Raw genomic sequence first — 72,089 nt, 5'->3', positions numbered from 1 at the left:
CATGAAATCGGCTAGCCCTTCTTTTACACTCACTAGTGCCGATTTTTGGTGAATAATATGATGCTTATATAGTGTGTTACAATTAGGGTTACACCATGTAAACCCTAATTGTCATGACCTTTCATTTCCATGACCCATGGGTTATGTAACCTCCATGGAGCATCCTATGGGTTTAACCCAACTTGATTATCCATGGAGCTTTGGCCCACTATATAAGTTATGGATGATTTGCACAATCAACCCATATATTTAATTAGTCTTCTTTTGATCACTTAATTAATCCTAGATTAATTCTTGATCAATACTAATTAAATACTATTATTATTATTATTAATATACTAGAACTTATAATATATTAATAAACATAAGTGTATTATTTCTCTCATTTAGTCTATCCAAGTGAATGATGCCATGCAACCCAAATGGACCATGTCGGGTCGGGTCAAGTCTTACCAATTATAGTTATGGACTTAGACATTTATCCAACACAACACTGTTGGAAACATTCAGTAATAACGATTGTTCCATTTTTGATGTTTTTTTTTTTTTTTGTTTTTAGAAATGAGCTTCAGTGGTATAGAGGGCTCTTCGAAAAATCAGATTTCCGATTTTCAATAAGCAACCACTATGGCTCTAATACCAATTGTTGAGAGAAAAACTTTGAGACACACTTGAACAAAAGGTTAGAAAAAGTGTACAACGGAATAGTTAATCTCGAAGGATCTGTTAGCTCAACAATAATATTAATAGTTAGAAGTTAGCGAGTTAGATGCGGAAAGTAAAGTAATGTAAATGACTACAATTGTTATATCAAGTATACACATAAGTTGATTCATTACGTTGAATGCATTCAGACCAATGTTAGTAAGTGAGATCAAACTTAGTGATTATGTCACAAAGACTTGCTCCGAAGAGTGATTGCAATCTGCTATGTAACAGTAAGTAGTATGGTTGAGTAAGAAAGAGATAGAAAGGATAAATCCAGAGAAAATGTATTAGAAAGTGAAGATGCATATCTGATACAAAGAGCATGGTCTCTATTTAAAGAGACGCAAGAGTTACAACACAAAAGTTTTCTATGAGTAGCCATGCAAGGTCTACTAGACAATAGAGATAAAAGAGATAAGACAATATAGACTGAGTACAAAATCAAGACTGCTGATCCTTGGACTTCGGTTGCGGATGACTGAAGTGTAAAATCTTGGCTGCGGCTGCAGTGCTGACTGCGGTAGGGAGAAGTTCAAGAGGGTCACTTTTAATGATTCATCAAAGCCGTCTCCATTGCATGCTTCACTCAAAACATAAGCATCATAAATCGCCGCCTTAACAAAACACCATACGAAGCAATGAATGGTCTGAAGCCTACGATTTCATTTCTACACGTCTTCGAATGTAGATGCATCATCAAGAACAACCGTGATCAGCTTACCAAGTTTCAACCCAAAGTTGATGAAGCAATTTTCCTTGGGTACTCCTCTAAATCAAAGGCCTATCGAGTCCTCAATCGTTGAAATCGAGTTATTGAAGAAAGTTTTGATGTTACCTTTGATGACAATTTCGTTTGGAATTTTGGTCCTACTCACGTTACAACTCACATCATGGAGTCCGATGCTCCTTCCCCGGAATGTTGAAATGTTCAAGTAACTCATGAAGTTGACTTTGATACTCTCTTTGGACCATCCGAAACAACCCTTGATTCCGAATCTCGAACAAGGAAAAACTCCATTCCGACTCTTGAAGCTCCCGTCTCTCAAAATGTCTCCGGTCCAATTCCAAGTGTCACACCATTTGTTTCCGAACCATTTCAACCTTCTCAGGTTGAGGGGGAGAATGCTCATTCCTCTCTTGAATCAAATGTAAACGGATTCGAAGATGCAACTGCTAAATTTGATGACTCCAATCCGAACAATATCGATGACAATGAAAATTGCTTTGAGTTTCGTTCTGAAGATGATGTCATTCTCTCTGGTTCAGAAGTTCAGGGGGAGCATCATCCTCATATTCAAACCATTCAAGGGGAGCAACTCAATCCTATTGTTGATATCGGATTGTTAGTTGCTCAAGAACTTCCCAGATTACACGTTTGGACCAAAGATCATCCTCCGAACCAAGTGATTGGAAACATCAATGATGGTGTACAAACTCGTTCTGCTACAAGCATCCAAAATGAATGTGATTTCTCCGCATTCATATCCATAGTCGAACCCAAATCCATTAAGGAAGCATTAGAGCATACCGACTGGATTATAGCCATGCAAGAAGAACTAGCTGAATTTGATCGAAATGAAGTTTGGACTCTCGTACCTCCTCCTCCAAAACCATCCCATTGTTGGTACAAGATGGGTATTTCGCAACAAACTAGATGATGCAGGAGTTATCATTCAAAACAAAGCAAGACTGGTGGCCAAAGGTTTTACTCAGATTGAAGGGCTCGACTACGACGAGACCTTTGCTCCTGTTGCACGACTTGAAGCTATCAGAATCTTCCTTGCATATGCTGCTTACAAAGGCTTCAAAGTCTACCAAATGGATGTTAAAAGTTCTTTTCTCAATGGTGAACTCGACACCGAAGTATATCTTCAACAGCCTCCCGGATTCATTAATCTTGCATTTTCGAATCACTGCTACAAACTTCGAGAGGCAGTCTATGGCATCAAACAAGCTCCTCGCGCTTGGTACGAAATCCTCACTAACTTTCTCAAACGCTTCGGTTTCCAATGAGGTGTTTTGGATCCTACTCTGTTCCGAAGATGAAATGGAAAACATCTCATGCTGGTACAAATTTATGTGGACGACATCATTTTTGGATCTATGGATTCATCTATGGTTGCTGACTTTGCTAAGCTTATGATCAATCGATTTCAAATGAGTATGAACAGGGCGTTAAGCTTCTTTCTTGGCCTCCAGGTCAAATAGAATAATAGAGGTATCTTCATTCATCAAGAAAAGTACATTTCAGAACTTCTCAAAAAATACTCTATGGACACCTGTGCCTCTGCCAAGGTACCCATCGGCTTTGGACACAAGATCTTTATTGATCTCTCTGCTGTTGTAGTCGATGAAAAGAAATATAGAGGAATGATTGGATCTCTACTCTATCTTACAGCAAGTCATCCAGATATAATGTTTTCTACTTGCGTATGTGCCAGATTTCAAGTCAATCCAAAGATGTCTTATCTTTTGGCTGTCAAGCAAATTTTCCGATACCTTAAAGGTACTAAGAACCTCGGAATCTGGTACCCAACAAATGAGAGCTTCATACTGCAAGCCTACTCAGATTCAAACTACGGTGAACTACAACTGGATAGAGAAAGCACATCAGGTGGATGTCAATTCCTGGGTGGTGGGTTGGTTAGTTGGTCATCCAAGAAACATAACTGCATTGCTCTCTCAACAGCCGAAGCTGAATACATTGTTGCTGCCAGCTGTACCTCTCAATTTCTATGGATGAAGTCTCAACTCCTGGATTATGGTTATCGCTTTCAACGTATTCCGATTTACTATGACTCTCAAAGTGCTATTGCAATTTCTCACAACCCAATTCAACACTCCATGACGAAGCTCATAGACATAAGGTACCATTTTATTAAAGATCATGTTCTAAATGGTAACATTGAACTCATCTTTCTTCCATCTGACGATGAGATTGTTGATGTCTTTACTACGGCATTATACGAAACCAAATTCAATGGTTTTCTCAACAAAATGGGTATGATGATACTGAATCCTCAGTTCTTTCAAGAGACTTGTTCTCTTTCATAGACATATTTGAAAGAAATCTAGTTCCGATCTCAAAAATCTTTTCATATCAGAACTACTTTCTCTCGAAATACTTAGGATCATGTTATTTGTCTTTGTTTCTAACCTTCACTTAAGTTTTTTAAGCTGTACAGTTCATCCTGAAGTGTTTGCTAGCTTAAGATCACATTGTCATAGAGCTTGAAAAATGCACTTCGGAATTTTCAAATGCACTCCGATATTTTCAAAATTTTGTTCCGGAAGGTTCCTTAAATCTCACTCCGGAATGTTATAAAAGTTTTTGCTACTGAACCTCAAAATATTTTCTTTCGGAACTTTAAAAGGTTTTTGCTCCGGAATTTCAAAAACACTTTTGCTCCAGAACATCAGCTTATCTGCTCCGGAATCTCAAAAAGATTTATGCTCCGGAATTTTCAATGGATTCTACTCCGGATTACTCTTCACTCCAGAATTTCCTCAAATGAAGATATTCAAAACTTACCAATGTACCTACCGGATCATAGCCACTCCTGAATCAGTCATCCAAAACTACAAAGGATAATAAGATGAAACGTTTTCAGTCTCATCGGTTACTTTTTCTGATGATCCTATCCTACTCACTTCGGGTTTTGTGACACGTTTTACACCTCCCCTGTAAAGTAGCCATCAAATCGCCAGTTTCGTTTTCTATTCCTATCCATACAAACCCTAACCCCTCACCTCCCAAGTCCAATCAACCACTCCTTCATTAAATGCGACCCATTTTAGAATCGGATCCTCATCATTACGCCTTCCAACCCGACCCACTTCCTTACCTATAGATACCTTTCAAACCCTCCTTTCACTCCTTTACGCGCTCAAAATCTCCAAACCCTTATTTATCTCTGTGTTCTTGGTGTTCTTCAAGCATTCATCTTCATCCAACAATGGCGTCTTCATAGAAACCCACCCAAACTGCATCCACTCCTAAGAAATCCATCGCAAGGAAGAAATCATCCAAAGGATCGAAGGGTTCATCCTCTTCTGCTGATCAAGAACCATTTCTCAGAGATACCACCCAATTGTTCTCCCTAATTCCACAAGACTACGATGAATCTATCAGGGTAATGATTGAGTTCATAGCGAATCACCCTATCTCCATTCCCCTCACTAAAATCCATGATCATCCACTGCCACTTGATCATCTTCATCGAGCATTTACCAGTATCAAACTTGAAGATGGAGTTTTAGAGACTACCATCATTGGAGATAGAATAATTCCCATTTGCAAGTCGACATTCCTCAAGGTGATTGGAGTGAAAGCAAATCCCAAAGGTTTTAAAGTCATTGAACCAACTGTTAGGTTTGATCCATAAGAACATTTCTATGTGCACATACAAACCCTAATGCTTTGATCTTGGTTTCTCTAATGAACATGCTTTTCATCCAAGACTTGCAAACCCTAGATCTATGATATATAATTCGAAATTAACATTGCAAAGTAGATCTAGATGATTACCTCTTTCTTTAAAGCTTCAATCTTGTTATCCTTGGAGCTTAGAGTCACAATTGTCACTCTCTAATGGCTTACAAACACCAAGAAGCAAAAGGATGATATGGAGAGAGGTTAAGGACACAAAATCGGCTGTAGGAACTCTTTAGAGTTTCTGGTAGTCGATTTCTGTAGCCCCTGGGTCCTTTAAGTACTTGAGCTGCTAGGGTTACAACCTGAAACCCTAATTGGATTACTTAGGCCTTAAGAAGTCCAAGGATCCATCTAGATTAGGGCTTGGACGAATTCAAGGAGCCCATACACATTAATTTCGTCCACCCCATAATCCATAACGATCCACAGCCCAAAACCAACTATCACACAATTGACAGTTCTAGTCCCCTTTAATTAATTAATCATTTTTAGCCACAAAATTAATTCTTAATTAATTTTTGTCTAATATTAATTAAACTATATGATTTCTCCTTTAATATATTAATCATATAATATATTAATAAATCATAACAACCTCTTTATTTATAAATGATCCTATCATGTTGCTTTGGTGAAGGCTGATGGGTTTTGAGCATTCTAACACTTCCTAAGTGTACATGCAACCCTAATAACCTTGGATCTATGTTTGTCTAATTATCATGCAAAGTTGAATTCCAAGGTTATATTCCTATCTAGCATACATGGGGAACAATTTTAACTTGAATCATAGATAGAATAACTTACCTTGTTGTTGCTTGTGTTCCTTGAAACCTTGTGAGCCTAGCACCCCAAGTGTGATGCCTCAAATGCTTCACACAACACCAAATGCTCTTGGAAAGACTCTTGAGATAACACACACTTGTCAAAATCGGCCAAGCCCTCTAGTTTCTTAGTGTTCAACTAGTGTTTCCAATTTTGTGGAGAATGGGACTCTTATATAGTGTTGGCACATCTAGGGTTACACCATGTAAACCCTAATGTGTCATGACTCTTCATTTCCATGACCCATGGGTTTGTAACTCCCATGGAGCATCCTATGGGTAGAACCCAACTTGATAATCCATGGAGCCTCTTAGCCCACTATACAAGATATGGATGATTTACATAATCAACCCATATATTTAATTAGTTATCCTTTGATCACTTAATTAATTCCAAATTAATTCTTGATCAAACTAATCAAATAATATTATTAATATATTAGAACTTATAATATATTAATAATCTCCAAGTGTTATTTCTCTCATTTAGTCTAACCAATTGCATGGTGCCATGCAACCCAAATGGACCATGCCGGGTCGGGTCAAGTACAAGCCCGAAATAGTTATGGACTTAGACACCTTATCCAACAGTCTCCCACTTGGATAAGTCTAATAACTATATCTCTAGTACTTCAGGAACCGACCGGCAATCGTAGCTCTTTCAAGGTCTCTCGGAACTGAGAAGATGATGATACGCCATTTAAGATAAGTGATCATATAATCCTCTGTTCTAGATATCAGCCGGACAAATACATGGAACATTGTCTTGCTTATTGTCCAGCATTTGTTTCCCAATTTCCGATTTGTTTGACATAGAACTTAATTGAACACATCAACTTAGTTCTGACCGGGCCCGGTACATGGGTCAAAACAAAATCATCGAGGGGCCCAGATATCAGCTTCTAATCCAAGAAGGAACAGATAAACTTCGACTCATATGTTTGTTCTACCACTTATTGAATTACACACAAAAGTACGTTTTATAACATCGAGTTACCAATGCGGTTTCGTACAGTCAATGCATAACCAACTTGTAAGTAACAAATCATATCTCTAGGTTTGAAGACTTATATGATATTACCGTCTCACGATCACTCGAGATAAAATTCCATGAAGTGATTCCAGTGAGCGTGGGTTGTGTCCAATGCTCAGAACTTATGAGCACTCATGATTGTTGTAGCCTTGTCCAAGACCTCTACAACCAAACATGACAGTCTTGATTCATATCTACTTCCAACATATGACCGACTGTGGAGATTTGAATAATATGTTATACCAAACAAAATTATTCTGGAAGTCAAAACATGCAAAAGAAATATAGTAAACGATTGACAAGAGATAGCAACACTTTACTCATAAATAAAACACCTTTTATTCCTCATCAAATGTCAATTACACTTTACAAATTTCCGGGTTATCTAACTACTAAAACTTATATCATCCTTCAGCCCTATGCTCCGAGCATGCTGGAGATGCTTAACCCTACTCAGTCCCTTCGTGAGGGGATCTGCTGGGTTCTCATCCGATGATACCCTCTTTGCCACGAGGAGTCCTTCTTTGATCCGATGTCTGATGAAATGGTATTTTCTGTCGATGTGTCTGGATCTCCCGTGATCCCTTGGTTCCTTGGCTAAGGCAACAGCACTTTCACTATCACAGAAAATTTCCATTGGCTCTTTAATAGCTGGTACAACTCCAAGGTCTCCAATGAAGTTCTTCAGCCATATCGCCTCCTTTGCTGCTTCACTAGCTGCAATATACTCTGATTCACAAGTAGAATCTGCCACTGTCTCTTGCTTGGAACTCTTCCAAGAAATTGCTCCTCCGTTTAGGGTAAAGACCTAGCTCGACTGAGAGCGGAAATTATCCCTATCAGTCTGGAAGCTAGCATCACTATACCCAACAACTCTCAAGTCATCACTCCCACCGAGGGTAAGAACCCAGTCCTTAGTCCTCCGCAGGTACTTGAGGATATTCTTTACCGCAGTCCAGTGTGCCTTGCCAGGGTTTGCCTGATACCTGCTAACCATGCTCAAGGCAAAAGCTACATCGGGTCGAGTACACGTCATAGCATACATGATCGATCCTACAGCCGAAGCGTAAGGTGTTCGACTCATTTCTGCTATCTCAGCCTCAGTGCTAGGGCTTTGTGTCTTACTCAATCTGGTGTTACTCTGGATGGGTAACTCTCCTTTCTTGGAATCCTGCATGCTGAATCTCTTCAGCACCTTATCCAAGTAGGTACTCTGACTAAGTCCAATTAGTCTTTTACTCCGATCTCTCAAGATTCTTATCCCTAGAATATAGGCAGCTTCACCAAGGTCCTTCATAGCGAAACACTTCCCAAGCCAGGACTTTACTTCCTGCAGGGTTGGAATGTCGTTTCCTATGAGTAGTATGTCATCCACATACAATACCAAAAAAGCTGACTATACTCCCACTAGCCTTGACATACACACAAGATTCATCTTCACTCCTAGAAAAGCCAAATTCCTTGACTTTTTCATCAAAGCAAAGATTCCATCTGCGAGGTGCTTGCTTCAATCCATAAATGGATTTCTCAAGCTTACACACTCTATTAGGGTACTCGTTGCTGACAAAACCCTGTGGCTGACTCATGTAAACATCTTCAGCCAACTTTCCATTAAGGAAAGCAGTTTTGACATCCATCTGCCATATTTCATAGTCATGAAATGCAACTATGGCTAACAGAACCCGAATAGACTTAATCTTGGCTACCGGAGAAAAGGTCTCATCATAATCCACTCCAGGAATTTGAGAGAAGCCCTTTGCAACCAGTCTAGCCTTATAAGTGTGTACTTTACCATCCATGTCGGTCTTCTTCTTGAAGACCCATTTGCACCCTACTGTCTTACGACCTGGTACATTTTCAACCAAGTTCCAAACTTGATTGTCATACATGGATTGTATCTCGCTATCCATAGCCTCTTTCCATTTAGCAGACTCGGGGCCTGCCATGGCTTCCTCGTAGCTGTTAGGGTCATCTTGACTTACTAGTGTTTCATCACTAATAAGTGTCTCACCTTCTGCAGTAATATGGAATCCATAGTAATGCTCAGGTGCACTCCTAACTCTCGTGGAACGTCTCAGAGGTACAGATTTGTCAATTGGCTCAACAGGATTTTCCTCCTCAAGTTGAGGGCTAGAGTTTGAAGTTCCTTCACCGCTTGATTCTTGAATTTCTTCAAGATCAATTTGCCTCCCACTGTCTCATTGGCTTATAAATTCTCTCTCACGAAAGACTCCTCTTCTTGCTACAAAGACCACATTGTCACTAGGTCTGTAGAAGAGGTAACCAAAGGATCGCTGTGGGTAACCGATGAAAATACACCTCTCGCTTCGAGGTTCGAGCTTATCATGAGTCTCACGTCTCACGAAAGCCTCGCAACCCCAAATCTTGATGTGGTCTAGTTTAGGTACTTTACCAGTCCACATATCGTGAGGAGTTTTGGCAACTTTCTTTGTAGGGACTAGATTAAGAATATGGGCGGCAGTCTCTAAGGCATACCCCCAGAATGAGATTGGTAGCGTAGCTCGACTCATCATGGAACGAACCATATCTAACAAGGTTCGATTACGCCTCTCACCCACACCATTCAACTGTGGTGTCTTGGGAGGTGTCAATTGTGAGACTATCCCACATTCCCTTAGATAGTCGAGGAACTCTGAACTAAGATACTCACCACCACGATCGGATCGAAGCATCTTAATGTTCCTGCCCAATTGATTCTCGACTTCCTGTTTAAATTCCTTAAACCTCTCGAAAGTCTCTGACTTATGCTTGATCAAGTAGACATATCCATATCTACTATAATCATCAGTAAAAGTCAAATAATAACGATTAGCATCCCTTGTGGCATGTTTGAATGGTCCACACACATCCGTGTGTATAAGGTCCAACAAACCTTCACCCCTCTCACACGAACCTGTGAAGGGTGACTTTGTCATTTTTCCAAGTAAGCATGATTCGCAACTATCATCTGACTTTAGGTCAAACGACTCCAAGACTCCATCTTTTTGGAGTTGGCCTATGCGCTTCTTGCTTATATGTCCAAGACGACAATGCCATAATGATGCTTTATCCAAGTTATTATTAGTAGAATCAATACACAAAACATTATTTCCTAAGTTATCAACAACAGATACAGCTTCATACACACCATCACAAGGTAATGCTTTAAAATAAAGAATATTATTAAAGAAAGCATCAATAGAACCAACTTCATTATTAAATGAAAAGGTAAACCCTTGTTTGTACAAAGCATGGAAGGAAATAATATTTCTTGCCATTCCTGGTGAATAACAACACTTATTCAGATCTAAACTAAACCCACTACTTAGCGATAAAGTATAAACTCCAATCTTGGTAACAGGTATAGCTTTCCTATTCCCCATGATCAAGTTTATCCTTCCTTGCTCCACATCCTCACTTCTTCTTAGTCCCTGCAAGTCAAACAAATGTGAATACCACACCCGGTATCAAGGACCCAAGAATTAGAATGGGGTGAGTTATTAGAAATGATAGTGTAAATACCTGCATGGTTGGGTTTAACTTTCCAATCCTTCACATCTTGCTGGTATTTTGGGCAGTTCCGCTTCCAATGAGCTTTTTCATGGCAATAGAAGCATTCAGCCTCTTTTGGGTCAGAAGAAGGAGTAATGAAACCTTTCTTGGTTCCACTTGAAGAAGAGCCATCAAGGGTCCGAGCCTTGGTACCCTTCGAAGATCTCTTTCTCTTCCTCCATCGATTCTTCCCAATTGCCAAAACCGGAGTAGAGTTTTGAGTAGGAGTGATAGCAACCGACTTCTCCTTAAGACCTGATTCTGCGGTCTTGAGAAGTCCCTGAAGTTTGCTGAGGGTGACTTCTTCCTTGTTCATGTCATATGTCATGCGGAATTGATCATAGCACGATGGTAAGGAATGCAAAATAATATCTATTGCAAGATCCTCCGGGAAGTTCACATTAAGCTTCAGCAAACGATCCACATACCTTTGCATTTTTTGCATGTGGCTCGTGACGGATTCCCCGTCCTTCATCATGGTTGTTATCATGGAGCAGATGATCTCATACCTCTCTTGTCTTGCACTTTGATGGTATCTTTCCATCAAATCTTGGTGCATGTCATAAGGGTAGAAATCTTCATAAGACTTTTGGAGTTCCGCTGTCATCGTGGCCGTCATGATGCAAGCCACTTTCGTAGCATCCCTTTCATGTGCCCGAAATTCAGCGATCTCCTGAGGAGTTGCAGTGGACTCATTAATCTCCTTAAGCTCCTTGTCAAGGACATATTCTTTGTCCTCGTAGCGGGTAATCATCCTGATGTTTCTGATCCACTCATTGAAGTTGGATCCATCAAAGGTGACTTTCCCACACAAGTTCATAAGGGTAAAGGAGCCATTAGGATTAGAGCCAGAAGCATTGTTGAAAGACATCTGAAGGAAAGAGGACAAGATTAGTTTAGATATAAAAGAGTCCTTAATAAAATACCCAAATGTAGTATTAAGGCTAGGATCCAATCACAATATAATATAACTTAGAAGAGGTATGCCGTAATCTAAGCTATATCATATTTGAAAGGTAGGTGAATGACGATTCACCAATTTCCACCACGAAAACCGCAATATTTTAGTATTAGGTTTTTGAATGGTTCTTAGAAATTCCTAGATTCTTTGAGATTCAATGAACTTTTCAAAGGCATGTTTCAATCTCGAGTGTGCCCTCCAAGTTTTGTGACTGGGATACCGAGGATCACAAAACGAGGTGTGAAGTAACCATGCAAATCACTTGGTACCCTTAAGGTTTATCACTCAATCGATGTGCCGGTTAACCACACACGCTCCATCGATACTATAATAAACTCTAAGTCACCCTTTACCTACCTTGTTAAGTCCAAGTTAGTGTGCCGGTTAACCACACACGCTCCACCAACGACTTAATCAAAGTGTAAAGTGTAATTTCATGGAATAGCACCTTATTCACATTTTTCCTAAAGTAACTAAGATTGGGAATTTAATAAAACATTTAGTTACTTTATAATATTCATCATACTTTGAATGAGAATTAATAAGTCCTTGTCTTACCCGTTCGGCTAACGACCCTCCACCGATCAAGCAAGCGGTGGGTGAGAGTGGACACCCATTAAGTCACCATTTTATAGGCAACAACCTTATACCCACCTTATAGACCGGCTTCGTGAATGAGGCGTACTAGCGGTAAGACGACTTTGTTCTTATACATATATATATATATATATATATATATAATTATTAAATGATAATAATATAAGTATAAGGGTTGAATTTTAACTTTTAAAATTCTAGGGGTTGGAATTAAAGTTTTAACTTAACTTTACTTGTTCCAAAACTTGAGGGCAAGTTTTGTAAACTTTCAAAACTTTTCATTTCTTGTAACTTATGAGTTTAATAGAGTAATAAAATGAGGACTTTTCATTTTTCCTAACTCTTGTGTTCTTTTAATGGTTTTTAATCCAAGAGACTTTTGGTTTTCCATAACTTGAGGACAAGTTATGGACTCCATTAAAACACATTATGATCATGAATTAATCTACCACATAGGTTACAAATAATTCCTATGATCATCTAAACATCATAAGAACAAGAATATGAATATGAACACTTTCAAGAATCAAAATCACATTTAATCTTTGTAATTTTGATAACTAGTTGTTGTAAATGAGTTAGAAAAGACATTACACCTTCTAAAATAAGTTTTCAAGTACCAAAGCATTTTAGGGTAATGATTCTAATCCATTTCCAGCAACTCAAGTCAAAATTCTGCACTCTGTCGACCCTACTCGCCGAGTGCATAAACCTACTCGCCGAGTAGGTTGAAGATACACATGAACTCGACGAGTCCTCCCCATGGACTCGCCGAGTCCTCCCCATGGACTCGCCGAGTCCATCAGTCAGACAGCAAGATTTTCGACTTTCTTCAACTTTTAAGCACAAATAACAAACAAACAAGCCTAGGCTCTGATACCACTGATGGGTTTTGAGCATTCTAACACTTCCTAAGTGTACATGCAACCCTAATAACCTTGGATCTATGTTTGTCTAATTATCATGCAAAGTTGAATTCCAAGGTTATATTCCTATCTAGCATACATGGGGAACAATTTTAACTTGAATCATAGATAGAATAACTTACCTTGTTGTTGCTTGTGTTCCTTGAAACCTTGTGAGCCTAGCACCTCAAGTGTGATGCCTCAAATGCTTCACACAACACCAAATGCTCTTGGAAAGACTCTTGAGATAACACACACTTGTCAAAATCGGCCAAGCCCTCTAGTTTCTTAGTGTTCAACTAGTGTTTCCAATTTTGTGGAGAATGGGACTCTTATATAGTGTTGGCACATCTAGGGTTACACCATGTAAACCCTAATGTGTCATGACTCTTCATTTCCATGACCCATGGGTTTGTAACTCCCATGGAGCATCCATGGAGCATCCTATGGGTAGAACCCAACTTGATAATCCATGGAGCCTCTTAGCCCACTATACAAGATATGGATGATTTACATAATCAACCCATATATTTAATTAGTTATCCTTTGATCACTTAATTAATTCCAAATTAATTCTTGATCAAACTAATCAAATAATATTATTAATATATTAGAACTTATAATATATTAATAATCTCCAAGTGTTATTTCTCTCATTTAGTCTAACCAATTGCATGGTGCCATGCAACCCAAATGGACCATGCCGGGTCGGGTCAAGTACAAGCCCGAAATAGTTATGGACTTAGACACCTTATCCAACAAAGGCAACCCCAAAGGACCATGCACAACCAGGTCAAGTACTTACCAAATATAGTTACGGGCTTAGACACTAATCCAACAGTCTCCCACATGGATAAGTCTAGTAACTATAATGTAAGCCTATTCCGATTAGCAATCGTATCTCTCAAAGACGCTGTCGAACTCTGATCTTGTCATACTTATTGTCCAGCAGTTTGTTTCTCGATCTCTGATTCATTTGACTTAGAACTTAATTGAACACATCAATTTAGTGCTGACCGGGCCCGACATATAAGTCAAATCAAATCATCAAGGGGCCCTGACATCGCTTTTACCCTCTTAGGATAAAAGGAACAGATAAACTTCGACTTATATGCATTTACTATTCACTAATCAAATCATACACAACAATGCGTTTTATGACATCAAGTTATTGATGTGTTTTCGCATTATCAACGCATAACCAATCAGAAAACAATAAACCATATATCTAGGCTGTAAGACCATATGATTTATCGTCTTGCGATCAGTCGTGATAAATTCCATGAAGTGATTCCAGCAAGCGTGGGTTTATTCCAATGCTCAAAACTTGTTCATAAGCACTCATGAACGTTGTATCAAACCTTTGCTATGTCTAATACCTTTTAGACAATCTACACACCTATTCATGACAGTCTTCATTCATACCTACTTCTAACATATGAACGACCGTGGACCGTTCGAATAATTCGATTATTCTTAAATAAATTAATTACTCAGGAAGTCAAAACATGCAAAGTGAAACAATAGTTAAACAATTAACATAAGATAGTAACTTTACTTATAAATAATACTCTTTTATTTAATCATCAAATGTCAATTACATTTATCTATAACACGTTTCTAAACTGATGAAATAAAATCTCTTGATCGTTTAGATCTTTCACAAGGAAATCAATGAAGAACAAACTATTAAATCAAACAAGACAATGAACACAATATAGAATCAATATAAAGCTTATGATTCAAACGTAGTCACGCCTTAGCAGAGCTCAATTAAGAACTTCCACTGTAGAGGCGAGCTAGGGTTTACAATACTATATTGAGAATAATCAAAAGCCTTAAAACAAAGGATGCATGCATGCACCTTAAATACTAAAAACCTAGAATAAAATAATACACGGTTGGACAGGCCCAAACCGGTTACAAAACCGGGCTGATAAGAAACAAGCCCAAGACGCAACACACCAATCCCAACAATCTCCCCCTTTGCGTCAATTGGGGAGAGACCTTCACTTCGGTTGATTCACTGTAGCTCGCTTCACCACCTTGAATAAGCATGGAATCACAACAAGAAGAACATGGCGAAAGTGGATATACCATCTTAACATATCTGTGAAGTACTTTTTATCGTTTTCACTATTCTTCTTGCATTTGTGTATAATCCCTAGAACATACTCCAAGCACGAAGTAGTAAAGAGATGTTTATCAGTTAAAGAGAACATGCATTTCTTACCATCCTGTTTGGTGAACATCACAGAGTTTAACACCGGATCAATCTTTCCCATCTTCATCTTGTTAACATCACTTGCAAAACCAACAGGCAAAATGGTAGGCTTCTTCCTGAGAAGCGAAGCGATCCCTTGATCCATCTTAGCTACCTCCAGAATGTAGCAGACTAGCAATATTTTCAGATGATCAATTATTGGCTCATACTCAATTGGGTTGGAGAGTAGAATGTTGTGCAGAACAATCCAATCATGAGGATTGGGATTGGGTAGATCAACAAGGGAGAAGGTATGCTCAGACAAGGCCGAACCTCTGGTAACTTTGAACTTGATGTTGATGTATTTCCCTGCTGCTTGAGGCTTAAGGACCCGAATTGTGATGATTTTCTGAGCGCTCCAAGTGAGATATTGTGGTTGAGCGAACTCCAAGTAGTAGTCAATGAGCTCACGATCAACCTTCGGGTCTGGATGTGGGACTTCTGCAATAGGAAGAAAGTAGTGAAAAACAAATGACTTTCAGGTGATAGTGTGACATCCCCAAAATCTCGGCCAGAAAAGACCGATTTTCATTTATGCTTTTAAATATTTTCAGAGTAAATCCTTTTGATTTGAAAGAGTTGCGGAATTTGTTCCCAAAACAAAACATGATAAAATAATATTTATCAAAGCATTTCATCAAGAGATGCATTTCATTATATAATCAAAACTCGGGATGTCATGTTCCGATACAGACCATAAAGCATAAACGATAAACATTACAAGTCATTCAACAAATATATACATATACAGACTTGTAAACAAAACAACAAGATGATCCATCCATCTTACGCCCTTGTGCCACTTCCTGTAATACAAATAAAACTGAGTGGGTCAGGCTTGGGAGCCTGGTGAGCATATAGGGTTTTCAACCCACAATAAATAAGTTATATTTAATTTCACCAACCAATCACTATCCCGATTACCCATTCCCGTTATCCTCACTTTACATCCCTAAAACAACTATCTCAAGGGACCTAATCTAGGATTTTCATCGGGACGGACATCACTGCGAAGGGGTTTCCTCAACAATAGATATCCTAAAGGCAACCATGAGGGGGATAGAGTACACCGGTGAACACATCGTTCACAACACCTACAGGTTATGAACCTGCTAGCGTTCCACTGGACTGTCTAGAAAGAGTCCATGGTCGTTATCCATACTCCGCTGAATAACTAGATCAACAACAACAACATCGAGGCCTCTCATCTGTTTATTACACACCAACTATCTACCCATGTTCTACCCAACATATTAGTAGATAAAATATATATTTTCATACGTAGTTTAAAGAAAACCTGTATAGCATGCTTTAATCAACACATATATCGCATAACAGATGAGGCACACACACACATAACACATATCTCATAACGAAATAAGCAGATCTATAAGATAGAAGAGAGTGAATACTCATTCACACATAACACAACCAAATATATACACATAGCACGTATTTTTATATAAAATACTTCGTATTATTGTATTAGAAGAAATAACTACACACTCACTTGATCAGAAGATGATCGGACAGCACTACGGCTTATAGAAGTAGTAATCCACAGCAGATCTGGAAGATCTCCTCGAAAATTGAACTTCTCGCGGGCAGAGCTTCGACTCGGGAACCGCGCTTCTCGGGATCTTCGGGATCTCGGGACTTGCCTCGGGGCTAGAGTATGATACCGGGGCTTCGGGGTAGCTTCGGGGGTAAAAATGCAGAGCTTCGACACGAAAATGAGAGGGAATTGGCAAAAATACCCGGAACCCTCGCATCCTATTTATAGGAGGCTGGAGCCTCGGAGTACGCGGGGCGTACTGCGTTACGCGGGGCGTACTGCCCAAAACGTCATTGCTTACGTATCCGAAGTGCTCGAGTGCGAGTGTCGACATCCCTCGGAGTACGCGGGGCGTACCTCGGATCAGATCGGTGACTCCTTCGGATAATGCTTCCGAATTTCCAATTAAATTTAAATACAAAATATTAAATAAACTTCGGAAATTCATATCTTCTTCATACGAACTCCGTTTTCGACGTTCTTTATATCCATGCGAAGGTGAGACTACGCTCTACAACTTTCGTTTAGACTCCGTCGGCTAATTTTGAATTTATTTTTTATTACTTATTTTTAATAGGCCGCGACAGAAACTTTCGTTATAAATTCATAACTTCTTCGTTTGACGTCCGTTCTCGCCTAACTTTTTATCGCTTTGATACCAACAATGAGATCTTTGATTCTCATTTAGATTGCTTCGGCTAAAAACCGCTCGATCTCAAATCGAGTATTTCGGGCTGCACACCGCTAAGCCGGAACTTCGATAAATCATAACTTCCTCATACGAAGTCAGATTTGGGCGTTCTATATATATTCGGAAACCTCGTTTCAACTACTACAACATAGATCAAAGATATTAAGTTTATTTTACACTTAAATTTTGACGCTTATTTTTATTCTTAATTAATCAGACCACATAATTAAGCAATTAATCACAAAACACATAATACTCAAATAATACAATCTTATTATTTCAAAACGGGTTACAAAGGTTAACCTAGACTATTATATTGCTAATAACGGCAAGCCCGGAAACACAGGCGTTACAATTCTCTCCACCTTAGAATGATTCCGTCCCCGGAATCACACATCAACAAACAAATGCGGATAGCGACCCATCATGTCACTCTCCGTCTCCCAGGTGAGATTCGGCCCATTCGTGTGTTTCCATCGGACAAGCACTAACCCAACCATCTTGCGTCGCAATTTCTTAGTCTTTCGGTCAACAATTGCCTCTGGTTCTTCAATCAACCTTTTGTTCTCATCAATTCTCAATTCAGAAATTGGAATTATGTCGGGAACTTCTCCCGTGAACTTCCTCAAATAACACACATGAAAAGTGTTATGAATTCCATTCAGTTCTTCTGGTAGTTCGAGCTTGTAAGCTTGGTTCCCAATCCTCTGAAGAACTTTAAACGGTCCAATAAACCTTGGACTTAACTTTCCCCTTTTACCAAATCTTATAAGTCCCTTCCACGGCGAGACTTTAAGCAAAACCAAATCTCCAACTTCAAAAGTCATCGGTCTTCGCTTTTTGTCAGCATAGCTCTTTTGACGATCCTGAGCCGCTAACATTCTTTCCCTAATTATTTTCAACTTTTCAGCAGTTTGATGAACCAACTCCGGTCCCATAAACTGCTTTTCCCCAGCCTCAAGCCAACAAGACGGCGTACGACACTTCTGTCCATACAATGCTTGATAAGGTGCCATCTTAATGCTCGAGTGGAAACTATTATTATAGGAAAATTCTACCAACGGTAAATGTTCATCCCAATTACCTAGGAATTCCAGAGTACATGCTCTCAGCATATCTTCAAGTGTTTGTATCGTTCGTTCGCTCTGACCATCAGTCTGCGGATGGTAAGCTGTACTTAAACACAACTTGGTACCCAATTCCTCTTGTAGACTTTTCCAAAACCTCGATGTGAAACGGCTATCACGATCCGACACAATCGTTAACGGAACACCGTGAAGCCTCACAATTTCCTTCACGTAAGAATTCGCAAGCTTATCCATAGACCATTTCTCCCTGGCCGCTATGAAATGCGCACTCTTAGTGAATCGATCAACGACCACCCAAATCATGTCGTGACCATTCTTTGTTCTGGGCAGTTTAGTGACAAAATCCATAGCAATGTCTTCCCACTTACCCATAGGCACAGGCAAAGGTTCTAAACTCCCGTACGGTTTCTGATGTTGTGTCTTGACTCTCGCACAAGTCACACACTCGGCCACATACTTTGCAACATCAAGCTTCATCGTCGGCCACCAGTAGTAGGGTTTCAGGTCCCTATACATTTTAGTGCTACCCGGATGAATCGAGTACATGGTCTTGTGAGCTTCTTCCATCAGAAGATCTCTGACTCCTCCTGTCTTAGGTATCCAAATCCGATCTTGGAACACCTTCAGTCCATGACTGTTTACACCGAACACCAACGTTTTGCCCAAACGTTCCTCCTTTCTGTCATTCTTCTCAGAAGCTTCCCTCTGAGCTTTCTTCATACTTTCCAAAATAGTTGAGACAACTTCAATTCTCAACGCTCTTGGCCTTTTCCTTTCGGGATTGACTTTCCGACTGAGAGCATCAGCAACAACATTAGCTTTACCGGGGTGGTAAAGTATCTCGCAGTCATAGTCTTTAAGTAATTCTAGCCAGCGTCGTTGCCTCATATTCAATTCTTTCTGATTAAAGAGGTATTGGAGACTCTTATGATCAGTGAAAAGTTTGCACTTCGTGCCATAGAGGTAATGCCTCCATATTTTCAGAGCGAAAACTACCGCTGCCAACTCCAAATCATGAGTCGGGTAGTTCTTTTCATGCTCTTTCAGCTGTCGAGACGCATATGCTATCACCTTTTCTCTTTGGGTCAAAACACAACCCAAACCAACACCAGACGCATCACTATAAACAGCGAAGTCTTCAACTCCATCGGGTAGAGAAAGTATCGGTGCCTCGCATAGCTTCTTCTTTAGCTTCTCAAATGCTTCCTGATGCTTCTCACCCCAAGCATAAGTAGCTCCTTTGTGGGTCAAAGCTGACAATGGACTAGCGATCGAAGAAAAGCCTTGGATAAACCTTCGGTAATATCCGGCTAATCCTAAAAAGCTTCGAATCTCCGTGGGACTTTTCGGTTGTTCCCACTTCGTCACAGCTTCGCTCTTCACTGGATCAACCATTATCCCTTCTTGGTTGACCACGTGACCCAAGAATTGGACTTCACGAATCCAAAAATCACATTTGGGGAACTTAGCATACAGCTTCTCCTTCTTCAAGACTTCTAACACTTCTCGCAAGTGTCTGCCATGCTTCTCCTGGCTTTTCGAGTAAATCAGAATGTCGTCTATAAACACTATCACGGATTTATCAAGGAACGGGTTACAAACCCTATTCATCAAATCCATGAACGCTGCTGGAGCATTGGTTAGTCCAAACGACATAACCAAGAACTCGTAGTGTCCATATCTAGTTCTGAATGCAGTCTTCTCGATATCTTGCTCTCTTACTTTTAGCTGATGATATCCTGACCTAAGATCGATCTTCGAGAAATAGCTCGAACCTTGCAATTGGTCAAACAGGTCATCAATCCTCGGCAACGGATATCTATTCTTTATTGTTGCCTTGTTCAGCTCTCTGTAATCGATGCACATTCTCATACTTCCATCTTTCTTCTTTACAAATAACACCGGAGCTCCCCAGGGCGATGAACTAGGTCTAATGAAACCGTTGTCCAATAACTCCTGAAGTTGCATCATTAGTTCCTTCATCTCCGTCGGTGCTAATCGATAAGGTGCTTTCGCAATTGGCGTTGTTCCTGGCAACAAGTCAATACGGAATTCCACTTGTCTATCAGGCGGTAATCCAGGAAGATCTTCGGGAAATACTTCCGGATAATCACACACAACTGGAATATTCTGCATCACCTTCTTTTCCTTCTTAGCATCAATCACGAATGCTAAATACGATGTACACCCCTTGGTCAAACATTTTCTGGCTTTCATCAATGAAATGATTCCAGAATTCACTCTGCGTTTATCTCCATACACCATAAACGAATCTTTCCCAGGCGGGTTTACTTTGACTATTTTCTTCTTGCATAAAATTTCGGCGTCGTTGGCGCTAAGCCAATCCATTCCCAATACGATGTCGAAACCATTAAGTTCGATAGGCAATAATTCCTCGTGGAACTTATTCCCATTCAGATCAATTAAGATGTTTTTCATGCGATAGCTAACAGGTACAAACTTGCCACTAGCAACTTCGACTAATAAGGCATTATCTAGTCTATCAACAGGCAAAGCTAGCTTTCTACCAAATTCATGCGATATAAAGGAGTAGTTGGCTCCAGAATCAAATAAAATTTGGGCAGGCAATTCGTTAACGAGAAAGGTACCTGAAGCGACATCAGCTTCATCTTTAGCAGCTTCCAGTGTCATCTGGAATGCTCTCGCCTTTGGCTTTGGCGGAATGTTGGGTCTAGCTGCCTCCTTCTTCTTCGGGCAGTCCCTTGACATATGACCCTCCTCACCACAACCATAGCAAACTTTCTTTGTGAGGGTACACTCATTGGCATAGTGCCCTGGCTTTCCACACTTGTAGCATGTGTTCGCCACCTCACATCTTCCATGATGCTTCTTCTTACATTTGTCGCACCATTTCGCTTCACCTCCACCTCCCCTCGAACCAGACTTCGAGAACTTGTTTTTCTTGTTGGACCCTGAAGTTCCATCGAACTTCCTCTTTTCTCCAACATCTATTCTTTCCAGACCCTTTTCCTTCTGCTGGGCCTCCATATTCTTAGCTGCACGAACAGCCGTTTTCAGAGTGGTTGCCATTTTGACTGTCGGACCAAAGTCAGCAGGCAGTCCGTTAGCAAACCTCTCAATCTTGGAGAGTTCCGTCGGCACTAGGTACGGAAACAACTTCATCTTCTCAGTAAATGCAGTAGCATAGTCATCTATGCTCATCTTCCCTTTCTTTAAGTTTTGAAACTCATTGTTCAGATCAATCAGATCTATCTCTGAACAATACTGCACCCTCAGCTGTTCCAAGAAATCCTCCCATGACATTTTCAGGGCTTCTCCTCGTGGCATAGTATCTGCCAACAACTTCCACCAACTCAAGACTCCAGTCTTCAGTTGTCTAACCGCAAATACGGTCTTCTGTTTGTTGCTACAGTCGCAACTTTCAAATACCATCTCCATTTCGGAGATCCAATCCATTATCTCAACAGGCTTTGGGCTTCCAGAAAGACTTGGCGGTTTGGCGCCCAAGAAATTCTCGTACATACGCCCATCCTTGTTGTTTCTCCTTTCCGGATCGTTCCTTCGTTCCTCTTGAGTCCCAACTTGACTCACCATGCGACTATTGTTCCCTTCCTCCGATTGCTCGGGAATCAATTCAGGTTCCTCAATAGGTATGATAGGTTCATCCCTATTATTATGCAACATTTGTCGCATCTCCTCCCTTTGTTCGGCTAGCATAGCCCGAATCATGGCTTGCACCGCAGCCATTGTTATTGGTTCTGGTGCTGCTGCTACAACAGGTATTTGCTCAATCACTGGCGATTGATTCCTGCTTTCATCTGCGTTTCCAACGCCACTCCTTGTTCTCACCATTTTTGATCTACACCGAATAATTTCACCTTATTACTCCAAACGATTACATGCTAGTTCTAATAACGTAGGCATACGCTTAGAATCCTACACACATAAGGTTTCCAGATCCGGTCGGCAACAGACCGTAGATCCAAACAAATAATATCATATATTGCAACATATAACATTTAGCACATAAAGCATTTTAGGCAACTTTCCTAAAATAAACTAGTGCTCGTGTCTAAAATCCAACAGACACACATCTCAAAATTCCACTTAGCATTCTAAGTTTAAGTCTAGAAATCCTACAAATTCCTAGTTCGCTTAAACTAATGCTCTGATACCAACTGTGACATCCCCAAAATCTCGGCCAGAAAAGACCGATTTTCATTTATGCTTTTAAATATTTTCAGAGTAAATCCTTTTGATTTGAGAGAGTTGCGGAATTTGTTCCCAAAACAAAACATGATAAAATAATATTTATCAAAGCATTTCATCAAGAGATGCATTTCATTATATAATCAAAACTCGGGATGTCATGTTCCGATACAGACCATAAAGCATAAACGATAAACATTACAAGTCATTCAACAAATATATACATATACAGACTTGTAAACAAAACAACAAGATGATCCATCCATCTTACGCCCTTGTGCCACTTCCTGTAATACAAATAAAACTGAGTGGGTCAGGCTTGGGAGCCTGGTGAGCATATAGGGTTTTCAACCCACAATAAATAAGTTATATTTAATTTCACCAACCAATCACTATCCCGATTACCCATTCCCGTTATCCTCACTTTACGTCCCTAAAACAACTATCTCAAGGGACCTAATCTAGGATTTTCATCGGGACGGACATCACTGCGAAGGGGTTTCCTCAACAATAGATATCCTAAAGGCAACCATGAGGGGGATAGAGTACACCGGTGAACACATCGTTCACAACACCTACAGGTTATGAACCTGCTAGCGTTCCACTGGACTGTCTAGAAAGAGTCCATGGTCGTTATCCATACTCCGCTGAATAACTAGATCAACAACAACAACATCGAGGCCTCTCATCTGTTTATTACACACCAACTATCTACCCATGTTCTACCCAACATATTAGTAGATAAAATATATATTTTCATACGTAGTTTAAAGAAAACCTGTATAGCATGCTTTAATCAACACATATATCGCATAACAGATGAGGCACACACACACATAACACATATCTCATAACGAAATAAGCAGATCTATAAGATAGAAGAGAGTGAATACTCATTCACACATAACACAACCAAATATATACACATAGCACGTATTTTTATATAAAATACTTCGTATTATTGTATTAGAAGAAATAACTACACACTCACTTGATCAGAAGATGATCGGACAGCACTACGGCTTATAGAAGTAGTAATCCACAGCAGATCTGGAAGATCTCCTCGAAAATTGAACTTCTCGCGGGCAGAGCTTCGACTCGGGAACCGCGCTTCTCGGGATCTTCGGGATCTCGGGACTTGCCTCGGGGCTAGAGTATGATACCGGGGCTTCGGGGTAGCTTCGGGGGTAAAAATGCAGAGCTTCGACACGAAAATGAGAGGGAATTGGCAAAAATACCCGGAACCCTCGCATCCTATTTATAGGAGGCTGGAGCCTCGGAGTACGCGGGGCGTACTGCGTTACGCGGGGCGTACTGCCCAAAACGTCATTGCTTACGTATCCGAAGTGCTCGAGTGCGAGTGTCGACATCCCTCGGAGTACGCTGGGCGTACTCGAGTACGCGGGGCGTACCTCGGATCAGATCGGTGACTCCTTCGGATAATGCTTCCGAATTTCCAATTAAATTTAAATACAAAATATTAAATAAACTTCGGAAATTCATATCTTCTTCATACGAACTCCGTTTTCGACGTTCTTTATATCCATGCGAAGGTGAGACTACGCTCTACAACTTTCGTTTAGACTCCGTCGGATAATTTTGAATTTATTTTTTATTACTTATTTTTAATAGGTCGCGACAGAAACTTTCGTTATAAATTCATAACTTCTTCGTTTGACGTCCGTTCTCGCCTAACTTTTTATCGCTTTGATACCAACAATGAGATCTTTGATTCTCATTTAGATTGCTTCGGCTAAAAACCGCTCGATCTCAAATCGAGTATTTCGGGCTGCACACCGCTAAGCCGGAACTTCGATAAATCATAACTTCCTCATACGAAGTCAGATTTGGGCGTTCTATATATATTCGGAAACCTCGTTTCAACTACTACAACATAGATCAAAGATATTAAGTTTATTTTACACTTAAATTTTGACGCTTATTTTTATTCTTAATTAATCAGACCACATAATTAAGCAATTAATCACAAAACACATAATACTCAAATAATACAATCTTATTATTTCAAAACGGGTTACAAAGGTTAACCTAGACTATTATATTGCTAATAACGGCAAGCCCGGAAACACAGGCGTTACAGATAGGTATATCAAACTGAGAGTCCTTTGTGTTTTCACAATCCAAAGACACTATTGGATCAAGCCAATGAGTGCTAGGGGATTCAATGGCTTCTTTGATTAGCTTCTCCAGAGTCCAAAAGGGAAAGAGGGTTTTCTTGCTTTCTAGGAGATCATGAGCCTCCTTTAATCTTCTTTCTTTCTCTTCAACTTCCTTTACAATCTTGGCGTTGAGATCAATTTCCCTTTCCCTTGCTTTTCACTTCAAAGCTTTAGCGATTGTCTCCTCTTCCTCATCACTATCATCCACAGTACCCTTGCCTTTAGCCTTAAAGCCCGAACCCGAAGCATGCTCAGTCTTCTTTTGTTCTGGCTGGGGAGTAGGAGGAGGTTGAGACATATGAGGAGGTTGAGACGAAGATGTTAGTCCTTCTCCCCCTTGTTTCGGAGGTACCGTAGTATCTGAAACACCTTCAATGCGATTCAACATCCCAAGTGCAGGACGAAATTTGTCAACAAGATGGCGTCGAACTGAGATTGTCAGGATAGGGTTTTGAGTCTCCAGGACGTTCAATAAAATAGTGTGTATGTCTGAGACACAACTTTTGACGACAACCCTTTCAGAGCGAAGTTGATTGACCTAGTTGTTCGACTGAGAAAGTTGGAGATTCTTGGTTTTCAGCTGAGTAGTCTTAAGAGCAAGCTCATCCATGATTGAGTTCTCCATGGATAGATCAGTTTGAAGCTTAGTGAAACGTTCGTTGAGAGAGGATAAGAGGGCAACATTATCCTTTTGAATATCTTGGCGAAAAGTGGCAAAGTTTTGCTTCTCCGTAGTAAATGCTTCTTCAAGTTTTGTAATTGAAGAAGCGTTCAACTCAACCGCTCCCTGTAAGGACTCAAGAAAAATATTAGCATCTTGAATTAGTTTATCGACTTTTTCAGTCGCTTCTGTACACACTTTGGTTGAGGCGGTAATAGCTGTTGTGGCGTTAGAAATGGAAGCATCATGAGCCTTGACAAAGGAGTCAAGCATGGTCTGAATGGAAGCTTCAGAATAGGGATGGTGAGATGAAGAAGAGGCCATGAGAATGTCGAGTTTGGCATTCAGCTCCTTGATGTGCTTTTTGGTAATAGGAGCATCATCATCTTCATGACTCCGAACAAGGTAGGGGCTGTAGTAGAAAGAATTAAATTCCATGTCTTCACCACCAGGGACAGTGTTGGTTTCGGTTGAAGGTGTGGGAGATAGTGGTTTGGTTGTCTCAGGGACTGAAGACAAACCCCCGTATCAGATATGTTGGTTGGAACTCTAGTGGTGGCTGTTGTTGTTGCTTCAGAAAATAGAGGAGTGGGAATGGGAATGGTGGAGGTGGGTTGTGATGTGATAATTGGGAAGGTTGTTGGTAAGGAAATAGGAATAAAAGCAGGTGGAGAAGAAGGTACTAGGGAGCGAATGGGTAGCTTGAGTGTGGGTGACCTAGGTGGAGTATCACCAGGAACCGAAACCTCCTCATCAGAGCTTTCACTCTCAGATGTAGTAGGAGAAGGTTGTTTATTGTCAGTAGGAAGATACGTAGAGTCTGAGTCGCTGGAAGATTGAAGGATGAGCTTCCAGGCTGGATTTTTGGTTTTCTTTTGCTTAAGCTGGGAAGGAGCTGCCTTTTCTGACTTTCGCTTCCTTGGAGTTTTCCCCTTAGCTGATTTGATAACCCTCACTTCCTTTTGTTTTTCTTGTTTCTTTCCCCTCTTTACCAGCTTGTCTGCTTCCTTTATGGAGCGAATCATAGCAGGTGTGAGTTCCCTTGGACCCGAAGAAGGAAGCTTCTTGTACTCTTGAATAACCAGGCTTGCCTTAGACACACAAGCATACATGGATGCCGGAATGGATCCAACGAACGAAAATTTTGACGGATCAGTGATAATAATATTCTTGGTATGACAAGTTGCGATTGAGGAGAGAAGCAAGTCCACCATGATTGGAACATGAAAACGATCCATCGCCCATGTCGTGACTACTGACCAGAACCTGCCAGATGACACTTCGGAATGGCGAGAGGAGGAAGTTAAGCTCTGAACGATCTGTTGCCATAGGATCAAACCATAATCAAGATGTACCCCATTGTACAACCCTTAAAGGATGGTCATGAACAATTTACTCGCCCCATCTGATCCAGCATCGTGTTCTGAAAGACCTTTGAACAAGATTTCTTCAACTTCGTTACAGCGGTTAGGGTTTCAGTGTACCCCATGTTGTAGAACATTGAGAACAATTGACCAGTAGTGATGGAATCAGGGTTTACCATAGTGGGTTCATGAGCAAGACCTAGCAATGAGCATAATCGATTTTTGGAAATCGAAGTCTTCTCGTTGTGAATGTCGAAGTGGATTCGTTCTGCAACATTATCATAGTGGGCAGTGTAGTAGATATGAGAGAGATAGGACATGGGAACTACTTCCACCTTTGTGAGAGCATTGACAAAAGGAGAATATTTGAGGCATTCCACTACCTGCAACATGAAGGGTTCATAGGTGAATGGTGTAAGGTCAACCAAGAGGTTTTGTTGAGGCTTGATGGTCAGAAGAGTGTAACGAATAGAAGTATCTTAAACAGAAGAGGATTCCGCCATGGATGAAGCTTGAGAAGAAGATGATGAACAGTGAGAGAAATCGTCGTTTGCTTTTAGAAGATTTGAGAGTGATAAAAGAGTAAAGGTGATTGGGAAAAACCCTTTTATACGTGAGAGAGAAATCTGCCTGAAATCTTGTCTTTTGTGAAACGGTTCCTGATGCAGTGGGGATTAGATAGTTGGCAACCCCGATGATGACGCATGAGAGACAAAAACGTTTCACTTTTACGCGTCTTTCCATAGATATCACCTTTTTCAAATCGAAAAAAACTGTTGGATAACTGCTGACTCATCTGTTGTGCTTTATCTGAAACATCACCAACATAAATCACATGAACCTTTATCAACCGAATTGTTTCATTTGAGAACTGCCATAACACCTTTAGAGCACAATCTAAACGAAAAATAACTTATACAAACGAGAACCAAAATTTTGGAAAATCAAAGATTTTCGTGCATAGAGTGTGAATGATAAAGAAATAAATCAAAAGTTTGTGTGATATTGTGATGTCAATCAAGACATTAAACAGTGGATCCCGTGCACAAATCTCGTCCTTTCAAGTCAAGAGAGACTTCAAAGTCTCTATGAGGTTTCCCGTTAGAATACGATCAAGTGCCTTTTAAGAAGCAATGAAAGGCATCTTTTATATATACGGCTTATAAGGGTGGCTTTCACTTCAATTCAAGTTCCGGTTCTTGATATAAGACCGAAAGAGAATGAAGTACTTATGAGACCAATGTGGCCTATTGGACAAGTAGGTTTGACATGTATCAATGACTTGCTAAAAACAAGAAATCTCAAAAAAAAACTGGATCCTTGGGGAAGAAAAGTCTTGGTGATAGACAATTTCAAAAGGATCACTCAAAATAAAAAGATATTTCATTGGTGAAAGCTAGGACATAGTATTTGTTCACCGTCAATGCATTATAGGTAGTGAATTGTGGGTTTCACTTAGTACGTAGTGACACGAGACTAAGATCATAAACATAAAGTGTTGTGTAAGCATAAACGTCAGTGGTAGGTGCTGAGAGTCTCAAGGGTTACACGAATGATATGAAGTGAGATGGAGAAAAACTGATGTAGGTGGTTTAAGAATCGAATGTACCTCTGCTATAAAAGTAGGACCAAGCAGAAAACTCTAAACTCAATATGAGAAGAGTAAGGTAGCTCACGATTACAGTGAATGTAACAGCCTAATTGGGAGAACATGATTTGTATATAGCACATTATTAAGGTTGTTGGGTTTTGAGCATTCTAACACTCCTATGGTATACATGCAACCCTATAAACCTTGGATCTATGTTTTCTCTATTATACATGCAAATAAGAACTTTCCAAGGCTTTAATCCTAACTAGCATATTATGAAGTTCTTATACTACAAAGTACTAGTTAGATGACATACCTTTTGATGTAGCTTGATGTCTTCAAGCTTTAAGAGCCTAGCCCCAATAGTGTGGAAGCCTCAAGTGGAATCACAAATCACCAAAACACCTTGGAAGACTTTAGAGAATATGGATACTTGGTTCTCTCTAGTGAAATCAGCTAGCCCTTCATAGTGTACCCACACTAGTACCCATTTCACCAACCAAGGACATCTTTATATAGTATGGAAACTAGGGTTAAACCCATGACCTTTCATTTCATGTGATCCATGGGTTAAACACTCCATGGACTATCCATGAAAGCTTAGCCCAACCTAAATGAACTTGGCCCATTCCATATATATAAGAGTCCATATTTAATTAGTTCATTTTGATCACTTAATTAATTATAAATTAATTCTTGATCAATACTAATTAAATAATATGATTATATGTTAATATATTAGAACTTATAATATATTAATATAAATCATAAATATACTATTCTCAAAAGACTATCCATATAAATTGTGTCGGTGAAGTGCAACCCAAATGGACCACGCCGGGTCGGGGTCAAGTACATACCAAATATAGTTATGGACTAAGAAATTAATCCAACAGTCTCCCACTTGGATAAGTGTAAAACTATTATTGAGTATGACTTCAAAACCTAACTGGCAATCGTAGCTCTTAAAGCCGCTGTTGAACTCTGATCTTGTTAACGGACTTGTCCATTAGATAAGGGATCATTTATTCCTCCATTCTAGATATCATACGGACTGAGACATGGATTATAATCATTCTCTCTGTCCATTTGTTGTTTCCTGATTTCCGATTCATGACGACTGACTGATTGAACAAATCAAATCAGTCCTGGCTTGGCTAAGCACTCACATGTGTCATCATTAAATCATCGAGGGGCCCACAGATATCGCTTTTATCCCAAAGGTAAAAGGACTGGATAAACTTCGACTCATATGGCTTGTTCTACTACTTGTTGAATCATACACAAAGGCACGTTTTATAACACCGAGTTACCGAATGCGTTTTCGTGCAATCAATATACAACCAACTCATAGTAACAACTCATATCTCTAGGTTTGAAGAATATAAGATATTATCGTCTCATGATCACTCGTGATAAAATCCATGAAGTGATTCCAATGAGCGCGGGTTGTATCCAATACTCATAACTTATGAGCACTCATGAGTGTTGTAGCCCTTTGTCCAACATCTTAGACCTCTACAAGCCAACCCATGACAGTCTTGATTCATATCTACTTCCAACATATGACCGACTGTGGATGGTTTGAATAACTTAGTCATTCCTGAAGAATAACCTAGTTTATTCTGGAAGTCAAAACATGCAAAGTGAAACACAAGAATAAATGAATCAAATATGGTATCAAACCCTATGAATATAAACAAACACTTTTATTTATCACCATACCGATTACTCATTATTCATTGTTTTGGTTTTATCAACTTTATACTTGAATTTAAATCAATAGTTGTCCCATGCTCCAAGCATGTACACTATGTTTTCTTAACACTAGTCATGCCATACATAAAGTATGCATACTATGTTTGTCTATGATCTTTACTTTGTGAAATAGATCAATTGAGCATAACTCCAATGATCATCTTTTCACAGTCCCAAACCCTTACTGCAAATGCAAGAATTCCAAATTCATGCCATTTACTGCAATCTGTTAGATTCTAAACTTATATGCATTGATCCTCTTGTAATGATTATGCACAAATTCAACCAGACTTGGCAACAATCATTACAGAGTATTCCAAAAGAGATCAACTCCTTGGAAGCTTCCTTCTTGCATTAAGTTTCCTAATCATACAGATTGAATACTCTCTAACTTTGAAGCATTTCCATATTCCATTTTGACTATCACTTCCGAACAAGAGTTGCCTCTTTTCAGACTATGTCAATATGGTCCTTCCAAAGTCAACACTATACTTCCAACTATCCTTGAGCAACCAATCGTTGGTAAACCTTAGATTGTCCTCAACAATTGCTTAATCATTTTAGTCATATCCAATTCTAGACCTTTTCCCTTCTTAATGCCCCAGTCATTTGGAAAATTTTAGAAAGGATAAATATAGCACATGTAATCGATCCTATATCCGAAGCATATGGGACACGATCCATGATGTCTCACATAAAGACTAAACCAGTCTTTTGCTATAATATTTCCATTTCTATTTGCCAAGTTCTCATAATTCAGATTATGAAAAGGGATGGCGTAATCATAATCGAATTTTAGAACGAAAATAAAGAACCCATATATAGAATTTCCTTATGTTGAGCCATTCCAACATGAAATTCATATATATTCTCAACTAAATACGATTAAGACCTCAATCTAAGCTTTTAGATTTGAGATGAAGTATAATATCCTCTCCCTTAATTATAGTAAAACCAGTTTTTTTCCAATTGAGACCTTTTTGTTTTCTATAATTAACATTTCTAACTTGCAACCATTATCATAATTATCATGCTCCTTTAACATGACACTTATGCTCCCACTAGCTTTGACATGTACCCAAAAATCAACTGGACTTCTAGAAATCAATATTTTATTGACTTTCTTACCAAAGTTCAGATTTCTGATACTAGATTGCCTTGATAAGACTTTATCAAAATCATACACCTCTCTTAGATAGCTCACAAGTGTGTCTAAACAATTTTAGAACTATGAAAAGGGATGCCGTAATCATAGTCTAAATTGTTTAGACCTTTTTCCATTTCTCATAGGTCAATGTTAGTGTGCCGGTTAACCACGCACGCTCCACTAACGATTTTGAGAACTGCAAAAGTCACAATTGCTATCTACTTAAAATATACTTAGTGACAGAGTTTCCTTACCATCATTTTCATGAATCGAAGAGAAACCTTATGACACTTAGATTTTATGGTATATGTGTTCTTATCCACGTGAATTTGTCAAAACCATAATCACAATACTAGGTTAGTGACAAATCCTAACACATATGGATTGAACTTGTGCAATCTTAACTTCTTGCCACCTGGCAGCTCAAGGGCCTGCCATTGCTTCCAAGTAGTTATGCAAACAATTAATAACATGTAGAACTCAAATGTATAGCCAACTTAACTGGAATGTGCACATAAATGTGAACACGATAGGTTATAAACCTCTAGTTGTGTGCTAGTGATGAAATACAGGTTTTTGTTCTTGATTACTTCTTGAAACCCTTTCAGGATCTTTTAGACTCCCACTGTCTCCTTGACCTATAAGACTTTCTTGCCAAATATTCAAGAGATAGTATGGATTCTAACCAAGACAGACACTCAACACAATTAGCCTTAGTTGGTCTTTGTTTTATCCAAAACATCACAACTTACCAATTTCAAATGTACAAGAGTAGAAAACTTTTACTCTTACATTTGACAAGTGTTTTAAACCTTCTTTAATACATGTCACTCAAGTTACAATCTTAGAGTATAACTCTATGAATTGTTTTGGAATGAAGTATGAATCATCTTCTTTATTTAACCACTTCAACAATTCATAACTCCTCTTCTTAACTATCAGAATGTACTTAGAGGATGAATTGTGATAAGGTCTCAAAATCATTAAGATGATCTTAAAACACGATTCTAAAGTACTCTCCCATCTTTTCAGATTTGAGAAACTTTTATCTTTCTGCCTAAATTGATTTTTCTTATTTGCTCTGTCATACATTGGAATATTTTCCAATGTCTCAGATTTACACTTAAGCTTGTAAGTGTAACCATATTTACTGAGCTTTTGTAAACTATGAAGAATAGTTTTATCGATCTTTTGTGGTGGACTTGACCAGTGCACAAGAATTGGTACTCGATCCCTTAGTCCTTCACTTGACTCACACATCCATGTGAACAAGTAATTAGTCTTAATTTTCCAATACTTGAAAGTTCTCATTCATCATGCTATACAACTTGCATGATTCCAAGTCCCGGTCCAATTGAAACTTGGGTGATGAGAATCTTTCCTTATTTGGTAAATTTAGACATTACCACAAATGAAAGAATCAATTTCATATTTCCACTCTTTCTATTAATGGAATCATATTCTTTCTTTAAGTTTCTTCACTTTTCTTTGATTCTTAAAACATCACCATGTGACCCAGTCACATCATGTATCAAGAATCTCAGAATAGAAACTTAGCAGAGTTAGATAGTGGACTTTACCTGGAGTAGAGTCAAACTTATTGACTTTAACATCCTTAGGTAAATCTGGCAGCTTCGCAACTAATGACCCTTCCTTTGGCAATATAAACATATGGACCCTTTGATAATGGTACACGGGACTATCTCAGACTTAGCCTTTCTCTTTACCATTTGGTCAACCAAGTTGACTATGGCCAATCCCTTTCCATTGGGAAGAGAATACATTTCTGGATTTCCTGTGTCACTATTGTCCCTGTCCATAAAGTTTTGGGAAGTTGATCTCCTAATCAAATTTGCTTTACTAGTACACTAAATCATTTCTGATTTAGCAACACCAAGCAAATAGATAAGATCATTAAGGATCTTGTCATAGTCTATTTCATAAGAGTCTCAAAGGAACTCACTATGTGACTTAGAAAGTGATTGAACCACTAACTTTCTCAAGACTTTGACACCCAACTCTCCCGGCTTGTCAGTATGTGACTTCATCTCCAAGATGTGATCACACCTAGACCTTGCCTTTCCAATAGGGTTTGAGTGACCTTGAACTTGTGGGTTAGGGAGAATAATTAGAGGAGGTGGAGGAAGTGAAGTTCCAAGATATTTGGGAAGATCATAGATGTCTGAACTAGACATCTTTTGGGAGATATTCAAGATAGTTGATTTAAAGTCCTTAATATAACACCCAATATGGAATATTAAGGCTAGGACCCAACACAATATTTTATAACTTGGAAGAGGGATGCCGTAATCCAAGCTATAGAATATTTGAAGGTAGGTGAATGACGATTCACCAATTTCCACCACGAAAAACGAAATAAATTATTAGGTTTTAATTGGATTTGAAACTCCTAGATCTTTGAGATTCATTGAACTTTCAATGGCATGTTTCAATCTCGAGTGTGACCTTCAGGTTTTGTGACTAGGATGTCGAGGATCACAAAACAAGGTGTGAAGTAACCATGCAAATTACTTGGTACCCTTAAGTGTTTACCCCTCAATCGATGTGCCGGTTAACCACACACGCTCCATCGATACTATGATAAACATTAAGTTACCCTTTTCCTACCTTGTTAAATACGAGTTAGTGTGCCGGTTAACCACACACGCTCCACTAACCGACTTAAGCAAAGTGCGAAGTGTAATTTCATGGATTAGCACCTTATTCACATTTTCCTAAGTAACTAAGATTGGGTATTTATAAAAGGTTTAGTTACTTAGTATTTATCATTAATACTTTTAATGAAGGGAGAATTATAGTCCTGTAAAACCCGTTCGGCTAACGACCCTCCACCAATCAAGGAAGCGGTGGGTGAGAGTGGACACCCATTAAACTGCCATTTTATAGGCAGTAACCTTATACCCCTCTTATAGATCGACTTTGTGAATGAGGCCTACTAACGGTAAGACTGACTTTACTCTTATACATACATACATATATATATATATATATATATATATATATATATATATATATATATATATATATATATATATATATATATTATTAACTTATAATATTATAAAGTATAAGGGTTGAATTTTAACTTTTAAAATTCTAAGGGCTAACTTGGAATTAAAGTATTCATAAGTGAAAACTTTTCATATTCCAAAACTTGAGGGCAAGTTTTGAAACTATTAAAAACTAATTAATTCCATAACTTATGTGTTTAAAGTAGTTTTAATCCAAAAACTCTTCAAGTTCCATAACTTGAGGACAAGGTATGGAAGACTTTAAACTAATAAAAGAATTAACTTTTCTTTATTTTCTAACTTATGGAATTAATTAAGGTTACACCTTTTTATTTATTTATTATTTAATGAAAAGACTCTTGGTCCTCCATAACTTGAGGACAAGTTATGGAGTCATAAAACCATTTAATTAGAACTAGACTATTCATTTTGCAACCTTTGCCAACTTTTATGAGTTTTATGAAACTTAAATGTGACTTTTCATATAAATTGAGAACAAGTTACAAAACACATTTTAGAATCAACTCTTAGATTAATTAGGATTGAAAACAACTATTTCACTCAACTTTTCTATTAATCTAAGCAACTCATAAGAACAAGATAATTCAAATCAAACTTTTTTCATGTAATTAGTCTAAACCTTAAACTAATACAAAACATGAATCTATTAACAATTATCTTTGAAATTGGATTAGCATGAACATTACCACATCAAAAACAAGTTTATAAGTCCAAAAACATCTTAGGGTAATGTTCCTAGTCCAATTCCAGCCAAAAAATTCGAATTTATGCTGTCTGGGGGTCCAACTCGTCGAGTGCACAAACCAACTCGGCGAGTTGGATGCATTTTGTCTTGGACTCGGCGAGTCCATTCATCGACTCGACGAGTCTACTGGGCAGACATCATCAAAACTCGATTTTTCAGCTACTTTCGCAAGTATAACAAGAAAATAACCCTAGGCTCTGATACCACTGTTGGGTTTTGAGCATTCTAACACTCCTATGGTGTACATGCAACCCTATAAACCTTGGATATATGTTTTCTCTATTATACATGCAAATAAGAACATTCCAAGGCTTTAATCGTAACTAGCATATTATGAAGTTCTTATACTACAAAGTACTAGTTAGATGACATACCTTTTGATGTAGCTTGATGTCTTCAAGCTTTAAGAGCTTAGCCGCAATAGTGTGGAAGCCTTAAGTGTATCGCAAGTATAACAAGAAAATAACCCTAGGCTCTGATACCACTGTTGGGTTTTGAGCATTCTAACACTCCTATGGTGTACATGCAACCCTATAAACCTTGGATATATGTTTTCTCTATTATACATGCAAATAAGAACATTCCAAGGCTTTAATCGTAACTAGCATATTATGAAGTTCTTATACTACAAAGTACTAGTTAGATGACATACCTTTTGATGTAGCTTGATGTCTTCAAGCTTTAAGAGCTTAGCCGCAATAGTGTGGAAGCCTTAAGTGGAATCACAAATCACCAAAACACCTTGGAAGACTTTAGAGAATATGGATACTTGGTTCTCTCTAGTGAAATCGGCTAGCCCTTCATAGTGTACCCACACTAGTCCCCATTTCACCAACCAAGGACATCTTTATATAGTATGGAAACTAGGGTTAAACCCATGACCTTTCATTTCATATGATCCATGGGTTAAACACTCCATGGACTATCCATGAAAGCTTAGCCCAACCTAAATCAACTTGGCCCATTCCATATGCATATGAGTCCATATTTAATTAGTTCATTTTGATCACTTAATTAATTATAAATTAATTCTTGATCAATACTAATTAAATAATATGATTATATATTAGTATATTAGAACTTATAATATATTAATATAAATCATAAATATACTATTCTCAAAAGACTATCCATATAAATTGTGTCGGTGAAGTGCAACCCAAATGGACCATGTCGGGTCGGGGTCAAGTACATACCAAATATAGTTATGGACTTAGACATTAATCAAACAAAGGCTTCACTCAAAATGTTTAGAGGCTTTGGTCAACGTGCAACAACATGCATCTAGGGAATCTTAACTAATCTATAGAAAATAATTTATACCTGATTCAGCTCCATCATTGAGATTAACTTTTATACAAAGAAAAACATGAGAAAAATGAAATAAAATGGAAAATATTTTTGTATCTTGTGAAAAATTTCTAAAGAAAGAGAAATAAGAACAAAAGGAAAATTATTTTTGGATTTTATGAAAAATAAAAAAAAATTAAAAGAAAAACATAAAAATGAGTATGTAAAAGAATGTACAAAAGAATACAACCAAAATACATTTTAGTGAAAAAGAAGCAAACTAAGTTCAGTAGGACCGAACCCGAAATAGACCGAGCGTTCTGTTCATTTCGTTTCCCGTGTGAACCGAACCCGAAATAGACCGAGCGTTCACTCTATTTCGCTTCTAACCTTTAATGAAGCGAAGGTGATTTCGGTACTGATTCAGCTTCCATCATTCCTAGGCCTTGAAGGATCTTATTGAAACTTGCTTCAGGTAAGGCCTTAGTAAGGATGGCTGCTAATTGATTAGTGGTTCTGACGAAATGAATTTCTATGTCACAAGAGGGATCCAGTTTTGCATTGATTTCTTCTTCAAATTCTGATTGTGTTTCATCATCATTAGCATTCGTATTCTCCTCCTCGAATGATGACACGATTTCAATTTCTGGATCAGAACACTCCCCTTCGTTTGGACTTTCGGTTCAACTTGATGAAGGTGTTGATGGATTCTCCCCCTGGAATGATGAATCTTATTTATTTGGAAGAGACGGACCCTCCCCTGGATATAACGACTATCACCGGACGGTTCGCTTGAGTCTGGACTTTCAGTTGCCTTCGGTTGTTCATCTGCCATCTTCTTTGAAGCATCGTCAATAATTTGCTTCAAATTGTCGACTTGGTTATCTCTAGCCTTGGATTCAGAATCAATAGCTTTTTCTGGTTCATCGAAGAGTAGTATATATTGCTCGAAAAGATTTGAAATTGACACTATAACTTGACCAGACTTTGGAAAGATTTCTTGCATTGCATCTTCAGTTGTCTTCAACTTCTTAACATAGTTGTCATCGAAAGTGACATAGTATGTTTCTTCAATCGTCTTTGAATGTTTATTCAGAACTCTATACTCCTTTGAGTTCAAGGAGTAGCCCCAAAAGATCCTTTCATCAGCCTTAGCATCAAACTTGTTTCGGTTCTCCTTTGAGTTGAAGATGAAGCATCTTGAGCCGAACACGTGAAAGAACTTCAAATTTGGCTTGCGGTTGTTCAAGATCTCATAAGGAGTGATTGAGAAGCGTTTGTTTAGATACGATCTATTCTGTGTGTAACAAGCAGCAGCAATAGCATCAGCCCAGAAATATAAAGGCAAGGAAGCGAAGTTCAGCATAGTTCGAGCCGCTTCGCACAGAGAACGATTCCGCCTTTCGATGAGTCCATTCTGTTGTGGAGTATATGGAGCAGAAAAATTGTGAGTCGTTCCCTTCTCAGCTAGAAAATCTTCAAAATCCTTATTCGTGAATTCCAAGCCATTGTCGCTTCTCACATTACAAACCACTTTTCGTAGTTGAACCTCTACTTGCTTTATGAAGAGTTTGAGCTTAGGAGTTGCCTCTGATTTTTGCTTCAAGAAAAATACCCATGTGAAGCGAGAGAAATTGTCTGCGATAACAAGTAAATTCTTCTTTCCACCAATGCTTTCGATAGAGGAAGGACCACACATATCAATGTGTAGTAGCTCTGGTGGTTTTATCACCTTTGTATTGACTATAGAAGGATGAATTTGACGACTTTTCTTTCCCATTTCACAAGCTGCACATAGATGTTCTTTATCAAATTTGAGAACTGGAAGACCTCGAACGTGATCTCCAAGTACCAGCTTGTTGATATATTTGAAATTGAGATGAGAGAGCCTTCGATGTCATAACCAGCTTTCGTCTGAGTGTGCCTTCGTTAGCAGGAAAACAACTGGTTTCCCTCGAATTGGATTGAGATTTAAAGGGTACATTTCTCCCTTTTGATTCGACTTCAGCAGAATATTATTTGACTTCTTTTCGACTGTTTCTGAGCCTTCGTCATCAAAGGAGACCTTCAATCCGGTGCCAACCACCAGCTGTGAGATACTGATGAGGTTGTGTTGCTACCCTTCAACGTATGCTACCTTTTTGATCGAGAATAATCATTCCATAGCCTTTGATAGTTCCATATTAATTATTGCCATATTTCACCGTTCCACCATCCTTGAGAGACCGAAACTCCCTCAGTTCTTCCCTTCTACCTGTCATGTGATGCGAGCAGCCACTGTCAATGTACCATTCTTCGTCAAACTGCTCGTCATGAATAACCTGCAAAATATCAAGAAAATTTAGGATCCCAAAGTTTCTTGGGTCCTTGTGAGCCTTTTATAGGAAAGGGAGTAGTAAGAGAAACATCAACCAAATAAGTTCTTTTTATTAGAGTTGTTTCATCGTTTCCTTTTATAGTAAAAACTTTGATTTTATTTGACTTGAAATCATTTGATTTAGACGTAGGATTTGTGGTTTTGACATCTACATGCTTTTGGGTCTCTTTCGGGCGTCTATCGTCTTGTAGAAAGAGCTTTCCTTTCCCCTTTGAATCTTTAGAAGAATAAGAATGAGAATAAGAATGAGATTTAGAAGCAGGATTAGATCGTTGATTTTTGCTATTCCTTGGTAGAGAATGAAAGCTACCTTCTCTTCGGTTCTTCTGACAATTGGATTTGGGACCGAAACCTTCCTTTCGGTTATTGACATGTTGTGGACCGAAACCTTCATTTTGGTTGTTATTGTTGCGGGGACCGAAGTTGCCCTTTCGGTTGTTGATCACCTAATGTCTGAAATCCTTGTTTCGATTGTTCTTGCCACATGAGGGAGACTGCTTTCGGTTGGCTCTTGGTTCACCTTGTGACTTATTTGTCTTTTCATACCTAATGTAATGAGGATTCTGAGATCGCCAAAACTGTTTTCTTTCTGAGAGATTCTTCTTGTATCTGAGGTTACGTTGGTGCTTTCGTTCTGCCACCTATTTTGGATTTTTGTGAATGTTGGCCTTTTTCTTCGGTACTTGAGCATGACTTTAGATCTTTGACTAACATGTCTCACTAGATGCCATCACTGGTTCATCTGAAGATGTTTTGGTACCACTTGTACTCAGCACATCATATCGTGTAGGTTCGTTAAGTGGTTCTGCCACATACCTACCTTTCACTCTCCATGATGTTTTCTAAGATAGACCTTTTGTTTCATCAGCGCTATCTATCGGTGCTGACCAGAAAAACTCATCACACCCATTAGCATTATATTCTTCTACCAGTGCTGGTAGTTCAGTTGTCTGTTGTGGTGTAACTCCTTGAACCGTGTTAACTTGATTTGGAGTGGTTTGAACCTTTTGATATACAACAACTTTTGCTTTGAGGACTTTAGTCTTGTCTATCGATGAGTGAGTGAACTCAGCAGAGTTTTCAGAAATGAGATTTTTACTTGTTTCGGGTTTGCTCTAGACAAATTCAGAACAATCCACCACATCCTCTACAGAGATTTCACTCATGTCATCATCCTCATTAAGTTCAGATGCATTTTCAACATCAATTTTATTTTCTGAACTTAATTTGGCATTCAACGAGTCAAATTTCTGTACAGTTTCGGTTCTCAGTTTCAGTTTATCGTTTTTATCCAACAGATTTTTGAGCATGTCCTTATGGTCTTTTGACTTTATGTAGGACTCTATTTTGTCAAGACCAATTTTGTAGGCAGGAGATATTTCATTAGAAGATACCACATTTTCACATTTGTAAGCTTCATCATCGACTTCATCCTCCTTCAACTCAAGGAAGGGTAAAATCATGCGATGTATCTTCTTTCCTATTTCACAATCGAGATGTAACTGAGTGATATTAAAATATAATCTTTTCGCAATCAAACAAAAAACGTTTCGTTGTCTTAAAAGCTTAAGATTGTCTCGTTGCAAATAGATTGAATCATCCCTACACGTAATTAATTCCTTCTCCATCTACTCAATCCAGATTCTCCTCTCCTCACTCTTCGACGATATCCTGCAAATTTGATCAGTCAGGTTACATTTTGTGACACGAGTTTGGGTAACACTACTACTTAAACTAGAAAATTTAGATTTTTTTCCATTTAGTTCCTTTTCATAGTTAGTAATAGGAATTTTCAGAGAAATGAGAATATTTTTGTACCTTCTTGATCAACTCATCACATTCGTTGATATGTGTACTGACAGGTTTCGCAGCGAAACATCTGTCCTCTCAATCCTTCTCGTCATCAAGTCCACCATCTGTTGTGTATCCTCGCATCTGTGACACACCGTCCGTCACCATCAGACATCTTCCCTCAACCTTTTCTTCTTTCACTAGCAGAGCCTTGCCATGAGTGGGCTTTTTAACTTCTTCATCCTCTGAATCTGTGGACCACACCTGAACTCCACCAAATTCATCGTTATCACCTGTACCCTGCATAATTAGAGCATTCATGGTATTGTTGTTAGTCGTTGATTTCTTTTTCTTGATCTCCTCCAGTCGTCCCAGGAGGTTCGCTTCCTCATCGTCTTCATCAACTCTTTCAAACTTCTTCTTCACCATGCATTCTTTGGCAAAGTGATTCTTTCCTCCACAATAATGGCAATCAAAACCTGAGTCACCACCAATCTTCTTTTCCTTCTTAGTTTCTTGAGACTTTGAACCCATCTTCGGTTCCTCCTTCACTTTTTCGGAACTATAGCTTCCCTACCAGTTTCGGTTCTTGTTGGCGGGGAACTTCCTTTTGATAAACTTTCCTGGATTGGAAACCACCAGGGCATACTCTTCACCAGTTAGATCATAGTCAACAAGATCTAATTCTTCTTCTTCTTCAACAACACCTTTTCCTTTGGAAATAAGAGCTAACGAACCCAAGATGGAAACCACATTCGTTTCCTTTGACAATGCACTTTCGTGGGACTTCAGTATTCCCACCAGCTTCGCCAGAGAATAGGATTTGAATTGTTCGTGTGCCTTCACCGTAGACACAACTTCCATCCATTCGGGTCTAAGACCATTCATGTGATGGGTTTTATACAAACAATCCTATGTGTGCATGCAACCCTAATTGGATCTATGTTCTCACTGTTAGACATACCACTTTATGAACACAAAAAGAAACCTGGGATACTCCTATGATTTTTGAAATCCACAAAGGATAATAGAATACATACCTTTTGTTGTTATATAGCAATAACAACTAGTTCCTTGAATTTCCTTAGCTCTTGAAAGCAAGTACCACAAGTGTAGTACCTCTAATGGTTCACAAACACACTTTGGGTGAGAGGATGAATATGAGAGAGAGGAAGGGAGGCAAGAGGCTCTAAAATTCGACCCTAATAGGGTTTCTCCAAGGGTTGGCCGAATTTAGTGCCTTAGGGTGCTATTTATACTTAAGGCTAACTAGGGTTTCAAGGTGGAAACCCTAATCCCTTAGCTTAGGGCCTCTGCAAGTCCATGAACTCCTTTCCTTAAGCCCTTGGACGAAAACTCCTAGATCCTTTCTAGGATTTTCGTTCAATCCTTATTAAAGGTGATCAAATAGCCAAAAGTCTCAACTATCAAATAATTACAAAACAACCCCTATACTTTTAATTAATTCATTTAATCCTGAAATTAATTCCTAATTAATTTCTGATTAAATACTAATTAATAATATGATTCCAAATTAATATATTATTCATATAATATATTAACAAATCATATTTATACCCTAATTTATTATTCTTAACAATAAACTAGCCTCTCTCCTCAACAATCATCCTGTCTAGTCACCAGTGTGAAGGCAACCCAGAAGGACCATGCTCACAATCGGGTCAAGTACATACCAATCCAACAGTCTCCCACTTGGATTAGTCTAATAAGTATTCTACATATGACTTCAGAACCTGATCAACAATCGTGGCTTTCAAAAGCCGCTGTCAACTCTGATCGTATCTGAAGCGTGTCCTTTTGATAAGGGATTATAAATTCCTCCATTCTTGATATCGCATAGATGTGAGACATGGATTGAAATCATTCTCTCAGTCTATGTGTTGTTTCCCGATTTCTGATTTATGACGACTGACAACAGACTACAATTGAACACATCAAATTAGTCCTAGCTTGGCCAAGCGCTTAGGGTTTCATCACTAAATCATCGAGGGGCCCACAAATATCGCTTTTATCCCACTTTGGGAAAAAGGAACGGGTAAACTTTGACTCAATGCTTTATAAGTTTTACGGATAAATGGATAAACTTTGACACACAACAATAAGTTTTATAACACCAAGTTACTAGTGCGTTTACTTATCATCAATGTGCAACCGACCAACAAATAACAACTCACACATCTCGGTTTCAAGAATATACAATATTTTCGACTCACAATTACTCGTGATAAAATCCATGAAGTGATTTTTGTGAGCGTGGGTTTAATCTAATACTCTAATCTTATCAAAGCACTCATGAACTCTGCAGCGAACTTGTGCTATGTCTAAACTCTTTAGACAATCTACAGACAGATTCATGGCAGTCTTCCTTCATACCTACTTTCAACGTATGACCGACTGTGGAGGTTCGAATAACCTAGTTATGCTGGAAGTCAGAACATGCATAGAGAAACACAATGATAATACTTAATCCTATATGACCCAAACTTGTGAGTATAAATGAAACACCTTTATTTAATCACCATATTGATTACTCATTATTCATTGTTTAATGTTTCAGATAATCAGCTTTATAACTCGAATTATAATCACAATTGTCCCATGCTCCAAGCATGCACACTTTGGTTTCGGATGGTCCATATTTTGTGAAATAGATCAATTGAAAAACTTTTCCAATGAAAATCATTTCATAATCCCCAATCCTTATAATTAGTGTAAGAATACTAAATTCTTGCCACTTTTAGAATATGTCAAATTCTAATATTTTATGCAATGATCCTTTTGTGAAGTCACGGTACAAAAGTCACAAAGACTCGGCCAATGAAATCACAAGGTACTCTATCAGAAATTGTTACAAAACAATTCTATAGATGTGATGTCTCTCACTCAAAGTACATTCCTTTGAACATGCTTTTTGCATAAAATTTTCTAATCTAGACATCAATTCTTAATTTCCAACTCCCAATTATGGAAACACTTCCATATTTGCCATATGACAACTCATTCTAAATAGAATCTTATCTATTCATAATAATGTCGATATGGTCCATCCAATACTATACTTCCAACTACTCACAAGCGACCAATCCTCAACGAACTTTGGATCGTCCTTTGATAGTTGTTTAATTATTTTAGTCAAAACCGGTTCTAGTCCCTTTTCCCTCTTAATGCCCTTGGCATTTGGAAAATTTTTAGAACGGTCAAATATTATAGCATATGCAATTCTTCCTATACCAGAAGCGTATGGGACATGATGCATAATGTCTCTCATAAAGACATGATACTTTATCAGTCTTCTTCCATAATATTTTATTTTATGTGCCATGTTCTCACAATTCGAACTATGAAGAGGGATGCCATAATCATAATCAAATTTTGAGAATGCACTATGTATCCTTGACTAAATTTATTAACATTCCACAATCTAAGCCTTTAGATTTGAAATAAATCATAATATTCTCTCCCTTAATTATAGCAAAACAACTTTTCAACCCTTACGACTTTGCAAAGTGTAACTCTTGTTTTCTATAATTAATATTGCTAACTTGCAATACTTACCATAATAATCATGCTCCCACTAACATGATGATTATTTCCTTATTGGCATAACACTTATGCTCCCACTAGCTTTGACATGTATTCAGAAAACAGCTGAACTTCCAAAAAACAATGCTTATTGAATTCCTTAAGTTTATATTTCTAATACCAGATGCTTTGATAATCCTTTATCTAATCTTCTTAAACTCATACACTTTTTCTTAGAAAGCTTACGTGTGTATCTAAAAAAATTCAGAACTTATGTTACTAAGTCCCAAATGTTTAGACTAATTGTCAAATCTCACAATTCGAACTATGAAGAGGGATGTCGTAATCATAATCAAATTTGAGAATACAATTTGCACAACTGCTATCTCCTTAAAATATCTCTTAGTGAAAGCATTTCCTCACAATCATTTTCATGAAGGAGGGAAACCTTATGACGCTTAGATTTTATGATGTATGCGTTCCTATCCATGTAAATTTGTCATAACAACAATCATAAGACAATGTTTGTGACAAATCCATCTCATATGGACAGAACTTGTTCAATCTCAATTTCCTGCCTCATGGCAGCACGAGTGCCTACCATTGCTTCCAGGTTGTTAAGCAGCTCACCCTTACTTATCAATGTACTTTCCATTGATCAAGGTGCTTTCCTTTATGCGTTCAAATGAGAACTCATAGAACTCACACACATAGTTAACTCAAATGGAATGGAACAGAAACTGGAGTATGTCAGTCACGATAGGTTATAAACCTCAAGTCGTTCTGTAACACCGTAAATTTCTAAACAATTTTTCGCATTTTGTAAAAGCATAATTCATTTATTATCCACAAAAAACATCATTGTTTGAAACTCAAATCCATAGTATATAATAATCCCAAGATCTCATAACATAAAAATCCCATGTGTTTACTGATCAGGCCGACGCCTTCCCGCGATCCTCACTAGTACCTGAAACAAATAACACCAAACATTGTAAGCACAAAGCTTAGTGAGTTCCTCAAAATACCACATATAACACATATTAGCAACTCGAGGCTATAACTCTATGGGTCCGTGCACCTAAACTCTGTGAACCCTCAGGTTCTAACTCTGTAAACATGCACAACATAAATCACATAGAATAATGTAGTGCAACACATAACACATATATAGGATACAAACAATGTATCACATAACTCTAGCTACCGACTCAAGGTAAAGTATAGTGAGAAGAATCACTTCGCATATCTCGGTAACTCGTAAATCCCTGAAATCACTAGTGCTCGATCTCCCGAGCTATAGTCCTATAACACAAATACATCACTAATTAACACTTTCCCAACTAGGGTTGACTAACCCTATCAAATCAACACCGGTCAACTCTGGTCAGTGGTCAACAGTCAACCCAACTCACCGAGTCCCTACGGGGACCCGATTCCTCTGAATCCCTTACGAGTCACCGAGTCACTCACCAAACTCGGTTACTCAACCCCTGGTTCGAAAACACGGAATAACCCGCTCCAACTCGTCGAGTCTGCCAATGGACTCGACGAGTGCATTCCATGCACAACCCCAAACGACCTTCTGAGGTCAGATCTGTTCCACTAACTCATAGATCCAGTCCTTCCAAGCTTACTTATCACGTAAAGTTTATGTCTTGGTGCTCATATCACACCTATTGACTCATAAATGGTGTTTTAACCTCAAACACAATGATCCCAAACCAAAACCTCCATAGACTCATATAAAGCTTGGACAAAGAGGCACTCTGGACCTTCATGGGTCCAGATCCAGAACCTAACTCACTTAAGGGACCATGGGAGCACTAGATCTAGTCACAAAAGGGCTCAATAAGCCCTAAATCAACATGAACATCACCTCAACAGAAAATGGTTCGAAAATAGTACCTCAAACGTGATGTTCTGGAGCTCAGATCTTCAGGAAGTTAACCCTCTTGCTTCCTCTTGGCTATAGCTTCCTTTCCCATGCTAGACAACACCACCAAGGTCAACAATGGCTCTTTCTCTCACTCCAAACGCTCAAGCTCACTAGGGTTTTGCTCTGGGGCTGGTGAGCACAAATAATGGCCATAAGGCCCCTTTAAATAGGCCCCAAACCCGAGAAATTAGGGTTTCATAAAACAGCGCGGAGTCGCCGAGTCCACCAATGCGACTCGTCGAGTCCGGTCATTAATCCGGGTGAGAAATCGCGTCTCTACTCGACGAGTCTACGCACCAACTCGCCGAGTTCTTCCACAAAACTCAAAATAAAATGAATAAATATAATACCTGAAATTCCTGATGTTACACGTGCGCTAGTGATGATCAACTAGGTTTATTCTTGAATTCGTTCTTGAAACTTTTCAAGACATTTAGGACTCTCACTGACTCCTTGACATATAAGGTTCCTTTGTCAAGAAACTTTTCTTGATTAAACAAATATTCAAGAGTTAGTGCAGCTTTTATCAAGACAAAACACTTCACAAAATTGGTCCTAGTTGGTCTTTGTCTTATCCAAGACATCACAACCTACCAATTTCAAATGTGCAAGAATAAGAAAACTTTTCCAAATTCCACATTTCATGAGTGTTATAAACCTACTTAAGACTTTTCACTCAAGTCACAATCTTGACTCTAAGACTTGATATTGGAACGAATTATGATTGACTTCTTGATTTAACCATTTCTACAATTCTCTATTCCTCTTTTTAGACATACATATGTACTAAGACTCATTTAAAGGACCAATTGAGAAATAGTTCTTAATCATTAATACTTATCATAAAACACAATAGAAGGTACTTTCCCTTCTTCTTAGAATAGAGAAACTTTTATCTTTCTGTCTACTTGATTCTTCTTATTTGTTCTGCAATTGATTGAAACTCTTTCAATCAACTCAAAATTATACTTAATCTTATAAGTATAACCATATTTACTAAACTTTAGTAAATCATGACGAATATCATTTGCACTCTTGTGGTAGACTCGATCAACGTACCACCTAGTGTACTTGATCTCCTAGTCCTTCAGTTGACACTTTTTCAAAGAATTAGTCTAAATTTCCCAAATATGAAAGTTTTCATTCATCATACAATACACGTTGCATGATTCCAAGTTTCTATCCACTTGAAACTTGGGTGATGAGAAACTCTCACTATTTGGTAAACTCTCGACACTTCCACAAATAACCTAATTAGGAATCCAAACCATTATTGCTAATAATAGAAACCTTCAAACATCAATTTTTCATACACGCCTGTGCAAGGATAAATAAATAAGATAAAATCAAAATTTATTTTATTGCGGAAAAATTTGTCCTTACAATGCAATTCAATTGAAAAACTATGTTATTACATATTTCGTAGAAATCTATTCTAACTCCAAGTAGTAGCTTAAGGATCTAATCTTCAAGCAATGCGATTGAAATCCATTTGTTCACGATTAGATTCAGCTCACTTCTTCCCTTAAGCTTCCTCTCTTTTCTTCGATCCTACAAAACATCAAAATGTAATCTTATCACATCATGTATTAAGAATCTAGAATAGGAACTTAAAAGAGTTAGTTAATGGATTTTACCTGAAGTAGATTCATACGTCTTGACTCTCCCATCTCTTAGATTTCTCAAGTAAATAGGGCAGCTTCATCTCCAATGCCCCTTCTTTTGGCAATAAAAGCAAATGGACTCTTTTGGAATGGTACATGGAACTATCTCAGAGTTTATCTTTTCTGGAGTTTGATTCACCAGACAAATTTGCTTGACTAGCACGCCAAATCATTGCTGATTCAGCAGCTATAAGCAAATAGGTGAGATCAATGAGGGTCACGTCATGATCCATCATATAGTAATTTCTAACGAACTCACTATATGATGCAGGAAGCGGTTGAAGAACCCAATCAACGACCAACTCACCTAAAATCTCGACAACCAACATCCTTAACCTATCAATTTGTGACTTCATCTCTAAGACGTGTGCACACACAAGTTTCCCATCTTCGTGTTTACTTGCCAAAAGGGCTTGAGTGATCTTGAACTTTTCAAGCCTTCGTACTTGGGGTTTAGGGAGAATAATTGGAGGCGGTGGAGGACATGAAGCATGAACTCGTGTTCCTCGATTGAATCGTGGAATATCATCTTCATGTGGAAAGCTTGTTCCACGGGATTTGGGAAGACCATAGTTGTCATACTTTGACATATAGAAAACGGGAGAAAAAAATTTCAAGTTAGTTGATTGATTGAGTCCTTAATAAATCACCCAAATGAGATATTAAGGCTAGGACCCAACACAATATTCCACAACTTGGGAGAGGGATGTCGGAACCCAAAATGCAGAACATTTGAAGGTAAGTGAATGACGATTCACTAATTTTCCACCATGAAAATTTGAAGGTTTTAAATGTATTGAAAATTTCCTAGATACTTTGAGATTCATTGAAATTTTCAATGGCATGTTTAAATCTCGATATGCCCCTCGATTTGTGATTTGGATGCCAAGGATCACAAAACAGGGTGTGAATAACCATGCAAACTTACATGGTGCCCCCAATGTTACAGTCACCTATTCGATGTGCCGGTTAACCACACACGCTCCACCGAACTATGACAAACATTGAGTCGCCATTTGCTACCTTTGCTTAGAACCATTTAGTGTGTCGGTTAACCACACACGCTCCACTAATGTCTTCGCAAGGGCACAAAGTGTAATTTCATAGAATTGCATCAATTCACTTTTGCCTAAAGTAACTAGGATTGGGAATTTTGTAAAAACATTTAGTTAATTTATACTTCATTATACTTTTAATGGAAAGGGTTTGCCCTATCCTACCCATTCGGCTAACGATCCTCCACCAATCAAGGAAGCGGTGGGTGACAGTGGACACCCATTAAACGGCTATTTTATAGGCCATAACCTTATACCCCCGTTATAGATCGGCTTCGTGAATGAGGCCTACTAACTGTAAGACTACCAGTTTATGTTATACATATATAATATTAGACTTTTAATATTATATATAATATAAGGGTGTATTTTAAGCTTTTCAGATAATAGGTGGTTTAATTTAATAAATTACACTTTTAATTTGATTAAATATAAACCATATGATTATAGATTTATTAACTCTCTTTTAGTTATACTTTTAATTAACTTAACAAAACCATAAGGATGTAATTTGAACTTTTCAAAACTAGGGGTTTTAGAATTTAGACTTTCAAAATTAAACCTTTTAATCAAACAATTTAAATTCCAAAACTTGAGGGCAAGTTTTGAAACTTTGCAAAACAAATTAGGTTTTAATTTTATTTAAAATTTTCGAAAATCCATCCCATAAATTTTAAAATTTTAAATATTAAAACATTGACTTAATAATTATCCAAAATTAAACAATTAATTTTAATTATTAAATCTTGTAGGATTATCTATTAAATTAAACAATTAATTTAATCTAATCCTATATCCCCTAAGATTTGAAAATTTTTGGAATGGGATAATTCATAAGATCTTTAATTATCTATTTAAGGAATCAAGGATAATAACAAGATATGACATTATCCAAATCCCTAAAATTTGGGAATCCTATCTAAGGGACAAGGCAAATTTTGAAATTCTAGGGTTAGACAACCCTAAAATTGAAATCTTGGGGCCTAAGAAAAAAGTTTAGAAAACCCTACCAAAAATTTCGAAATCTAGGGTTTAGATCGAAACCCTAATTTCGAAAATCAAGCCTCCAGGGTTTATTAGCCATAAACCCTAATTGTCATATTCATACATTTGTATCAAATCTAATTTAAAACAAAAACCCATGGCTCTGATACCATTGATGGATTTTATACAAACAATCCTATGTGTGCATGCAACCCTAATTGGATCTATGTTCTCACTATTATACATACAACTTTATGAACACAAAAAGAAACCTGGGATACTCCTATGATTTTCGGAATCCACAAAGGAGAATAGAATACATACCTTTTGTTGTTATATAGCAATAACAACTAGTTCCTTGAATTTCCTTAGCTCTTGAAAACAAGTACCACAAGTGTAGTACCTCTAATCGTTCACAAACACACTTTGAGTTTGAGGATGAATATGAGAGAGGAAGGGAGGCGAGAGGCTCTAAAATTCGACCCTAATAGGGTTTCTCCAAGGGTTGGCCGAATTAAGTGCCTTAGGGTGCTATTTATACTTAAGGCTAACTAGGGTTTCAAGGTGGAAACCCTAATCCCTTAGCTTAGGGCCTAAGCAAGTCCATGAACTCCTTTCCTTAAGCCCTTGGACAAAAACTCCTAGATCCTTTCTAGGATTTTCGTTCAAGCCTTAAAATTACAAAGTCTCAACTATCAAATAAATACAAAACAACACCTGCACTTTTAATTAATTCATTTAATCTCGAAATTAATTCCTAATTAATTTCTGATTAAATATTAATTAATAATATGATTCCAAATTAATATATTATTCATATAATATATTAACAAATCATATTTATACCCCAATTTATTATTCTTAACAATAAACTAGCGTCTCTCCTCAATAATCATCCTGTCTAGTCACCAGTGTGAAGGCAACCCAAAAGGACCATGCTCACAATCGGGTCAAGTACATACCAAAATGGTTATGGACTTAGACACTAATCCAACATCATGAAGGTAGGCTTCTGCTCAATAACCTTCCTTTCAATCCCATGCTTTATCATCTTACTGAGAAGATGATTAAATTTATCAAAAGCCTGAATAAGTTTCTCTTCAGGCTTCTGTTTGAAATCACCAAATACAAAAAGTAATAGAGTTTGAATCGAATGTTCCAGATCTTCATCTGTAGAATACAATTCCTTTAACCTATCCCATATTTCCTTCGCTGTATCACATGAACTCACCAATTGAAACGTATCTGATTGTAATGCAAACCTAATCATTCTTAAAGGTTTAATGTTGCACTAAAACTTCTCTTTCTTGTCTTGAGGAATGTCTTTCATATCATTCATGAGCTGATTGTACTCCTTTTTAGTTTTGACAATTTTTGAAGTGCTTGAATGAGCAAATGGACCAACTATGATTGCTTCCCAAATCAAATACCCATTATCTTCTGAACTGATTACATAATCTTCGAAGTGGTGCGTCCAGACTTCATAATCCTGAGTATATAGGATTGGAATCCTTGTTGTTGAGCCAATACTATTGGAGATGTTGATTGGATTGGATTATGAATCGTCCATAGACATTGTGATGATGTTTGATCGATAACATGTTTAAGATCAGACTTGTAATTTATCGTTAGGGCAAGATCAACAATTAATTAGATACGCCAATGAGGAATGACGACTCAATTAATATCAATCAATGCGGAAAACCCTAATAACTTCTTCGACAGAAGAGATGTGTATGATTTACACAACCTCCTGCTCTGATACCAATTGATGAGATAAAATCTCTTGATCGTTTAGATGTTTCATAGGTAAATCAATGAACAACAATATATTAAATCAAACAAGACAATGAACACAATATAGAATCAATATAAAGCTTATGATTCAAACGTAGTCACGCCTCAGCAGAGCTCGATTAAGAACTTCCACTATAGAGGCGAGCTAGAGTTTACAATACTATAATGAGAATAATCAAAAGCCTTACAAAACTGGGCTGATAAGAAACGAACGCAAGATGCAACACACCAATCCCAACATAAACCATCTAAACTAAACTAATATTATCCTTCATCCCAATGCTTCTAGCGTGCTACAAGTGCTTAACCCTACTTAGTCCCTTCGTAAGAGGATCTGCTGGGTTATCCTCTAATGATACACTCTTCACTACGAGGAGTCCTTCTTCTACCAGATGTCGAATAAAGTGATATTTTCTGTCGATATGTCGAGATCTACCATGATCCCTCGGTTCCTTGGTCAAGGCAACCGCTCCTTCATTATCACTGAAATTTTCCATAGGCTCCTTTATGGCAGGCACAACTCCAAGGTCTCCAATGAAGTTCTTCAGCCATATTCCCTTCTTTGACGCTTCACTCACTGCAATATACTCTGATTCACACATGGAATCAACTACTATCTCTTGGTTGGAACTTTTCCAAGTCACTGCTCCTCCATTAAGGGTAAAGACCCATCCTGACTGTGAACGGCAGTTGTCTCTATCGGTCTGAAAAATGGCGTCACTATACCCTCACACCTTTAAGTGATCACTCCCTCTGAAGACTAGAAACCACTCCTGAATCATTCATCCAAAATTCCAAAGGATAATAAGTTGAAACGTTTTCAGTCTCAACGGTTACTTTTTCTGATGATCCTATCCTACTCACCTCGAGTTTCGTGACACGTTTTACACCTCCCCCATAAAAGTAGGCATCAAATCGCCGGTTTTGTTTTCTATTCCTATCCATACAAACCCTAACCTCTCACCTCCCAAGTCCAATCAACCACTCCTTCATTAAATGCAACCCATTTTAGAATCGGATCTTCATAATTACACCATCCAACCTGGCCCACTTCCTTACCTATAAATACCTTTCAAACCCTCCTTTGACTCCTTTATGCGCTCAAAACATCCAAACCCTTATTTCTCTCTATGTTCTTGGTGTTCTTCAAGCATTCATCTTCATTCAACAATGGCATCTTCACAGAAACCCACCCAAACTGCATCCACTCCTAAGAAATCCATCGTAAGGAAGAAATCATCCAAAGGATCGAAGGGTTCATCCTCTTCTGCTGATCAAGAACCATTTCTCAGAGATACCACCCAATTGTTCTCCCTAATTCCACAAGACTACGATGAATCTATCAGGGTAATGATTGAGTTCATAGTGAATCACCCTATCTCCATTCCCCTCACTAAAATCCATGATCATCCACTGCCACTTGATCATCTTCATCGAGCATTTACCAGTATCAAACTTGAAGATGGAGTTTTAGAGACTACCATCATTGGAGATAGAATAATTCCCATTTGCAAGTCGACATTCCTCAAGGTGATTGGAGTGAAAGCAAATCCCAAAGGTTTTAAAGTCATTGAACCAACTGTTAGGTTTGATCCATAAGAACATTTCTATGTGCACATACAAACCCTAATGCTTTGATCTTGGTTTCTCTAATGAACATGCTTTTCATCCAAGACTTGCAAACCCTAGATCTATGATATATAATTCGAAATTAACATTACAAAGTAGATCTAAATTATTAACTCTTTATTGAAAGCTTGAATCTTGTTATCCTTGGAGCTTAGAGTCACAATTGTCACTCCTCTAATGGCTTACAAACACTAAGAAGCAAGAGGATGATATGGAGAGAGGTTGAGGACACAAAATCGGCTCTAGGAACTCTTTAGGATTTCTGGTAGCCGATTTCTGTAGCCCCTGGGTCCTTTAAATACTTGAGCTGCTAGGGTTACAGCCTGAAACCCTAATTGGATTACTTAGGCCTTAAGCATTCCAAGGATCCTTCTAGATTAGGGCTTGGACGAATTCTAGGAGCCCATACACATTAATTTCGTCCACCCCATGATCCATAAGGATCCATAGCCCAAAACCAACTATCACACAATTGACAGTTCTAGTCCCCTTTATTTAATTAATCCTTTTTAGCCACAAAATTAATTCTTAATTAATTATTGTCTAATATTAATTTAACTATATGATTTCTCATTTAATATATTAATCATATAATATATTAATAAATCATAATAACCTCTTTATTTATACATCATCCTATCATGTTGCTTTGGTGAAGGCAACCCAAAAGGACCATGCACAACCGGGTCAAGTACTTACTAAATATACATACGGGCTTAGACACTAATCCAACACCAACGTATGAAGAATTTCAAGCGTTTATGAACTACATCAGCTATACACAGGACTACAAGGCCAAAGATTTCAAGAAGTTCTCCGTTTCCGGACTTTGGACCGCTCTTATGCACCTCATCATCAGAGAGCTGTCTGGAAAGCATGGAGATACAAATAGCTTAAGAAAGGATTGGTTGAACATCGTCTTCAACATCTACTTCGAAAGTGAAAACGCTGTAGATCTTCCGGAAGTATTGTGTCAAGATTTCTGCAAGGTCTCCACCAAGAGGAAGCCCAATGAAATTTCGAGCCCTAGATATTGGGCCTTAACTCTACAACAACTCTTAACAGAAATTTCCGAACCACTTCTGGTTAACACAATTCCTCTGGAGGTATGTGTCTCAATCAAACTCATTAAGGCATATAGGATTCCAGACCAATCTTCTTTTGATCCGGTCAGACGACTTCCGGACCACATGTTGGCCCTTATTCCTTCCAATTCTGTTTATCTTAAATAACATCTAGAGGCCAAGCCTACCACATGTTGACCCAACACAACCTTCCCCTGCCTCTGTTGAGCCCATTTCGGAAGATGCCAAGCCTACCACATCCGGACCTAAGACCAAGAAGCCAGCCAAGTGAAAGGCTTCTCCCACAAAGCCCAAAACCAAAAAGAAATCCAAAGTCAGTTCCTCCTCTTAACAGGAAGGAACCCATGGCATTTTGACTGATTCTGGCCATCCGCACACCCATCCTTCCCACTCATTTGAGGTGCCCCTCAATGTTTCAAAACCACTAGCACACACACACGGGGAGTCTCCACATAATCCACCCTCTCCCTACCAAAAGGGTGATGCAGGTGTTAAACATAGTTCCTTGCAGCCCCTGGAACAAACCCACGAGTCACCTTTGTTGATCCCATTGTTTCTTTTGCACGCACACACTCCGGAACCACTGTTTCGGACCCCAAGTTTTCCGGAGAAGGAGTAGTCCCTCTGACTTCGGAAGCCTCAACTGGTCTGATACCCAAAGGGTGTAAAGGACGACCAGGTGCTAATGATCCTGATTGGGAAGATTTCGTTAATAGGGCCACCTCACGACGTTCGGACCTTATGCGTACTCAAGTGGAATCCACTCTCATCTCAATGCGGAATAGGGCCATTCAAAACAACCTGCCCTACGTTCATCCCACTGACAATGATGCGGATGCTGAACTCTCTTCGGAACAACCTCCGGTGACCACTCGTCAAGGAGCTTTCCAAATCGATTTGGAAGAAGAGATCTCTAAAGAAGTAATGTTGGAAGACGAAGCAAAAATCATTCCAGAATAAAACTTCATGACTTCAGCACACTTTGTATCTAAGCCGTCCGCTTCCAAGTTGGTCTATGACTTTGGTTCTTCCTCCTCAACAACTCCGGACAGCGGTTCAAAATCCGAACTTCAAGAAGAAGATGATACCACCAAACTGGGTCCTTCCACTCATCCTTTCTCACACCAGTCTCATCCGCAACACTCTGATTCTGATTCAGAATCCTCTATTGGTGACTACATTGTTCCCTTCGCACTCCTGGAAATCCACAACAATGTCTCTGACACAATGACTAAAGTTTCATCTGTTGAAAAATCCGTAACACAGCTGAACTCCAAACTGGATCAAAATGTCTCCGGACTTGATGCCAAACTTGATACTATTCTGCAATCTCTTTCCCAACCATCTGGACCATTGGTTGTTGAAATAGAAGCTCAGTTAGATCAATTGATCTCCCTCAGGCTCAAGCACACTATGGAAGAAGTCGACTCTAAATACGACATCCTGGTTGACCACTACCTTAACACCATTACATCCATGCTCAAAGTCCATGACGACGTGGTGGCTGCTACCAATGATCTGATCAAGCAGACCCACATTCGCCATGAGAAGCAAATTCAAAGGATGGAGAAGGAGATTAAACAAAAGGATGAGATGAACATGATTATTCAGCAAGTACTCATCAAACATCTTCACTCAACTTGGAACATTGTTGATGTTCTGAATAGGAAATTTGATGAGATGATTGCCATTCTAAGAAGCACGTTCAAGCACCTCTCTGAGCAAGCCCCCACTGTTGAAGCATATGATGCTCTCTCTCTTCAACTCACAACAGGCCTTCAGAAAGTCTTCTCTAAGTTTGATGATCTGAAAGAGACTCTACTACTTGCACCCGCTCCGAAGTCTACCGATGCAAGAGGGGGAGAAGGCCCTTGCAAACCCTGGAAACCTACCTCAGAATTTACACTCTGGGATGAAGATCTAGATTCCGATGAAGACATTCAAATCTCTTCCGGAATTCTAGGGATCAATGAAAGGGAAGGAAGTGAAGATGAAGAAGAATATGTTCTTGTTAATGCTCCAAAAGGAGTCCTTGCTCTTCAAGATCCCAAGCTGCCCATTCCAAAAGTAATAACTAATAAACAAAATAGGATTTGGTTTGCAGTTTCCTGGCCATCCTCTCTTTCGGACGCTTTTGAGAGGGATGTCAAAATGGTTAAGGCTAAATCACTCCTGACCGCTCAAGCCTTCATATCCACTCCTTCTGTACAATCTCCCATTCTGGAACCAGTAGTTGCTTCAATTAACCAGGGACTCCCCCCGGATCCTTGATGATATTCCGGAAGAACCACTTCCAAATTCCACTCCATAATTCACGATTGATGAACACCCGAAGCTCGTCTTAAATGCACTTTATAAAGACAAAGGAAAGAAACCAATGAATTCCGAACAACAAGCCTTATACTCCAGACCTCCTCTCAATCAAAAACATGGATGGTCTCAAGAGGAAATAAATCAGGCACTTGAGGAAAGCATTCGAATTGAAGGTATGAAAGACAATCCTGATCCGATGCGTGACATTTCTCCTCTCTGCCGAGAAGGAATCCTCAAGGCGCATGAAACTGTTCTGTGCCTCTACTTTGAACTTCCCAAAAATGACTCTGATCGGCTGGATCTTTCTCTCTGTCCCTGTAGCAAATTCTACACTAAATTTGCTCCGCTTCACCCAACTGATCATCCGAATATGATCATCCAAACTGAACGAGAAAGGCTCGATACCTTCTATGCTAAAAACGCTCAACCGTTCAAGGAAGTTTGGACCAGAAAAAGGATTACACAAGCTCAGGGCTTCAGAAGAAAAATCTTGGTGAAATTTGAGTTGAATTGTCCATTATTCCGTTTTCACCTGCTCCGGAAATAGCTGTAACAACGTAAATTTTCAAAACAATTTTTCTTTTTAAAACATACTTCATTCATAAAATTTCACAAAAATCCATTGTATCACATGGTGTCAAAATAAAACAAATCCCAAGATCTCAAATACATAAACTCTCCCAGTGTGTACGGATCATGCCGACACCTTCCCACGGTCCTCGCTAGTACCTGAAATACATAACACACAACATTGTAAGCATAAATGCTTAGTGAGTTCCCTAAAATACCACATACAACACATATTAGCCACTCGAGGCTATAACTCTGTATGAACCTCTGGTCAAAGTGTCTCAGTGGGACCCTCCAGTCCCATAACTCTGTGGACCCTCTGGCCCTAACTCTGTGGATCTTCCGGTCGTAACTCTGTAAACTCTGAATCACACATAGCACAGAATCAAATAGATATCACCTCATATAATAGCTACAACATACTCTGTTATATAACTCTAATTACCACTCTAGGTAAAGTATAGTGAGAAGACTCACCTTGAGTAAGTCGATAAATCTCGAACTCGGAAATACTACTCTAGCCTCTGCCTAATCAGATAAAATAATTACTCTAATCAATACGACTTTCAAAGGCTAGGCTATTCCCTCTCTAAGTTCTCCCAGAAGGGTAAAAGACCATTTTACCCCTCCAATGGCTCAAAAGTCCAAACATTGACTAGACCCTAAAAGTCAACAAAAGTCAACTGTCAAACTTTGACCATACTCATCGAGTGCACATGGGCGACTCGGCGAGTCCACGCGGGTCCTCTGAGTCCTTTTAAGCCTCACTTGGCACGCCGAGTCACCCTCCATTAGACGGGTTACTTCTATCACGAATCACGGTCAACCCCGACTCGACTCGTCGAGTTGCTTCCATGGCAACACTCAAACGACCTTCTGAGGTCAGATCTGCTTCTCTATCTTATAGATCTAACCTTCCCATACCCAATAATCATGTAAAGGTCCGACCTTTACGTTCATGCAACACACAAAGGGCTCCTTTTTGATGAATTAACTTCTAAAATGGCAACCTAAGTTCATTTCTTCCATGGAACAACATAAAGTAGGAAAGATAAGGCTCTCTGGACCTCTAAAGGTCCAGATCCAGAGTCTAACACTCAAAGTGACAACATACTCATCAATTCAAGCCAATAAAAGGGTATAGAAAACGCTAGATTCAAGGATCTTAAGCTAAACAGAAGAAGGGGTCGAATTACTACCTTAACAATCGAGATCCAAGCATGAAAACCACAAAATAGCAACCCGCTTGGCCTTCTCTTGCTAGAAACATCTTCTTCTTGCATAACAACACCAACAATGGATCAAAATAGCTTTCTCTCACACACAACTCGCTCAAGCTCTCGAGGGTTTCTCTCTGGACCCTTAGCCGCAAATGAGGGCCATAAGGACCCTTAAATAGGGCACATGCCCAAATATTTAGGGTTTCTGCCGCCAGCACAGAATCGTCGAGTCACTTAGCTGACTCGTTGAGTCCATTCATTAATCCAGTTAACGAATCGCGATCCTACTCGACGAGTCTAGGTGTCAACTTGTTGAGTCCCTCTCTTTAACTCAAATAAATGATTAAAAGAAAATACCTGGGAATCCGGATGTTACACAAGACAACTCCCCGGACCGTTATTGATGCGGATTTCCCCTCCATGAATCCGAATGACATCCTCACGTTAGCCGCTTACTTCAGAGAAAACCAAAAGGATGAAATCAGTATGGGTGCTTATTACGCAACACTAAGCTTTTTGTAAGATTATGTTTCTGAGTTCTGCAGATGTGACTATGAACTGGCTCACCTCTGAGAAACTAAACAGTTTGTCTCCAATATTGACTTCGTTCTTCCTGAAGCTGAACTCCTTGCTGATGGCCCAATTGAAGAACCGGTTCTAGGGTTTGTCTACACTACCAGAAAACAAACAAGAACGACTGCTTCCGAGTCCTAGACAAACACCTGGTTCTGACTAAAGCTCTAAAGAAGTTCATTTCCAGGGCATCCAAATCTGATGCTTCGGAACAGATCAAGTCCAAGTTCATTAGTCAGCTGGCGTGGTACATTGTGGTGCGAGAATGGTTGTTCAGAGCCTTCACCTTCATCAAGGAAGAAATGAAATAAACCTGTTGGATTTCTAAGTTTACTTAGGGGAGATTGTTGGAACCTAAAAGTGAACCTCTAACAATCCTAAGTACTTATTCCTAAGTGTGTTGGTTCCGAAGGGAAGAGTGCTCCAGAACCTGTCCGGAGCTGAAGAGTTGGAGAATGAAGTGAAGTTCTGAACAGAAGTCACTCCGGAATGATGTCCAGAATGTTAGATATTCTGGAGTCTAGCTATTTTGTCTTTTTTTTTATTTAATGTGTTTGTGTTGATGTAACATTTCATAAGACTTAGTCTTTTGTTATATTAGACAATCAGAATGTCAGAAGTAATTCTATTGTCCGGTCCTATGTAAGTTCTTTGGTTAATTCGATGTAAGATTCTCTCCTATATAAAGGAGCATTCAATAAAAGTCAATTACGGATCTTTTTCACACTTTTGGCATCTTTACTAAGTTCTACAAACATTCTTCTTTTTCTTCATTTATTAACTTTACTTTGATCATTTACTCTAGTTCTTTATTTAATGAATTGGTCATTTGTCGAACACCTTATCTAAGACTAGACTGGTCTTTCTAGGCTAGACTTGAACATTTATTAGTAAGCAGACATTGATCTTAAATACTCATTCAAGGTTTGTATTCTCAAACCTTGTCCCTGCGCAACTGATCAAATTTCTAGTTCTCACATCCCCATCTGCTTCCCTTCACTGAGAGAAACCCTAATCGCCCCCTTGAGCTTTTGAGAGAGTATTGAGCCATTATTTAAGAACCTTGGTGAATTTTTGGTAGAGAATGGGAGGATTTCAAGCAAGGATCGTGAAGAGGTTGTCAGATTTGCTGCTAAACAACAAAGAGCTTCTGTTTAAGGTATATCTTTTCCATTAGTATGAGTAGATCTCACGATTTTAGAGTTAGGGCTTCATTTCCATCTTATTTTGGGACTTTGAAGGTTTTGAGCACCTTTTTAGAGCTAGACTTCAGATCTGGACCTTGTGAGGTCCCTTGAGTCAAAAGCCCCCTGCTTTATTCAGCTATGATAGTGTTAGATTAGTGTCTAAGTTCATAACTATATTCAATATTTACTTGACCTGATTGATATGGTCCATTTGGGTTGCAGGGCATCATGCATTTGGATATACTAAAATGAGAGAAATAACACTTAAGGTTTATTAATATATTATAACTTCTAATATATTAATAAGATTATATAATTATTATTGATCAATAATTAATTTGGAATTAATTAAGTGACCAAAAGGAGACTAACTAAATATATGGATTGATTGTGTAAATCATCCATACTTGTATAGTGAGCTAATGCTCCATGGATTATCAATTTGGGCTAAAATCCATAGGATGCTCCATAGTGTTTTTGTACCCATGGATCATGGAAATGAAGGCCCATGACAATTAGGGCTTACATGATGTAACCCTTATTGTGACACACTATATAAGCACCTTATTCTTCCAAAAATCGGGCACTATAAAGGAATGGTGAGGGCTTGCCGATTTCATGAAGTGTCTCATTTCTCTCAAGTTAATCTAAGTATATTTGATGTTGTGTGAACCATTTGAGGTGTCACACTTGGGGCACTAGGCTCTTGAGCTCCATGGAATAGAGCTACATCAAAAAGGTATGTATTATATCTAGTTCTGTTATACTAGTACTTATGATTGTATACTAGTTAGGGTAATACCTTGGAATATTTGTATTTGCATGTATAATAGAGAAAACATAGATCCGAGGTATTTACGGTTGCATGTACACTTAGGAGTGTTAGAATGCTGAAAACCCAACAGTGGTATCAAACCTAGGCTTGTTTTCTTGGTATACTTGCAAAATTGGCTGAAAATCGAAGTTTGTTGTTGTCTGCTCAGCAGATTTGCCAAGTCCATAAAGGGAATCGATGAGTCCAAGGCTAAATTCTTCCAACTCGCCGAGTTGGTTCATGCACTCGACGATTTGGAGCCCCAAACAGCATATCTTCGATTGTTTTGGCTGGAATTGTACTAGGAACATTACCCTAAGCTGTTTTTCAACTTATAAACATGTTTTTGGTGTGGTAATGTTCATGCTAATCCAATTTCAAAGATAATTGTCAATAGATTCATGTTTTGTATTAGTTTAATGGGTAGGCTAATTATATGAAAAAGTTTGATTGATATATCTGTTGGATTAATGTATAAGTCCATAACTATTTTGGTATGTACTTGACCCAATTGTGAGCATGGTCCTTTTGGGTTGCCTTCATCATAGCAACTTGTAGGATGAATTATGGAGAGAGATGATTAATTATGATTTATTAATATATGATGAGAATAATATATTAAAGGAGAAATCTTATTGTTTAATTAATATTAGTCAATAATTAATTAAGAATTAATTTTGTGGCTAAAAGAGATTAATTAAATATAGGGGACTGATTGTGTAATTATAAGATAATTACATAAATGGGCTAATGGACTCCATAGAAGTTGGAGTGGACGAATGGAATAGGGAACCTCATAAGAATTCGTCCAAGGCTTCTAAAGAGGGGGTCCATGGGCTGGTTAGGGCTTAAGAAGTGAGATTAGGGTTTCCCAATTGTAAACCATAATAGCCTAACTATATATAAGGACCCCCTAAGCCCCAAAAACATGGCTAAGAGTTTCCTTAGGCTTTCTAGACGTTTTTGGGTGCCTCTCCTCTTCTCCCTCTTCATCCTTATTGCTCTTGGTGTTTGTGACTCCATTAGAGGTGCAACAGTTGAGGCACTAAGCTTTCTGAAGCTAATTACAAGGAGGAATAGATTGTTATTACTACATAACAATCAAAGGTAATTTCTAAACCCTTAATTCAGTTCATAGCGTGAAAGATCTAGGGTTTATGGCTTTGGATAACTCAATTGCATGTTTATTAGACAAACTACACCCAAAGCATTAGGGTTTGCATGTAAACCATAGTAATGACGTAGTGCCTAAAACCTATCAGTGGTATCAGAGCCTTAGGCTATTTGTTGATCAGTTTGATGCATATTTGATCGAATTATATCTGAAAATAGAATAGTTTTGACTTTTTTTTGGGTATGACTCGCCGAGTCATATGGTCAACTTGCCGAGTCGACTGAACTCGTCGAGTCCAGGCCAGACTCGATGAGTTAAATGGTCTGGCGGCGTATTTTTGCGATTTTCTTGCTGTGTTGGTTTGGGATACTTACCATAAATGTTTTTAATTAGTAAAATCTGATTTTTATTGATCTTGGGTGAATATCTTTGCCAAAATAGTAGATAATTGCCAGTTAATCAAATAATTGTTGCCTTATAAGATAATGTTTAATTATTTAAGTTATTTGGTGAATTATATTGCTAGTAATTTGACTAGGTCAAAATTAGATAACCACATATTAATTGATAATTGCCTTATTTGAATTGTTGATCTAGAATGTTCTTAATAAAATTTGAAAAAGTTTCAATTTACGCCCTTTAGGTTTGATAGTTTTAAATTTCAACTTAATAGTTTAGGTTTTGAAATTTAAATAGTTAAACCATAATGTTTTGAAAAGTTCAAAGCTTGTCCTCAAGTTTTGGAATTTTTTTTTGATTAATAGTTTAATTATGTAATATTTAAAATCAAAAACCCTAGTACTTTGAAAAGTTCAAATTTCACCCCTATGGTTTTATTAATTAATTAAAGAGTATAATAAAAGAAACTTAATAAATCCATAATAATTTGGTTTATTGTATAATTTACTAAATTGGACCACATAGTATTTTAAGAGTGTAAAATACACCTTATACTATATATAAAATTAAAACTCTAATATTATATATGTGTATAATTGAAATGCTAGTCTTACCGTTAGTAGGCCTCATTCACAAAGCCGATCTATAAAGGAGGTATAAGGTTATCGCCTATAAAATAGCCATTTAATGGGTGTCCACTCTCACCCACCACTTCCTTGATTTGTGGAGGGTCGTTAACCGAACGGGTAAGATACGACAAACCTTTTTCATTAAAAGTATAATGAAGTATAAAGTAAGTAACTGTTTTTTTACAAAATTCCCAATCTTAGTTACTTTAGGAAAAAGTGAATTTGATGCAATTCCATGAAATTACACTTTGTACCCTTGCGAAGACGTTATTGGAGCATGTGTGGTTAACCGACACATCGGATAGGTGACTGTAACATTGGGGTCAGACTTGGGAGCCTGGTGAGCATATAGGGTTTTCAACCCACAATAAATAATCATATTTAATTTCCACCAACCAACAATAAACTAATTACCCATTCCCGTTATTCTCACTTTATGTCCCTAAGACAACTAACATAAGGGACCTAGTCTAAGAATATTTCATCGTGGCGACAACACATGCTTCGGGGGTTCCTCGGCAATATAAGTCAAATAAGGCAACCATGAGGGGGATGGAGTACAGCGAATGAACACCCAAGTTCATTAACACCTACAGGTGGCGGACCTGCTAATGTTTCCACAAGACTATCTAGAAAAGTCTGTGGTCGTCATCTAAACTCCGCTAGATGACTAAATCAAACAACAGCGAGGCCTCTCATCTGTTTATTACACACCAACTATCTACCCATGTTCTACCCAACATATTAGTAGATAAAATATACATTTTTATACATAGTTTAAAAACCTGTATAGCATGCTTTAATCAATACATATTCCACATAACAGATGAGGCACACACACATAACACGTATTTCATAGAGAATAAATCATATCTATGAGATAAAAGAAAGTGAATACACATTCACACATATAAACAACAATATACTTAATACACTCAAACCATACTTGTATTATTATCGTGTTTATGAAAGGTAGTATACACTCACTTGATCAGAAGATGATCGGACAGCACTACGACTTGAAGAAGTAGTAATCCTCAGCAGATCTGGAAGATCTTCACAAAAATCGAACTTCTTGCGGGTAGAGCTTCGGCTCGGGAACCGCACTTCTCGGGATCTTCGGGATCTCGGGACTTGCCTCGGGGCTCGAGAATAATACCGGGGCTTCGGGGTATTTCTGGCACACAAATCGATGCAAACCGGGAGAAAGAAGAGAGAAAATAGCAAAAGAAATTGGCTGCCCTCGCATCCTATTTATAGGAGGCTGGAGCCTCGGAGTACGCGGGGCGTACTGCACCGAAACGTCACGGCGTTCGTCATCCGAAGAACTCGAGTGTGAGGTGCGTCATGCTTTGCTGTACGCGGGGCGTGCATGAGTACGTGGGGCGTACTTCGGATCAGATCGGTGACTCCTTCAGATAATCATCCGAATTAAAGATTAAATTTAAATACAAAATATTTAATAAACTTCAGAAATTCATATCTTCTTCATACGAACTCCGTTTTCGACGTTCTTTATATCCACTCGAAGGTGAGACTACTCTCTAAAACTTTCGTTTAGACTCCGTCGGCTAGTTTTAAATTTATTTTTATTATTCATTTTTAATAGCTCGGGACAGAAAACTTCGTTATAAATTCATAACTTCTTCGTTTGACGTCCATTCTCGCCTAACTTTTCATTGCTTCGATACCAACAACGAGACCTTCGATCCTCGTTTAGATTGCTTCGGCTAAAAGCCGTTTGATCTCAAATCGAGTATTTCAGGCGGCATACCGCTAAGCCGAAACTTCAATAAATCATAACTTCCTCATATGAAGTCAGATTTGGGCGTTCTATATATATTCGGAAACCTCGTTTCAACTACTACAACATTAACCAAAGATATCAAGTTTATTTTACACTTAAATTTTGACGCTTATTTTTTTTCTTAATTAATCAAACCACATAATTAAGCAATTAAGCACAAAACACATAATACTCAAATAATATACTTCTATTATTTCAAAATGGGTTACAAAGGTTAACCTAGACTATTATATTGCTAAAAATGGCAAGCCCGGAAACACAGGCGTTGCAATTCTCTCCACCTTAGAATGATTCCGTCCCCAGAATCACACATCAACAAACAAATGCGGATAGCGATTCAACATGTCACTCTCCGTGTCCCAAGTAAGATTCGACCCATTCGTGTGTTTCCATCGGACAAGCACTAACCCAACCATTTTGCGTCGCAACTTCTTAGTCTTTCGGTCAAAAATTGCCTCTGGTTCTTCAATCAACCTTTTGTTTTCATCAATTCTCAATTCAGAAATTGGAATTATGTCGGGAACTTCTCCCACGAAGTTCCTCAAATGACACACATGGAATGTGTTGTGAATTCCATTCAGTTCTTCGGGAAATTCGAGCTTGTAAGCTTGGTTCCCAATCCTCTGAAGAACTTTAAACGGTCCAATAAACCTTGGATTCAACTTTCCCCTTTTACCAAATCTTATAAGTCCCTTCCACGACGAGACTTTAAGCAAAACCGAATCTCCAATTTCAAAAGTCATCGGTCTTCGCTTCTTGTCAGCATAGCTCTTTTGACGATCTTGAGCTGCTAACATTCTTTCCCTAATTATTTTCAACTTTTCAGCAGTTTGATGAACCATCTCCGGTCCCATAAACTGCTTTTCCCCAGCCTCAAGCCAACAAGATAGCATACGACACTTCTGTCCATAAAAAGCTTGATAAGGTGCCATCTTAATGCTCGAGTGGAAACTATTACTATAGGAAAATTCTACCAATGGTAAATATTCATCTCAATTACCTAGGAATTCCAAGGTACATGCTCTTAGCATATCTTCAAGTGTTTGTATCGTTCTTTCACTCTGACCATCAGTCTGCGGATGGTAAGCTGTACTTAAACACAACTTGGTACCCAATTCCTCTTGTAGACTTTTCCAAAACCTCGAGGTGAAACGACTATCATGATCTGACACAATCGTTAACGGAACACTGTGAATCCTCACAATTTCCTTCACGCAAGAATTCGCAAGCTTCTCCATAGACCATTTCTCCTTGGCTGCTATGAAATGCGCACTCTTAGTGAATCGATCAACGACCACCCAAATCATGTCGTGACCATTCTTTGTTCGGGGTAGTTTAGTGACAAAATACATAGCAATGTCTTCCCACTTACCCATAGGCACAGGCAATGGTTCTAAACTCCCGTACGGTTTCTGATGTTGTGTCTTGACTCTCGCACAAGTCACACACTCAGCCACATACTTTGCAACATCAAGCTTCATCGTCGGCCACCAGTAGTAGGGTTTCAGGTCCCTATACATTTTAGTGCTACCCGGATGAATCGAGTACATGGTCTTGTGAGCTTCTTCCATCAGAAGATCTCTAATTCCTCCGGACTTAGGTATCCAAATCTGATCTTGTAACACCTTTAGTCCATGACTGTTTACACCGAACACCAACGTTTTGCCCAAACGTTCCTCCTTTCGGTCATTCTTTTCAGAAGCTTCGCTTTGAGCTTTCTTTATACTCTCCACAATGGTCGAGAAAACTTCAATTCTCAATGCTCTTGGCCTTTTCCTTTCAAGATTGACTTTCCGACTGAGAGCATCAGCAACAACATTAGCTTTACCGGGGTGGTAAAGTATCTCACAGTCGTAGTCCTTCAGTAACTCTAGCCAGCGTCGTTGCCTCATATTCAATTCTTTCTGATTAAAGAGATATTGGAGACTCTTATGATCAGTAAAAAGTTTGCACTTCGTGCCATAGAGGTAATGCCTCCATATTTTCAGAGCGAAAACTACCGCTGCCAACTCCAAATCATGAGTCGGGTAATTCTTTTCACGCTCTTTCAGCTGTCGAGATGCATATGCTATCACCTTTTCTCTTTGGGTCAAAACACAACCCAATCCAACCCAAGACGCATTGCTATAAACAGCGAAGTCTTCAACTCCATCGGGTAGAGAAAGTATCGGTGCCTCGCATAGCTTCTTCTTTAGCTTCTCGAATGCCTCTTTATGCTTATCACTCCAAGCATAAGTAGCTCCTTTGTGGGTCAAAGCTGTTAATGGAGTAGCAATCGAAGAAAAGCCTTGGATAAGCCTTCGGTAATATCCGGCTAATCCTAACAAGCTTCGAATCTCCGTGGGACTTTTCGGTTGTTCCCACTTCATCAAAGCTTCGATCTTCGCTGGATCAACCATTATCCCTTCTTGGTTGACCACGTGACCCAAGAATTGGACTTCACGAATCCAAAAATCACACTTAGAGAATTTTGCATACAGCTTCTCCTTCTTCAAGACTTCTAACACTTCTCGCAATTATCTGCCACGCTCCTCTTGGCATTACGAGTAAATCAGAATGTCGTCTATGAACACTATCACGGATTTATCATGGAACGGATTACAAACCCTATTCATTAAATCCATGAATGCTTCCGGAGCATTGGTTAGTCCAAACGACATAACCAAGAACTTGTAGTGTCCATATCTAGTTCTGAATGCAGCCTTCTCGATATCTTGCTCTCTTACTTTTAGCTGTTGATATCCTGACCTTAGATCGATCTTCGAGAAATAGCTCGAACCTTGCAATTAATCAAATAGGTCATCAATCCTCGGCAACAGATATCTATTCTATATTGTTGCCTTGTTCAGCTCTTTGTAATCGATGCACATTCTCTTACTTCCATCCTTCTTCTTCACGAATAACACCGGAGCTCCCCAGGGAGATGAACTAGGTCTAATGAAACCTTTGTCCAATAACTCCTGAAGTTGCATCATCAGCTCCTTCATCTCCGTCGGTGCTAATCGGTAAGGTGCTTTTGCTATTGGCATGGTTCCTGGTAACAAGTCTATTCTGAACTCCACTTGTCTATCAGGTGGTAGTCCAGGAAGATCTTCGGGAAATACTTCCAGATAATCACACACCACTGGAATACTCTGCATCACCTTCTTTTCCTTCTTAGCATCAATCACGAATGCTAAATATGATGTACATCCCTTGGTCAAACACTTTCTGGCTTTCATTAGGGAAATGCTTCCAGAATTCACTCTGCGTTTGTCCCCATACACTATAAACGAATCTTTCCCAGGCGGGTTTACTTTAACTATCTTCTTCTTGCACAATATTTCGGCATCATTGACGCTAAGCAAATCCATTCCAAACACGATGTCGAAACCATTAAGTTCGATAGGCAATAATTCCTCGTGAAACTTTTTCCCATTAAGTTCGATTAAGATGTTTTTCATACGATGGCTAACAGGTACAAACTTGCCACTAGCAACTTCGACTAATAAATCATTATTTAGTCTATCAACAGGCAAAGCTAGCTTTCTACCAAACTCATGCGAAATAAAGGAGTAGTTGGCTCCAGAATCAAACAAAATTTGAGCAGGTAATTCGTTTACGAGAAAGGTACCTGAAGCGACATCAGCTTCATCTTTCGCAGCCTCAAGTGTCATATGGAAGGCTCTCGCCTTCGACTTTAGTGGAATGTTGGGCTTTGCTGCCTCCTTCTTCTTCGGACAGTCTTTCAAAATATGCCCCTCTTCATTTCAACCAAAACACATCCTTTTGTTGTTCGGACACTCATTGGCCAAATGTCCAATTTTTCCACACTTGTAGTAGGTTACATCCTCGCTACATTTCCCAAAGTGCTTTTTCTTACACTTATCACACCACTTCGCTTCGCCTCCTTTTCCTCCAAACTTTTTCGAATCAGATTTCGAAAAATTTGCTTTTCTTACTAGAACCAAACGTTCCCTCAAACTTTCTTTTCTCACCAACCTCAACCTTGTCGGTGGTTCTCCCCTTAATCATGTTCTCAACAGACTTGGCAGCCCAGATAGCTGCCTCTAGAGTATGTGCCTGACGTACTGGCACCTTGTACTCCCATGGGAGTCCCTTCGCATACCGGTCCACCTTTGTCAACTCGTCTGGGACGATACGCAAGGCAAACTCCATCTTATCGATGAAGTTATTGGTGTATTCATCAACTGACATGCTGCCTTTCGTCAATGTTAGAAACTTGTTCTCTTGTTCCAACAGATTTTGAGCCGAGAAGAACTTGTGCTTGAACTGCACCAAGAACTTTGCCCATGTCAATTGCGGTGGCTCATTAGGGCTCAAAGTCTTCCCTAGAGTGTTCCACCAACGAACGACTCTACCTCGGAACTGACGCACTGCATAGATAGTCTGCAACTTGCCTCTGCAGCCACAAATCATGAAGGCTAACTCCATTTCTGATATCCAATCCATAACTCCAATCGGATCCTCTTTTCCATTGAAGGTCGATGGTTTGCAAGTTAGAAAGTCCTTGTACTTGCATCCCATTCCATCATTCCTTCCATCATGGTTGTTTTTCCTAACTATCGGTGGGTTGGCTTGACCAACAGACCCACTGAAGTTTCCACCTTCCGAGTGCCCTTCATTTAATTCAGGCTCTTCCACACGAATTGACAGTTCTTCACGATTCTGTTGAAGCAACCGTCTAGTTTCATCCATCTGACGATCCAACATCGTTTGAATCATCATTTGCACACCAGCCATGGTTATTGGCTCAGGTGCTGCTGCTACGACAGGTATTTGCTCAATCACTAGTGGTTGAAACCTGTTTTCATCAGCATTTCCAACTCCACTTCTTGTTCTCACCGTTTTGATCTACACACCGAATAAGGTGAAATTAGATCCTCAATCACGATAGATATTCAAATCATCCTTATCGCTCCGAAACGTTTACATGCTAGTTCTAATATCGTAGACGCACGCTTAGAATCCTACACACATAAGGCTTCTAGATCCGGTCGGCAACAGACCATAGATCCGAACAAATAATATCATATATGGCAACATATAACATTTAGCACATAAAAGCATTTTAGGCAACTTTCCTAAAATAAACTAGTGCTCGTGTCTAAAACATAACAGACACACATCTCACAACTTCACTTAGCATTCTAAGTTTAAGTCTAGAAATCCTACAAATTCCTAGTTTGCTTAAACTAATGCTCTGATACCAACGATGACATCCCCAAAATCTCGGCCAGAAAAGACCGGTTTTCATTTATGCTTTTAAATAATTTCAGAGTATATCCTTTTGATTTGAAAGAGCTGCGGAATTTGTTCCCAAAAACAAAACATGATAAAACAATGTTTACCAAAGCATTTCATAAAAGAAATGTATTTTTCATTATATAATCAAAACTCGGGGTATCATGTTCCGATACAGACCAATAAGCATAAACGATAACATTACAAGTCATTCAACAAATATATACATATACAGACTTGTAAACAAAACAACTTGATGGTTCATCCATCTTATGCCCTCGCGCCACTTCCTATAATACAAATTAAAACTGAGTGGGTCAGGCTTGGGAGCCTGGTGAGCATATAGGGTTTTCAACCCACAATAAATAATCATATTTAATTTCCACCAACAAACAATAATCCAATTACCCATTCCCGTTATTCTCACTTTATGTCCCTAAGACAACTAACATAAGGGACCTAGTCTAAGAATATTTCATCGGGGTGACAACACATGCTTCGGGAGTTCCTCAGCAATATAAGTCAAATAAGGCAACCATGAGGGGGATGGAGTACAGCGAATGAACACCCAAGTTCATTAACACCTACAGGTGGCGAACCTGCTAATGTTTCCACAAGACTATCTAGAAAAGTCCGTGGTCGTCATCTAAACTCCGCTAGATGACTAAATCAAACAACAACGAGGTCTCTCATCTGTTTATTACACACCAACTATCTACCCATGTTCTACCCAACATATTAGTAGATAAAATATACATTTTTATAAATTGTTTAAAAACCTGTATAGCATGCTTTAATCAATACATATTCCACATAACAGATGAGGCACACACACATAACACGTATTTCATAGAGAATAAATCATATCTATGAGATAGAAGAAAGTGAATACACATTCACACATATAAACAACAATATACTTAATACACTCAAACCATACTTTTATTATTATCGTGTTTCTGAAAGGTAGTATACACTCACTTGATCAGAAGATGATCAGACAGCACTACGACTTGCAGAAGTAGTAATCCTCAACAGATCTGGAAGATCTTCACAAAAATCGAACTTCTTGCGGGCAGAGCTTCGGCTCGGGAACCGCACTTCTTGGGATCTTTGGGATCTCGGGACTTGCCTCGGGGCTTGAGGATAATACCGGGGCATCGGGGTATTTCTGGCACGCAAATCGATGCAAAACGGGAGGTAGAAGAGAGAAAATAGCAAAAGAACTCGGCTGCCCTCGTATCCTATTTATAGGAGGCTGGAGCCTCGGAGTACGCGGGGCGTACTGATCCGAAATGTCATGGCGTTCGTCATCTGAAGAAATCGAGTGTGAGGTGCGTCATGCTTCGCTGTACGCGGGGCGTACTTCGGATCAGATCGGTGACTCCTTCGGATAATCATCCAAATTAAAGATTAAATTTAAATACAAAATATTTAATAAACTTTGGAAATTCATATCTTCTTCATACGTACTCCGTTTTCGACGTTCTTTATATCCACGCGAAGGTGAGGCTATGCTCTACAACTTTCGTTTAGACTCCGTCGGCTAATTTTAACTTTATTTTTATTATTTATTTTTAATAGGCCGGGACAAAAAACTTCGTTATAAATTCATAACTTCTTCGTTTGACGTCCGTTCTTGCCTAACTTTTCATCGCTTCGATACCAACAACGAGACCTTCGATCCTCGTTTAGATTGCTTCGGCTAAAAACCGCTTGATCTCAAATCGAGTATTTCAGGCTGCATACCGCTAAGCCGAAACTTC

Source organism: Lactuca serriola, chromosome 3, assembly GCF_051521515.1.
Source record: "Lactuca serriola cultivar US96UC23 chromosome 3, Lser_US96UC23_V15, whole genome shotgun sequence".
NCBI lineage: Eukaryota > Viridiplantae > Streptophyta > Magnoliopsida > Asterales > Asteraceae > Lactuca > Lactuca serriola.
This window is presented reverse-complemented; position numbering follows the sequence as displayed.